The sequence below is a fragment of the Schistocerca piceifrons genome, chromosome 11, assembly GCF_021461385.2.
Source record: "Schistocerca piceifrons isolate TAMUIC-IGC-003096 chromosome 11, iqSchPice1.1, whole genome shotgun sequence".
Lineage (NCBI taxonomy): Eukaryota > Metazoa > Arthropoda > Insecta > Orthoptera > Acrididae > Schistocerca > Schistocerca piceifrons.
Genome location: NC_060148.1, coordinates 85,134,017 through 85,206,105, shown reverse-complemented (window position 1 = coordinate 85,206,105; position 72,089 = coordinate 85,134,017).

The following is a 72,089-nucleotide window of genomic DNA, read 5'->3' as shown; positions in this document are numbered from 1 at the left end:
TCGCATACGCATTGTTACTTTGTGCCAGAATGGGCTCTCAGCAAGGGAAGTGTCCAGGCGTCTTGGAGTGAACCAAAGCGATGCTGTTCGGACATGGAGGAGATACAGAGAGACAGGAATTGTCAATGACATGCCTCGCTCAGGCCGCCCGAGGGCTACTACTGCAGTGGATGACCGCTACCTACGGATTATGGCTCACAGGAACCCTGACAGAAATGCCACCCTATTGAATAATGCTTTTTGTGCAGCCACAGGACATCGTGTTATGACTCAAACTGTGCGCAATAGGCTGCAGGATGTGCAACATCACTCCTGACGTCCGTGGCGAGGTACATCTTTGCAACCACAACACCATGCAGCACGGTAGAGGTGGCCCAATTTGCATCACGTACTATTCACTGATGAGCATCGCATGTGCCTTCGACCAGATAATCGTCAGAGATGTGTTTGGTGGCAACCGAGTCAGGCTGAACCCCTTAGACACACTGCCCGGCGAGTGCAGCAAAGTGGATGTTCCCTGCTGTTTTGGGTTGGCATTATGTGGGGCCAACGTATGCTGCCGGTGGTCACAGAAGGCGCTGTAATGGGTGTACAATATGTGAATGCTATCCTCAGACTCATAGTGCAACCATGTTGGCAGCATAATGGCAAGGCATTCATCTCCATCAACAAGAATTCACACCCTAATCATGCACATCTTGTGAATGACTTCCTTCAGGAAAACGACATTGTTCGACTAGAGTGGCCAGCATGTTCTCCAGACACGAACCCTATCGAACATGCCTGGGATAGACTGAAAAGGACTGTTTACGGACGTTGTGACCCACCAACCACTATGAGGGATCTAAGCAGAATTGCCGCTGAGGAGTGGGACAATCTGGACGACAGTGCCTTGAGGAACTTGTGAATAGTATGCAACAAAGAATACAGGTATCCATTAATGCAAGAGGATGTGCTGCTGGGTGTTACAGGTACCGGTGTGTGCAGCAATCTGGGGCACCACCTCTGGAGGTCTCGCTGTATGGTGGTACAACATGCAATGTGTGGTTTTCATGAGCAATAAAAAGGGCGGAAAAGATGTATATGTTGATTTCTGTTCCAATTTTCTGTACAGGTTCCGAAATGCTCAGAACCGAGGTGATGTAAAACTTTTTTTGATGTGTGTATAATCAAAGCTAAGCGACACTTGAGTTGGTGTAATGAGTGATGCAACTTGACAGTGCATAAATGGTGAATCGTGTTATACCGTTTGGCAATCCAATGGAAGGGCTTAGATTTGGCAAATGCCTGAAGTACATCATGTTCCACCACATTTAGTGCTAACATTGCAGTATGGAGGAAGTAGTGTTATAGCACGGGGGCGATTTTCACGGTTAGTGTGTGGTGTGCATATTGCCTATTACAAAACACTAAGTGCAGAAGGTTATGAACATACGAGGTGCGACAATAAATTAATGAGACCGATTTTCTTTGGGAGATGTGGCAACCCTGCAGGCTTGCATAGGCACAATATCTTTGACCTTGGTCAATAACAGGGTGTATACAGGGACAAGGGAAAAAAAAATCCCGGATTTTTCTCGGATTTCCCAATTAAAATTACACTTTCTCCCGGTTGAAAATACACATTGTCCCCATGTAAGTGACAGTAAACTTTCCCTCGGAACTGTGAAACTTATCAGTCTTTGAATGGTTTAGGTTTTACAGACAGGCTTAGAACTTCCGGGCACTTTAGAAAACGAACACACACCGAAAAAAATAAAAACACACCCGTGCGTGTTGGGAGAGGCAGATATGTGCAGCAAAATGTACGCTGCCTACTTTCGTATTACGAAAGCATATCTTCGAGTTCCACCAATCACAGCACTTCAGTGAAATCGAGATTGCGATGCTTTTGTAAGCCAGTCATAGTTCATATCACGTGATCTCGCCAGCCGATCCAGAGGACAGGGCACGTGATGTAGTCAGCCACTAGCAACATCACTGTTATGAAGTGTTAACACACAAATAGGAAAAATCAATGTATATAGTGCAGCTAATAGAAAAGCTAAGCTTTCACGTATAGTGTTTGTCTTCTTTGCGTGTTTTACACTTTAAGATACATCACGCAAATATGACAGTAAAATTTTAAATAATGACGTAAATGTCTGGTCTTCAAAGTGTCAGGCTTTAAATGAGAGTCAAACACTCTGTGATTTAAGAAATTCAAAGGGCATTCTCGTACGTAACATAATTCACCTTACATAAAATTAAATTTACTTTGAAAGAAATGCTTTAGAATTTGTTTCACCAGTTATCAGACAACACCAGAAAACAGGTGTTACTGCCCATGCGCAACTACGATGACGTAGAAAGCCCGTAAGTATATAGCATTTATAGATCTTGCATAGCATTAAGAGATCTTATATTACATCAAAAACGAAACAAGACATCACATGATACTCTGAAAACATCGGAATTTTGTAAATAAATACATAATTCGGCTTAAAGTGTGTCCAGAATCACAGATATGTAGGTCCCAACCTGACATAACGTTTTCGGGATGCAAATTTTCTTGGAGTACCGGTACTGTATTATCTCATGTTTGGTTCTTCATCATGGCAAAATGGCCTACATGCCGGAAGATAAAAACGTGCATTTTAAATTTCGCAAATAGTTGAAACTAGCCAATGGTGTGGAATGAAACACTTCGTTTCAAATAAATTAACTGCCTCTGCAAAAAAGACTAATAAAAGGCAAATTTCTTTAGCAGTTCAACAACAATAACTTCATTGTTCTGCAAGGCGATTAATGCTCGACTGTCAAAAACGTGGAAATAAAATAAAATCAGAAAACTGAAACTAATAACATATTTCAGCCTTCCGTAATTATGTGAATTATTTTAATTCACTTGACAGCTCCCGGCCACAGAATTATATTTAGTTTTCATTTAACATGAGAGCTGTATATAAAGAGTAATTAGCAAAATCACTAAAAGTGGAGACTATTCCCCCACCCAACTACAACTCGGACTGCTCTGTGCATGTGCGAATCTAGCAGCTTGGGTTTGCCAGAAAGTTTTTTTCGGGTAGCATCTGGCTGCTTGTTGATACTGCTGATACAGCAAACACTCCTAGCAGTCACACTTCAAGTAGGCAGAAGCAGTAGAAGGTACTGCTCATACGTGACAACAGCGCACGCTCATGAGCCCGCTAGCATCTCTTCAAACGAACCTGATGTGAACAGTTGTGACGTCACGGTCATCGGAAGCAGTTTGTTGTTATGAAGAACTGCACAGTCTGCGTCCTATAGCCTGTGACACGTTTCGCTGCTGGCAGACGCTTGTGTGTGGCAGATGCTTGTGTGTGCACTGCGATTCGTTGCTGTAAATGGCGCATTTCCTTTGCAACTTAAGTTTTATTTTAAGTTTTTTGTCTCGTTTATGTTTTATGGCAGCAGTACTGTTCTGCAGTGGCGAGATACAGTAAAATTCTTTGTCAGAGTATCAGTTCTTACCAGTCAAAATTACGAATATTTAACTGAAAACTAAAAATAATGAAAAATTACCAGACTTCTAAAAAATTCCCGGGTTTTTTCCCGGATGAAAAAATTCCCGGTTGTCCCGGGGCGTATACACCCTGTATAACCTGCTTCTATTCCAAGTGGCACATCAATGCAACTGCTCAATCGTGAGTTGTGCAGTAATAAGTTAACACGTGTTTGTGTCTCTCGTAACGGAAATTGAACCACATAGTATTGCACAACAGTACGCCTTTTCTTTTTGTGTTAAATTGCGTGAAAACGTGACGACAACTTACGGTAAGCTTCAGAAGGCTTTTGGAGAAGAGACTATGTCAAGAACTCAAATTTTTTGTTGGCATAAAATGTTTACTGAAGGCAAAATGAAAGTTGAAGATGAAGACCGCAGGGCCTCTTTAACTCCAAGGGAATTGTTCATGAAGAGTGGGTGCCTTCGTAAAAGAGTTCTTCGTGTCCATGCCAACATTGCTGATAATTGGATTCTGCACCACAATAATGCGCCATCCCATACTGCTCTGTCAGTACAGCAATTTTTAACCTCAAAACAAATTTCAGTAATACCACAGCCACCTGATTCACCAGATATTGCTCTGTGCAACTTTTTTCTATTTCCAAGAGTCAAAACGGTGGTCACGGACACCATTTTTAAACAACACAGAATGTCCAAAAAGCTTTGACGAGGGTCTTGGAGGATATTACAGAAGATGAGTTCCAGAAATGTTACCATCAATGGCAGAAGCGCTGGAAAAAGTGTGACACACACACACACACACACACACACACACACACACACACACACACACACAAACACACACCAACTGTCGCACTTTGAATTTCACATCATTATATGCCGTGTATAGTGGAGTAACAGTTCAGAGATGATGACTGGTGTTCAGCATTACATTGCACTCTGTCACAAAGTAGCAAATATGTGGTAATGGTTTGTGCACAATAACATCCCGGAAATAGATTGCCTTGCCCAGAGTCATGACCTTAACCCAGTGGAACATGTACGAGTTGAGTTAAAATGTCAATTTCATTTCTACCTCCAGCACTCAACATCAGTACTGTCCCTGTTTTTGGCTCCTGAGGAAGAATGGCCTGTCATTCCTCCACAGACATTCAGACACCACACTGAACGTCATGCACACACAGTTCAAACTGCCACAGAAGTGAAAGGTGGACAGAGTCCATATTAATGCCCAGTAATAGGTGTCTGAAGGATAGAAGCCGACCTTGTGGAGGATCAGTTTGGATTCCGTAGAAATGTTGGAACACACGAGGCAATACTGACCCTAAGAATTATCTTAGAAGATAGATTAAGGAAAGGCAAACCTATGTTTCTAGCATTTGTAGACTTAGAGAAGACTTTAGACAATGTTGACTGGAATTCTCTCTCTCAAATTTTGAAGGTGGCAGCAGTCAAATACATGGAATGAAAGGCTATTTACAATTTGTACAGAAACCAGATGGCAGTTATAAACCTGTAAAGGAAACTGCGTACAGGACACTGATGGGACCCATTCTTGAATACCACTCCAGTGTTTGGAATCCATACCAGGCATGAATGAAGGAGGACACTTAAACAATTCAGAGGCAAACTGCTAGATTTGTTACAGGTAGGTTTGAACAACATGTAAATGTTAGAGAGATGCTTCAGGAACTCAAATGGGAATCTCTGGAGAGAAGGCGATCTTCTTTTCGAGAAACACTACTGAGAAAATTTATAGTACCCACATTTGAAGCTGACTGCCAAATGAGTCAACTACCACCAACATATATTGCGCCTAAGGACCACAAAGATAAGATACAAGAAATTAGGGCTCATATGTAGGCACATAGATAGTCTTCACTCTATTTGCGAGTGGAACAGGAAAGGAAAAGACTAACAATGGTACAGGGTACCCTCTGTCACACACCATAGAGCAGCTTCCAGAATATCAATGTGGATGTAGCTGTTGAAGAAATTTAAGTACGCAATCAGAACTTTTGGCAGAATTGGAAATAAGTGATACAAATAGGTTACTGCAATGACAAACGTATAGGTTGGGCTACATTATACATAAATCCATGATGGCAATTGTATTTTCATGTTGAGATTCATTGGCCTCATCAACTCACAATGGAACTGTCACATTCCAACCTAGCCTCCGGCTGCACTAGAAGTCAGTCTGTCAACAAGTCAAATTTTCTTCCCACTCGCCATATGAAAAATACATCAGTTCACAATTTATGCTGAAAAAATCATTGGCTTCAGCGATCCTGAAATGTTACTTTATACTGTCATCTCATTAGTTATGGTCAACAGACAAACTGCCAACAGCAGCATGTGGTGGAAGAGCCTGGAACACCGTAAGTGCACTTCAGCCAGGAAGTTTGTTACAATATAATATTATTCTAATACCGAAAGCTTGTATTAGAACGAAAACATGTTTTTCGCTTCACTCTCCAAATTCTTAAGGACCACAACTGTAGGTTCATTTTCACTGACACTCTTACATTTCCAATCTGTATGTGTTTCTCATAATAAATTGAGGGTGTGTGTTGTGACTGATAACTCACCAAGTGAAGCAAGTTACATGTGATTTACTCAGTAAAGTTACCTCTTCAAATCATTTTCAATGCTGCAGGTTTCAAAAAGAGAGAATATATGTACTGTTCTCAGACCGAGTGAAACATGTCGCAAGCACACTATCCGATCAAAATTATCCAGATGCGACAGTATAAAAAATCATTGAAATGAAGGATATCATGTTTGGCTTATTCAGCAACAGCGTAGTCCAGTTGTTTCTTGGCCACAGTCTGTCAGTGGCCATTCATGCAGACAGCTTGTTGGTTGTCATGCCTACATAGAATGCAGCACAGTGGTTGCTGCTTAGCTTGTAGATCACATGTCTGGTTTTACAGGTAGCCCTGCCTTTAAAGCGATAGATGATGTTTGTGACCGGACTGGAGTAGGTGGTGATGGGAGCATGTATGGGACAGCTCTTGCATCTACGTCTATTGAAGGTGTACGAGCCATGAGGTAAGGGATTGGGAGCAGGGGTCGTGTAAGGATGGCGGAATACCACTGTGGGAGGGGTGGGAAGAATAGTGGGCAGGACATTTCTCATTTCAGGGCACGATGAGAGATAATCGAAACCCTGGCAGAGAATGTAATTCAGTTGCTCCAGTCCTGAGTGGTACTGAGTTACGAGGGGAATGCTCCTCTGTGGCCAGACGGTGAGACTTTGGGAGGTGGTGGAAGACTGGAAAGACAAGGCATGGGGGATTTGTTTTTGTACAAGGTTGGGAGGATAATTACAGTCTGTGAAGACTTCAGTGAGACCCTCGGTATATTTCGAAAGGGACTGCTCATCACTGCACAGGTGACAGCCACAGGTGGCTAGGCTGTATACAAGGTATTTCTTGGTATGGAACGGGAAGCAGCTGTCAAAGTGGAGGTATTGCTGGTGGTTAGTAGGTTTGATATGGACAGAGGTACTAATGTAGCCATCTTTGAGGTAGAGGTCAACATCTAGGAAGGTGGTTTCTTGGGTTGAGTAGGACCAGGTGAAGCAAATGGGGGAGAAGTTGTTGAGGTCCTGTAGGAATGTGGATAAGATGTCCTCACCTTCGATCCACATAGCAAAGATGTCATTAATAAATCTGAGCCAGGTGAGGGGTTTAGGATTCTGGGTTTTTAGGAAGGATTTTATTATGCGCTTGTGCTGTTGCTCTTAGTGTGGTTTCAGTTGCCTGACTGCAATCGTAGGGGTGTGTGTGTGTGTGTGTGTGTGTGTGTGTGTGTGTGTGTGTGGTGAGTAGTAACTTTCATTTTCATAATATTGTTGTATTCCACCCTCAATTTTCGATTTTTTGATTTTAATAGTAGAAATGTTTGATCAGGAAAGCTCACTGGCTTCAAAAATGGACTAGTCATTGGGTGTCAACGGCATAATGAATCTATCAGGGACACCTCGACCCTTTCTAATCTGCCCAAATAGACTAGTGATGTGATTGTGAAGTGGAAAGGTGAAGTAACAACCACACTAAAGCAAGGCAAGGTAGACATTGTGTACTGATAGACAGGAACCATCGAGTACTGCAGAGGGTGGGTGTAAAAAAACAATTGTATCGGCAAAAGGAATCACTTGTGTATTCTGAAGTATTACCAGCAGTCCGACTAGCACAGTGACTGTGTGAAAGGAATCAAAAAGAATGGAGCACAATGGCCAAGTAACTCCTCATAAGACACACAGTTTTACGCACATCTAAAAAAGTTTTGCATCATCCCAGTTCCCAGAACTCATGAAGATAGACGTTGACTGTGGATATTGTATCACAGACACAGTCCCTTTGACTGTTCCGAGATGTCACTAAATGTGCCCAAAGACGTAAACAACCATGCATGAGAAGCCCCTACTAGGCGGAGAGGGTCTGACAGCCAATCAATTCATTCCACGAGGTACAGGTTCGTGTTGCTCGTAGTTCAATCATGCCTAGACGGTCAATACCATGGTTCGATCGCATACGCATTGTTACTTTGTGCCAGAATGGGCTCTCAGCAAGGGAAGTGTCCAGGCGTCTTGGACTGCACCAAAGCGATGTTGTTAGGACATGGAGGAGATACAAAGAGACAGGAACTGTCGATGCATTGCCTCGTTACGTCCGCCCAAGGGCTACTACTGCAGTGGATGACTGCTACCTACGGATTATGGCTCACAGGAACCCTGACAGAAATGCCACCCTATTAAATAATGCTTTTCGTGCAGCCACAGGACATGGTGTTATGACTCAAACTGTGCGCAATAGGCTGCAGGATGTGCAACTTCACTCCTGACGTCCGTGGCGAGGTCCATCTTTGCAACCACAACACCATGCAGCACGGTAGAGGTGGCCCAATTTGCATCACGTACTATTCACTGATGAGCATCGCATGTGCCTTCGACCAGATAATCGTCAGAGATGTGTTTGGTGGCAACCAAGTCAGGCTGAATTCCTTAGACACACTGCCCAGTGAGTGCAGCAAGGTGGAGGTTCCCTGCTGTTTGCAACCGTATCGGCAGCATATTGGCGAGGCATTCATCTCCATCAACAAGAATTTGCACCCCAATCATGCACATCTTATGAATGACTTCCTTAAGGAAAACGACATTGATCGACTAGAGTGGCCAGCATGTTCTCCAGACATGAACCCTATCGAACATGTCTGGGGTACACTGAAAAGGATTATTTATGGGCAACGTGACCCACCATCCACTATGAGGGATCTAAGCAGAATTGCCGCTGAGGAGTGGGACAATCTGGACAACAGTGCCTTGAGAAACTTGAGAATAGTATGCAACAAAGAATAAAGGTATCCATTAATGCAAGAGGATGTGCTGCTGGGTGTTACAGGTACCAGTGTGTGCAGCAATCTGGAGCACCACCTCTGAACGTCTCACTGTATGGTGGTACAACATGCAATGTGTGGGTTTCATGAGCAATAAAAAGGGCGGAAATGATGCATATGCTGATTTCTGTCCCAATTTGCTGTACAGGTTCTTGAACACTCAGAACCGAGGTGAAGTAAAACTTTTTTTGAGGTGTGTATAATCAAAGCTAAGCGACACTTGAGTTGGTGTAATGAGTGATGCAACTTGACAGTGCATAAATGGTGAATCTTGCTATACCGTTTGGCAATCCAATGGAAGGGCTTAGATTTGGCAAATGCCTGAACTACATCCTGTTCCACCACATTTAGTGCTAACATTGCAGTATGGAGGAAGTAGTCTTATAGTACGGGGGTGATTTTCACGGTTAGTGTGTGGTGTGCATATTGCCTATTACAAAACACTAAGTGCAGAAGGTTATGAACATACGAGGTGCGACAATAAATTAATGAGACCGATTTTCTTTGGGAGATGTGGCAACCCTGCAGGCTTGCATAGGCACAATATCTTTGACCTTGGTCAATAACAGGGTGTATACAGGGACAAGGAAAAAAAATCCCGGATTTTTCTCGGATTTCCCAATTAAAATTACACTTTCTCCCGGTTGAAAATACACATTGTCCCCATGTAAGTGACAGTAAACTTTCCCTCGGAACTGTGAAACTTATCAGTCTTTGAATGGTTTAGGTTTTACAGACAGGCTTAGAACTTCCGGGCGCTTTAGAAAACGAACACACACCGAAAAAAATAAAAACACACCCGTGCGTGTTGGGAGAGGCAGATATGTGCAGCAAAATGTACGCTGCCTATTTTCGTATTACGAAAGCATATCTTCGAGTTCCACCAATCACAGGACTTCAGTGAAATCAAGATTGCGATGCTTTTGTAAGCCAGTCATAGCTCATATCACGTGATCTCGCCAGCCGATCCAGAGGACAGGGCACGTGATGTAGTCAGCCACTAGCAACATCACTGTTATGAAGCGTTAACACACAAATAGGAAAAATTAATGTATATAGTGCAGCTAAAAGAAAAGCTAAGCTTTCACGTATACTATTTGTCTTCTTTGTGTGTTTTACACTTTAAGATACATCACGCAAATATGACAGTAAAATTTTAAATAATGACGTAAATGTCTGGTCTTCAAAGTGTCAGGCTTTAAATGAGAGTCAAACACTCTGTGATTTAAGAAATTCAAAGGACATTCTCGTACGTAACATAATTCACCTTACATAAAAATAAATTTACTTTGAAAGAAACGCTTTAGAATTTGTTTCACCAATTATCAGACAACACCAGAAAACAGGTGTTACTGCCCATGCGCAACTACGATGACGTAGAAAGCCCGTAAGTATATAGCATTTATAGATCTTGCATAGCATTATGAGATCTTATATTACGTCAAAAACGAAACAAGACATCACATGATACTCTGAAAACATCAGAATTTTGTAAATAAATACATAATTCGGCTTAAAGTGTGTCCAGAATCACAGATCAGTAGGTCCCAACCTGACATAACGTTTTCGGGATGAAAATTTTCTTGGAGTACCGGTACTGTATTATCTCATGTTTGGTTCTTCATCATGGCAAAATGGCCTACATGCCGGAAGATAAAAACGTGCATTTTAAATTTCGCAAATAGTTGAAACTAGCCAATGGTGTGGAATGAAACACTTCGTTTCAAATAAATTAACTGCCTCTGCAAAAAAGACTAATAAAAGGCAAATTTCTTTAGCAGTTCAACAACAATAACTTCATTGTTCTGCAAGGCGATTAATGCTCGACTGTCAAAAACGTGGAAATAAAATAAAATCAGAAAACTGAAACTAATAACATATTTCAGCCTTCTGTAATTATGTGAATTATTTTAATTCACTTGACAGCTCCCGGCCACAGAATTATATTTAGTTTTCATTTAACATGAGAGCTGTATATAAAGAGTAATTAGCAAAATCACTAAAAGTGGAGACTATTCCCCCACCCAACTACAACTCGGACTGCTCTGTGCATGTGCGAATCTAGCAGCTTGGGTTTGCCAGAAAGCTTTTTTCGGGTAGCATCTGGCTGCTTGTTGATACTGCTGATACAGCAAACACTCCTAGCAGTCACACTTCAAGTAGGCAGAAGCAGTAGAAGGTACTGCTCATACGTGACAACAGCGCACGCTCATGAGCCCGCTAGCATCTCTTCAAACGAACCTGATGTGAACAGTTGTGACGTCACGGTCATCGGAAGCAGTTTGTTGTTATGAAGAACTGCACAGTCTGCGTCCTATAGCCTGTGACACGTTTTGCTGCTGGCAGACGCTTGTGTGTGGCAGATGCTTGTGTGTGCACTGCGATTCGTTGCTGTAAATGGCGCATTTCCTTTGCAACTTAAGTTTTATTTTAAGTTTTTTGACTCGTTTATGTTTTATGGCAGCAGTACTGTTCTGCAGTGGCGAGATACAGTAAAATTCTTTGTCAGAGTATCAGTTCTTACCAGTCAAAATTACAAATATTTAACTGAAAACTAAAAATAATGAAAAATTACGAGAATTCTAAAAAATTCCCGGGTTTTTTCCCAGATGAAAAAATTCCCGGTTGTCCCGGGGCGTATACACCCTGTATAACCTGCTTCTATTCCAAGTGGCACATCAATGCAACTGCTCAGTCGTGAGTTGTGCTGTAATACGTTAATACGTGTTTGTGTCTCTCATAACGGAAATTGAACCGCATAGTATTGCGCAACGGTACGCCTTTTCTTTTTGCGTTAAATTGGGTGAAAACGTGACGACAACTTACAGTAAGCTTCAGAAGGCTTTTGGAGAAGAGGTTATGTCAAGAACTCAAATTTTTTGTTGGCATAAAATGTTTACTGAAGGCAGAATGGAAGTTGAAGATGAAGACCGCAGGGCCTCTTTGATTCCAAGGGAATTGTTCGTGAAGAATGGGTGCCTCCTGGACAAACAGTTAACCAATATTACTACAAAGAAATTTTAGAAAGACTTCGTAAAAGAGTTCTTCAGGTCCGTGTCAACATTGCTGATAATTGAATTCTGCATCACGATAATGCGCCATCCCATACTGCTCTGTCAGTACAGCAATTTTTAGCCTCAAACAAATTTCAGTAATACCACAGCCACCTTATTCACCAGATATTGCTCTGTGCAACATTTTTTCTATTTCCAAGAGTCAAAACAACGGTGGTCACGGGACACCATTTTTAAACAACACAAAATGTCCAAAAAGCTGTGACGAGGGTCTTGGAGGATATTACAGAAGATGAGTTCCAGAAATGTTACCATCAATGGCAGAAGCGCTGGAAAACGTGTGTGCAATGAGAAGGGAATTACTTTGAAGGACACAACTCTAAACTTGACTAAAATGGAAAGCAACATCCCCCCCCACAAACACACACACACACACACACACACACACACACACACACACACACACACACAACATCAACTGTCACACTTTGAATTTCACAGCATTATGTGCCGTGTACAGTGGAGTAACAGTTCAGAGATGATGGATGGTGTTCAGCATTACAGTGCACTCTGTCACAAAGTAGCAAATATGTGGTAATGGTTTGTGGACAATAACATCCCTGAAATAGATTGCCTTGCCCAGTGGAACATGTACGAGATGAGTTAAAATGTCAATTTCATTTCTAACTCCAGCACCCGACATCAGTACTGTCCCTGATTTTGGCTCCTGAGGAAGAATGGCCTGCCATTCCTCCACAGACATTCAGACACCACACTGAACGTCATGCACACACAGTTCAAACTGCCACAGAAGTGAAAGGTGGACAGAGTCCATATTAATGCCCAGTAATAGGTGTCTGAAGGATAGAAGCCGACCTTGTGGAGGATCAGTTTGGATTCCGTAGAAATGTTGGAACACACGAGGCAATACTGACCCTAAGAATTATCTTAGAAGATAGATTAAGGAAAGGCAAACCTATGTTTCTAGCATTTGTAGACTTAGAGAAGACTTTAGACAATGTTGACTGGAATTCTCTCTCTCAAATTTTGAAGGTGGCAGCAGTCAAATACATGGAATGAAAGGCTATTTACAATTTGTACAGAAACCAGATGGCAGTTATAAAAGTCAAGGGGTGTGAAAGGGAGGCAGTGATCGGGGAGGGAGTGAGACAGGGTTGTAAGCCTATCCCCGATGTCATTCAGCTTGTATATTGAGCAAGCAATAAAGGAAACAAAAGAAAAATTTGGAGTATGAATTAAAATCCATGGAGAAGAAATAAAAACTTTGCGGTTTGCCAATGATGATGTAATTCTGTCAGAGACAGGAAAGGACCTGGAAGAGCAGCTGAACGGAATGGACAGTGTCTTGAAAGGAGGATATAAGATGAACATCAACCAAAGCAAAACGAGGATAATGGAATGTCGTAGAATTAAGTCGGGTGATGCTGAGGGAATTAGATTAGGAAATGAGACACTTAAAGTAGTAAAGGAGTTTTGCTGTTTGGTGAGCAAAGTAACTGATGATGGGCGAAGTAGAGAGGATATAAAATGTAGACTGGCAGTGGCAAGGAGCATTTCTGAAGAAGAGAAATTTTTTAACATTGAGTATAGATTTAAGCATCAGAAAGTCTTTTCTGAAAGTATTTATATTGAATGTAGCCATGTATGGAAGTGAAACATGGATGATAACTAGTTTAGACAAGAAGAGAAGAGAAGCTTTTGAAATGTGGTGTTACAAAAGAATGCTGAAGATGAGATGGGTAGATCACATAACTAATGAGGAGGTACTGAACAGAATCGGGAAGAAGAGGAATTTGTGGTGCAACTTGATTAGAAGAAGAGATTGGTTGGTAGGACATGTTCTGGGGCATCAAGGGATCACCAATTTAGTATTGGAAGGCAGCGTGGAAGGCAAAAATCATAGAGGGAGACCAAGAGATGAATACACAAAGCAGATTCAGAAGGACATAGGTTGCAGTAGGTTCTGGGAGATGAAGAAGCTTGCACAGGATAGAGTAGCATGGAGGGCTGCATCAAACCGGTCTCTGGACTGAAGACCACAACAACAATAACAACAACAACAACAAACGGCGTCCAATACTTTTGATCAGATAGGATTTTATCAGATAGGATTTTATCAGATAGGATTTTATCAGATAGGATTTTATCAGATAGGATTTTATCAGATAGGATTTTATCAGACAGGAAAAATAACTTCACAATTTCTCAAGAAGAGTGTAATCTCCTGTAAGAATGTGAGAGCTTTTTTTCAACAATTTGTTTCCCATTTGTTCAGATTATCTTCGCAATTGTTGAGCTATATTCTGCACAAAATTCTATGACTCCCTGCCCTTTAATTTTTTTATGCCTAGTATATGTTCTGCTATTATCATCTCTCTTCTTTCTCCTGTTATAGAGTTACTGTACCACTAATGTAAAAAACAAAAAATTCTCTCTTATAACATTGAAAAATTCGTTTTTCACATCATACAGTTTTACAATCATTTTATCACATGTGGAGCTAGTAGGTTTCTATACTTCTGCCACGATGAATTGCAGTTTTGTATCTATCTTGTCTATAATAATGCATTCACTACACTGCTCATAATAGTTGACCAACTTTTCAATATGCTTGGTTATTATCAGACATACTCCTCCGGTACCTATATTCGATTTTGTGTTGACGACCCTGTGTTCAGCTGACCTAAAGTCCTGTTCTTTCTGCGACTGCAAAATAATCTTCATGTGGCAAATTAAAGTCCATTAAAAATCTGGTCAGCATTAGCCTACAGTTAAAGCCGTAAATTCATTGAACATTAAATTTAAACCCTGTCCACCCACCACCTGTATTCTGAACACACATCACAATTACTCATTGCTTTGAGGACTGTTATGCAATGATTAACAAAAATTGCTGAAGACACTGTTAGTATCACAACACAGATTTTTGTTACCCAGGAAAGCTTGTGCAACAGATAGTAAACAGAAAATTTGAAAGGATAAAAATCATATGAACTAATCTAGCTGAGAACAGAGGGGATATAATCTACCATATGGAAGGGTAAGAGACAAGTTTGAGTTTTACATGTGACATTTTAATTGTTGCTGCTCCATTAGAGAGATGCAGACAGGGCCAACACACTCAGAGAAGAAGAAATAAAAATTAGATTTCCAAATGAAACTTACTAAACTTCAAGGCAGAGACCTAGATGTCCTGCAAAAATGAACAAAACTGCAAACAAAAATATAACACAGTTTTTTAAAAAAAAAGGCAACTTTATGGTAGAGCTTTCAAAGCTTTGAAAACAGATCCACAGTAATGCAATATCACACTCCACTAATGTAGGCACAGCCTCCTGAAAACTAGTCAAAAAAACGCTTCCAAAACTAGAAACAGCAAACCATTATGCATTATAGAGAATAGTAATATCATAAAAGATCTAAAATCAATGTATAACCTTTTGAATAAACATTACATATCACCAACAGGAAATGCAACACATACTACAGTCACACACCATGGCCTGTTGAGTGAACGTATAGACCAATGCATCATGGCAACAGACTTTTCTTATATCTTTCCAAAGCCTCTGACTCAGTCAACCTTGGCTTGCTTGCTTAAAAGGAAATTGAAAGCATAAAACACCAAAGATTCACCCATGCTGTTACTGTGCAAACACTTAACAAATTGCAAGCAGTACACCAAACTTGCATACTAAACAGATAATAAAGTCAATAGAATTCGAGCCTCCTAGAGATTCAGGGGTGTTGCAGGGGTCAATTCTTGATCCTTTCCTATTGCTGGTTTTTGTCAATAGTGTGATAGAATCCTCCACCATCTAGTAAACTATGTGGATTATTTCTCCCTTTTATGTTATAAGAAAAAAGTTTGAGGCTTTACAGTCAGTTGCTACTAAGCACGCAATGGAAGTAACCACGTACTTTCTACACCAAGACTTAACCTCTTGACATCAATAAATCCCAGCTGCAAACATTTAAAACAACCAGCTTGAATCAGATAGAAGTAAACAATATACCTGGTATATCAGCAGCAGAGACAGATAATATTAAATTTCTTGGTGCACACCAGGACAATAATCTTCATAGGGTAAACCTCATTAATTCTGTATGAGGAAAATCAGCAGTGGCTTTTATCTGATAAGCCAGATGGCAAAAACAGTTCCATGCCAAACTTTTAAAATTATGTGCTATAAAACAATTTATCAATTTCTTAATTATTGTGTTAAAATGTGGAACTGCGTGGCAGGCCTACACCTCAACAGAATGCTGGTAGCACAGATAAGAGCAGTTCGGTTAACGCATCAATTAATGTCCAGGGAGCCTTGCTGGTGAAAGTTACATATTGGACTACCCTTGCATTTTTCAATATGGTGCAGACGTAAATATTAGGATTTGCCACAGGTCAGTTTGTTACCACAACCAGATTTTCTGCTTTCACATTCATTGGCTTCGCCAATTCACGATCTCATTGTCACCTTCCAACCTAACCTGGACCTTGGGCTGCACTACAGATCAGTCTGTCACTACAACCAAGATATCAAGGGTGGTCCAATATGTTACTTTAGCTGCCTTGCCATTAATCGGAACAAACTAAACAAGTGCAGTAATACACATAATTATGATGCCAGAGTTAAGTGCACTTATGGTGATGTGGCTCTTCCGCTCCGTGCTGCTGTTGGCAATTTGCTTCCTTTGCTTGTAACCAACTGGATGATAGTAAACAGTAGCCAATGAGAATCACTGAATCTAATGATATGTTTCAGCAGAAGATGCAAATTCATTACTTTTGTTTTCAACATGGATCGCATGTGGGATGATTATTAATCTGGCTATCATGAAGATGGTTACTGGTTTTCATATGTATTTCTTGTATTGTATGTTTCTCAGAATATGACAGCATTTCTTGGGATATTGTTTCATATTGCAACATAATAGTTTTGTTGAGAGTTGGTGAAGCCAACAAATGGGACTGGCGGTAACCTGGCTGTGATGACTGACTGAGCTGCAGCGTAACCTAATGATCATTTTAAAAACTTTGAGGGATATTTTTGAAATGCCAGATTTCCAAGGTTGTGGTATTGCAGGAACCTAAAAGCACAGTTCATATTTTATGAAATATTATGCTTGATGTGACAACATTCTGCACAATACATTATGACAACATGTAATTTGATACATCATGATGACGTTTGTCAAACACTATTTTGACACTGGTTCTGTCTTCCTGTCTAATCATCCAACTCATTATTTGGCATGTTCACTTCCCATCTTTCACCACAAATACAGTCACCAACAGCAACACAAAACAGAAAACCCATTGACACCGCACTTTTATCCGAAGCCACAAGTAAAGAGAACTACTACAGGCTGACGGCAAAATTAAAAATAGTTGACAATTGGCCTTATATTAATGGACCGTTGTGGTTCAACAAGCTACCACATGCTATTAAAACTTTTGTAGCACAGCTGTTCCAGAAATTGGAATCTTTCTAGAAATAAGTGTTTGTATTCACTCAGTGTATTCTAAGCTACAGGACTTCTGTTGTAACACGTAATATACAGTATTAAGAATATTAAGATGAATATATGTATCACTAGTTTATGTAATTGTTACTGATATTTATTTATGACTCAGTCTAAGTATGTCTGCAAAAGTCATTAGCTTGAAGTCTACATGAAAAAAATGTAAACAAATAAAGATAAAAAGCTTACTGGAATTTTTATTACTCTGCACTACTCATACTTCTAAACATGGCTAAAATCTCATTTGCTTACTGCACTTACAGATTAACAAAGTAATAGCAAGAAACACAAGACAGTTACTTACCATCGACTCTGTCACAGTAGATGTCTCACATGGCCCCTCTTTTTTGATCCAGATAGTTGGGTAGTCCATTATTGCAAATCCAAGACACTGATAAATAAGAAATCAAAAACAATCATGTCCAAATTACATTCTTGCTGTGAGGTACAGTTCATAAGCAGTACTTCCAAAAGGATATCATCAGCAAAAACTCCCATATTCTAGCTAAGTCTTGATATTTTATAGTTGAACTGTATGTGACAAGACAACGGAAGCATCCGATTCCACCCGTCTGCTTAGACCCATGAAGTAACAGTGTGGCGTGTGACGTCATTATGGTGCACAGCCTTTGAGTCGATTGTGTTTGTGGATGAAGTGTTACTGTACTTGTTGGTGCTCTCTGGAGGTGGATGTGCACGTGGTGAGTTTCAGTTTTGGTTGTCACCAAGCTAATATTGTTTTGTGTTTAGGCTGTTGGTGCGGTAATATGGACTGTGGAAGTGTTTTCAGTGAGTGATTAAGGTTCTTTTTTGTTTATGTGTGTGGGTGTTTGTTAGGTCTGATTGCTTAGGTGTTTGTAGTGCAGACATAAGTCTAATTTATTTATTTAATTTTACTGCAGTTTCGTTGTTCTTGAATATTTGGGTGTTTGGTTCCACTTTTCTGAGTTGTAAGTGTTGGTCTTTTGGTATCAGCTGCTACTGCTGAGCTATACATGTCAAGTGAAATGTCCGATTCCTGTGATTTTATTGCTGTAGTGGAATGCTATAATTTGTTTTGGGATGGCGTGGTGTTTTTTTTATTGTTGTATATTTAGCTTGCCCCTGCCCTACACCCTCAATTTTCCGCAGCTGTCCCATTAGTTTTATTTTGTTTTTGGAATGAGACGTTATTGTGTCATTTTTATTTTTGTTCGCATGTGTCTGTAGTGACATCATTGTCGTCATTCTCTACATGCTGGAAGTACCCATTTTTGCCTTATGGATGATGTCATGGGTCAAAGCAGATAGGTGGAATTGGACGCTTTTGTAATGCCCACATGACTGTATGATATAGCTGCCATACTGATTAATGTAATGACTAATCAAACATGACAGATTGTATCGTATTCTTCAATACAAGCACAGGAAAAAAGAGGGTGTGCTGGTAATGAACTGAGGGTTTCTCAATCGAGTACTAGCGGCTGATGGTCACTAAAAACTTGAAAGTGCACTTACAGTGTACCTTAGTCTGCCATTGCATGCTACACTTGATAAGTCCATACAGAACGGTTCTTAGTAGCTTGCTTGTTCATCATTTCCTATACATTGTAAACAGAGTTAACTATTATTTTATCCTATTACATTAGAATTTAACCACATCATCAGAATTTTCAACAATATCGGAAATAAGACACTCAAGTGAATGTGTATCATGGGCTATACTACATATCAATCTATTACAGCAATAGTATTTTTGTATTGCGATATGTTGGCTTTGCCAACTCTCAACAAAATTTTCACATTCTAAGCTAACCTAGGTCTCGGACGTCTTTCCATATTGAAAACTGACTCACCATTTATCGCTTACACTCCCCATCATTCATCAACCAGTAATAAACTGAAGCATCCAATGGAAGAATTGGTATCCCGTAACTGCATGTTAATCCTGATAGTGTCTGGAAGGGTGGTGTTCAGACTCCACCCCTCTATAGCGCATACAATGACACCACTAACAGTGGATGACACAGCAGTCAGTTGGTACCACTGGGCTTGCCAGAGCCTGTGGAGAGTGTTTAGGTAGCAGGGGTGTTCGCAGATACTTTTCCACGTGAGGAGGGAGACAAAGCTCTAAAATTGCCATCTTTGCTATGAGTGAGTTTATCAATTTTTAGATGTGTCTCACCCTAAGAGCTAAATTTTATAGGTGACACAGAAGGCTTATTATATTCCAGAGAATTGGTGGTTATTCACTCTATATACAAACAAAACTCTGCACTCCAGAATGCGAGGGGAGGGGAGGGTGGTTGTTAGTAGTAGTAGTAATATCACTTTTACAAGCATAGCTGGACATGGGACACATTTGTTTATTTATTCATACATTGTTTTTTTGTCAGTCCATGTGTGTGGATGTGGAAGAAAATTATACATTAACAGGCAGAAGCAACCACTATGGTATAAAGTACACTGACAGCAAATTATGTTCAGCACTAATCTACTCAAACTGAAAACTACGATAATTACTTCAAGATTGCATCAGACAGTAATATTAAACTCCATTTGAACTCTAGAGAGGGACGCCTACTCTATATGGAAATTAGCTCTACTATTTTGGTCGTGAATTGTTGAATACATCTTAAATTCACCTGGAACCTATATAGCTCTACAGCAGCTCCCGATCCCATAAATTGGGATCGAACACTTCCCTTGACCTAAACAGTTCAACAGCAGCTGCCGATCCCACCTCCCAATACAAAAATCAAAATGCACCACCAAACATTACGAACAAACACTTCCCTTGACCTACACAGATCTACAGCAGCTCCCAATCCCATGAATTGGGATCGAACACTTCCCTTGACCTATATAGCTCAACAGCAACTCCCGATCCCATCTCCCAATACAAAAATCAAAATGCACCGCCAAACATTACGAACAAACACTTCCCTTGACCTACACAGATCTACAGCAGCTCCCGATCCCATAAATTGGGATCGAACACTTCCCTTGACCTATATAGCTCAACAGCAACTCCCAATCCCATCTCCCAATACAAAAATCAAAATGCACCGCCAAACATTACGAACAAACACTTCCCTTGACCTACACAGATCTACAGCAGCTCCCGATCCCATAAATTAGGATCGACCACTACCCTTGACCTATGTAACTCAAAAACATCTCCCAATAAAAACACTTCCCTATACCCCAATACACAACACGTATGCCAAAAACAAAAAAAATGAGAACTTACCACATGAAAGTTCCAGCCCCACAAACTAGATTGGCCACCACAATCTCTCTCTCTCTCTCTCTCACACACACACACACACACACACACACACACACACACACACACACACACACACACACACACACACACCAACGAAAAAATACTAAACCAAAAGAAAAACCCAACCCACCCACACCTCAACCCCCCCAGACCCCCCCCCCCCAAAAAATAAAAAACACACAAACAAAAACCAAATGCAACATAAAAAAATCTCAATCACACACTACAACTCAACAAAAACTTCAACAAAATAGATCATCCACAACTAAAACAAACTCACTCCCCCTCTCCCCCTTAACAAATACTATACAACAAAATAAACCACCCACCCCACCCTGAGCCACAGCCATCCACCCACCTACCCAGACCACCCTAACTAACAACTTTCGGCCTATACATTTTAACCACAGCCCTTAAGAAAACCCGAAGAATACAGTAGCCCTCTGGGACACTCTTCGGTCAACAGTACTCATCTAAATGAGACTGAAGGTTGGAAGAGCGCCTCTTCCCCCTCCCAAGAACTGACTTAACCGCCCCCCACATCCCCTCTATTGTATTAGTACAAGCCCCGGTCTCATAATTCTTAAACTCTAAACTATGGTTCACTACTAAATGATTAAATCCCCTCTCTCACCCAACCCCCTATAAGAAGAAAAAGCATCAGAAACTATTGTGGACCCCGGCTCTATATATTCCTCAATTAACCACACTAATTCAGCCTTGGACCTCCCTTCCACAACCCTAAAAACACATTCCGAACCCCCCCCCCCCCACACACCCAAACACCAGCCACAGACTTCCCCCTCCCATACTTCCTTTTCCCAAACTGTGACTCGTCCACCTCCACAACAACCCCATGCTCCCCCCCCCCCCAACTTACCCCTGTACTTAATAAATTCCGAACACACTTAACGACAAAAGGAATACCAATCTAAAACGCTCCTCTCACTCACACCAGTCTCATGCGCGTAAAAACTCTGTGGGGATCGATAACAAAAATAATATGTAACAAGCAATCTCGCGCATGCCCAATCTAGACTTCTCGAACCAGGTACCGCGGCGTATGGAACGCCATATATCGTCTTTGCGGCAGCGCCACATATAACCGTCCCTGGTCCGAGAGGCCGGAACTTTAACCAATTTCATTGGTTCACGGCACACACCACACTTCACCACCTCGGCAATTAAGCCGAAAAGCTGTAGGAACTTAATCAGCTCTAAAGCTGTGTCCCTCATCATAGCCCTCAACCGAGAACTATTGATCTTGTCTTGCATATCCATTCCTGAACAAAAAACCACAACCGATTAAACTCAATAACAAAACCACCCGACGTATAGCAATCATCACTACATTAACCTTCACACAAAACCGTTAACTCACTGATACAAATTCCGCTTCAAAAAAACGCAAGCAGTGCTCGCCACAGAGCAACATCAAACTGAGCCCAATACACCAAACAAACGAAAACCCTGAACATACCACCAGAGGGCACAACAAACCACAACACGACGACATCTACAAACACGCCACACTCACAAACCAAACTCCGCGCCGTAATGACGTCACACACCACAACACCATTACGTCACGGGTCAAAGCCGACGCGTGAGATCGGACGCTTCTGTCAACCCATTCACCCTTATGATTAACCACAATTATGGATAGAGAGTATGCGTGTTGCCATATAAGGATCCATACATCCCTGAAGAGGCTTATGCAAGATTATCAAGTTTAAATAAAATTGTCATTGCACACTTCAGTAGAATATATACTTTTTTCATCTTAGCTGCAATGTCAGGAAATATTAAGCCACGGGGAAGAGCTGAAAGAAAGTGTCTCTTGCCTACACTAAACCGTGATTTGATTTCTGATTACAAAAAAGGCAGAACAGAGCGTTTCGATTAACTTATCCACACGCTAGTGCCATTTCTGCTTATCATCTACCTGGACACGTACGAACTTTACGCGTGGTGCCTTGTCCAGTTGATCTCTATTTCTGAAAGTAATTTTTGTTTGGAAGCAGATAGTTAACATTTTACCCAGCAATAAGGGAAACGCCAAGTTGAAACGTGTCACTGAAAGATAATTTAACTGCTGACTCTTTAACAGTAACAAGAAGTGACACAGAGTTGTTTACTTGCTGCTACAACTACGAGTTAAGATTTACAGTTGAGTTTTGTGACCGACTATTTAATCACTTACTTCGCTATCTCAAAAATCAACATCGTTTCGCAAATGTGCTCAAAGGGTTTCACGAAAGTCTAGTAAACATCGGGCACACTTCTCGTGAAGTTACTAAAGATATTATGTAATTCCTCGTTAACTTAAGGAATTGACAATATCCACCAAAAAATACTCTTCCATTATACACGTTCATCCTGATTTCTTTCGCGTACAAAATCTGTTGTTGCTAATTTATTACCTACAGAATCAAATCAATTATTTTGAAACAGCACAAACAGACGACACAACAAGGACAGTTGCCTAGCGCTTAAGAATCAGCCAATAACAGAAGAGCATTCTGTACTAAGATGCTATTCTACCTCCTGCCATTCTGTCCATATTTATTTGTTGATAATTATGACTTTCGGCCGGAAGACCGTATAGCCATCTGTCAGTGTTTTAGATGTTTGCATAACGATTTTGAATTTATCAAAGCATTTCATAATTAGTTTTAAAACTACAATATTATTTTGACAAGGGAGATGGTATCAAGCAGGTTAGAATAAATGTCTTTGGTTGTCATAGTAGTCGGTAATGGTTAGAGATAGGCAAACTGAAACAGCTAACGGTTTCGAAACAAATAAAACAGTACACTGTAATGTTTCGATACAATGAAACAGTTTGTGTTTTGTAGTCGTATAGGCCTATACATTATATCATCTTGAGTGTCTACTGTGTAAATATTGCCATATAAACGCAAATGAGGTGCGAGAGCGCCATTCATATCGCAGAAAGTATGAAACTTTGTCAGGTGTCTTGGTAGTTTTGTATTTCCTGTATCAAATGCGCTGCTTTCGTGTTATGTGACTTTCATACTTTCCAATCGTCTGCGGACAGATGTTTATATCTTTGACATAACAGATTTTGCCGAATTTGTTTTCCTGTATTCTAGTGCCTCATTTTGATATTTTGATAGGTTTTGTAAGTGACCATTCAATTCAATTATCATCCATTTTATCATATACATGATACAGGAATTGTCATCTTGAAGAGGCATATCATGAGATATAATTTATTGAGGTAGCATTCTGGGAATCGAGGTACTGAATTAAGAAATTATGCCCATAAGTTATACACTACTTCCTTCATCATTTATTTAGCTACTGAATCGTAACAACAATAGGGACACTTATCTGTTTGCACCATTTTGCCAGCATGAATTATAGCTAATAATTTGCTTTTAGAAATTCTGCCTATTGCCAGCAGCAAAGAATTATCAATTCTTGTAAATTTGGAATTAAGTGGCACTAAACTGAAAAAATTGTGGGTAATTTCCAAGAATGATAGCCTATCGAAGTCGCGGGTCCAAACGATACATATCGAGCGTGCGACAGTAAATCGATCACGCTACTATGATGGCGGGCGTTATGGGTGTTTACGGTGGTCACTGCAGAAAAGACAAAAGAAGACCGTTACAAAAGTACTTGTAATTACAAAGGAGATGACTTACCTTACTCGTCGGCAGTGTTGTCGTCATGTCATGTGTACGCTACGGGAACAATTCCCTTTGTGCCATTAATTAGCGGAGGTATGTAACTTAGAGCAACTAAGGGAACGACGGAAAACAGATAAAAATGACCATCGCAAATAATTAAACATAACGCCCGCCAACAGAGTCGAATAATCGATTCACAATCGCACGCTCGATATGTATCCTTTGGACCCTGCGACTTCGATAGGCAATCATTCTTGGAAATTACCAAATTTTGGTATCAGTCCAGTGGTCTTAATTCAATCACATTTATTATACTGCGTAATAATAAGGACCAGAGCAGCAAATATATAAACGGGCTATAAAAGCATAAGAAGAAATCAGTAACATATATTACCCAGACTTCTTGCAGGAATAATTTCAAATGGCTCTGAGCACTATGGGACTTAACATCTGAGGTCATCACCCCCTAGAGCTTAGAACTACTTAAACCTAACTAACCTAAGGACATTATACACATCCATGCCCCAGGCAGGATTCGAACCTGCGACTGTAGCAGTCGCGCAGTCCCAGACTGAAAAGCCTAGAACCGCTCGCTCACAAGGGCCGGCTGGAATCATTTCAACGAATTCTGAATACTAACAGTTTCCTGAGTGGACCTATATAGAAAAATCATGTTATTAAAAATAAACTGTTTTTATGTTAAACAAAGAAGGGCACAATTATCACACAAGGGGGGAAAAAAGTAACTATTAGGATCATTATTTCAAGACACGAACTTGCTGATAAAGATTTCACAAAAGTATTATGCTTATTATTAAATAGTCTAACTGAGAGTTTGAAGTATGTGGAAGCATTACCAGAAAACTTAGGGAGTACTTGAACTCAGCAGTTTTCTTCATTGTGGAGAAATTTTTGGAGGTCAGTCCAAAAGAACTAGAACAATAATTGTGGCTCTAAACCAGTTTGAGTAATATTTTATTAATTTTAAACTTACCACTGTAGAACCTTCCAAGTGATCTAATTGTGATCTACATTTTATTCACAACTATTCTGATTTATTCAATACAACTCTAGACATTGGTTAGAAGATAAACAAGTATGTTGTCTGTTGGACTATGTAGACCGAACAGTCACAGCACAATGAACATATTAAAGACATGTAATGGACCTACGGGGAAACCTTGAGTCAGCTCACAAGTCAAAAGCTGAATCACTAGCATTTAACTTTCTTCAGCTATCCGCTTGTGGTCCTTGAAGTATAGCACTCCTTGTCAATGATTCTCATTTATGAGTGTGCCACTCTCACTTTTCTTACTCTCAGTTAAATTTTCCATTTTTTCTCACACTGAGCAGGACTGCAAAGTGGCTGATCAAAAAATTACCATAACAGACTGGAGCATATAATACAATGGTCAAGTATGGCAGATTTTCATCTAACATTCACAAGTCAGCTCGATAAAGCTCATAATATGTACACTTAAAGGAACTGGAAAACATGTTAAACATTTCAAGGTAACTGAAATGCAGAGTTTGGTATGTTTCATTGAAGTATAAAATCCAGAATAAAATCTAAAACAATTCATACAGTGTAATGTCTTTGTGGTTCTTATATCATGACATATCTGGCTCTATACCACTTACTGTTCTTGCTAAAGAAGTTTGTATGAGGTACAGGTATAAGGAGTTCCCTCAAGTACTCACAGGAACCAAATATATTATCATTTTACTATAAAATTCCACTGTAAATCGCGATGAAGTTAGGTTGCTGTTGAAATGCAATTTCTATAACAGTATCTGAACACCAAAACGAAAAGTATTAAATTATATTGTTGATTTGCCTGAGAATTATTTATAATACACAAGTATCAAGATGCCTCTAGCGTAATAACCAAACATAGCACATGTACAAAATTAAACACATAAACAAATACAAATCAGATAATTATTCTCAAACACATAAATAAATAACATACTCAAAAAAATTAAACTCATGGAATGCTGAGCAAAAACGTAAGTGTCTTCTGAGACAACAAATTTGAGAAAAATGTTCTTGTAAGGTAGTTACATGTAAGATTTTGTGGAGTAAACAAGATACATTCAGATACAAATTCAGTGCACATTGTCCAGAAGAGAACAATATCAGCAGAAATTTTACTGTTTCATTTCTGAGTAGATCTACTGTATCTGTCCTGAGTTATAGTTTAGAAATATCATTTTCGATACTTTTTCACTGTCTGTCATTGTTTAACCTGCTTTGAAAATATGTGCTTACTTGGAACAGAGGTGGCCATAATACAAAGATGTCATTTCATTATTTGAAACAACATAGTAAACAACACATGATTTTCTTTCCACCATAGTAATAAATCTTGTGATCCATGTGTCAGTGGCATCTTCATATATTTATAAAGCTCGACTATACTTGCAGCACATGGATTGTCTACTCTTTGGATCAAGCCTCATACAGCTTGGTCAAAATCTTGCCATATGCTGCCACTGCTAGAACTGAATGTGCTCACCACAACTGGTTTGGCTAGTGGTGGATTGTCTGTAGAACACCGCGTGGGTTTCTATTGTATTGCACTCCACTTGTTAATTGTGGCCTCTTTTGCTTCTTTTAATCAATGCCCAGTTTTTGGACATATTTCTACCTGAAGCGAGGACCCAATAATGTTGCTTCACAACCAATTGATTCATCTGCAAACTTTTGAATGTGGCGGGTACAGATTCCATCCTCAAGTTTAGCAGTTACTGTATTAATGGCTTCATTGTAGTAATCTGAGATTTTCAGTCTCAGAAAATGACTTTGTAAACTTTTGCTTAATAAGATAAGCTTACATTTCTGTTGTCATTTACTCTAAAGGAGATTGTATTTCACAAGATTTTTCAATAACTGACCAGTCTTCATTGGACAGTTTTGTTTGTGAACCCACACTGATGATTGCAAGGAATTCCATCTCGTAGGGCAATCTTGTTTCGGTGTTAAAATATGGAAGCCCATTTACTTCTGAATATTGTGTAATTTCCCAGGTGCTTGAGGACTTCTTTTAAAAAATTCCACTATTGACTTCGCTTTTGTCCTTGTGTCAGTAATTGGTTCAAGGCTTGCTTGCACAATTAAATTTAGTGTATGTGCAAAACAAAGTACATGTACCATTTGCACATCATCACTGCCTACACCATATGAGGTGCATTATCCATAGTTTAAACTACCATTTTATTGGTAATACCTCAAGTTGAAGTCGCATTTTGTAAGTCACTGGAAATGTTGTCATGGAATTTAAAACTAGATAACAAATGTGACTTCAGATTGTAGTTTTCATCAATGAAGTTATCAGTCATAGAGATAATGCAGATGTAGGATGCAGCTTGCCCTGCAGATCTTCCTTGCACAAGTGTGTTGTCGAACACCTGAGAGTGTAAACTGTTGGAGAGTGTTTTTATGCTGGGAGGAACATAGTTTTCAGTTAATAGATGAGTCATTTTTCTAAACTCCACACTCTCAACTACATTAAATGGAAGATATTCTTTAACAACAAATCTTAAAATCTGTTCGTCTATTTTGGTTCGTTTGGATGAAGTCTTGATACAAATCCAGTAATCTTTGTTTGTCTGCCACACTTACCCAAACCTGGATCTTGCACAGATTGTTCATCTTGATGCACAAGCACTGGAATGGCAGATTCCTGAACAGTTGCTGTGGTAACTGCGCAAGATGCTACCCCATGCAGGTGTAAAATGAATGTGTAGAACAGAAAATACTGAAAGCAAAAATGAAGATTTGGCCCTGTCTGTCTACCCCCTGCAGCAGATCTTAAGATCTGCTCCTTCTTGCTCTTCAACATAAAAATTACAACACAAACATAGATGAATGATTAAGGGAATTAGTAACTACAAAATGATAAATGCTGTATTGTCTTATACATTTGTGGTAGATTAAAACCCCTTTATATATTAAAAATGTTTATTTATCAGTGTCCAATAGACATGAGAGATACAAATGAATTTCCTAACAAATTACCCAAACCTGCCCCTTTTTATGGCTACGTGATCTAATATAAATAACGCGAGATGACTGACATCATCTGTGTACCAAGACAATACTTTCAAAGATGATCTACAATGGTGTGCAACCTCAGTGGCAATAAAATTTACGTGATCACAGCTGTTTAGCTTTATAGCCCTAATATGCCGAAGCAATTAGCAAAATCACCGTATGTACTGCGTCTGGTATGTCGGAGTGATGGTTCTCGTACACGTCTGCGATGGTGGAAGAACTCCAGCTAAAAAAAAAAAAAAACTCTTTCAAACATTAGGACGGCAGAAGGCGGTCCTCTGACTAGTGTAATCTAATACTGTCTTCTCCTTTCTGTGTTCTACAGACAAGGGCGGAATTCAGATAACGTCTCTACATGAGCATAGACAGAAGATGTGCTCTCAATCACTGAACGTGTGTACTTAGCGACAACTACCTACCCGGAGGCGAAGTCCAGAATTGTATAAGTTTGCAACAGTACAGTGCCTAACCGCCTAATTATAAAGTCTCTTTAGAGCAAAGACTGCAAGTCCGTCTGTACCAATAAAGCTGATACTGAACGACCGTCAAACACGTTCGCTCAAAACGGAAGAGCCACTCTCTCCACCGCTGGCTTCCCAGCAAAGCTTGGCTCCCCTCCCTCATAACTGCAGAAAGTGAATCATATTCTCGAAACCACGGAATATTCTCTCTCTCTCTACAAATTCTTCCAAACGCCGACCAACCAATTTTAGTCTTTTGTCGTTCAGCGCGGAAAGTTTTCAAGGAAATACCTATTCCCGTTAATTAGGAATACATACAATGGTACGCTTCTCAGAGTAAAAATCCTTGGAAATAACCCAGCCTGCATGATTTCCGAGGTAACGCTTCCTCGTCCGTCTCTGCTGCGTCCAAGATTTGCAGAGTTTCCGAAGTATTACCCGGTTATCTTTCCAGCCCCTTCTGTCTCTCTGAACAGCATAAAAACAACACTTCCATATATAAATAACGGTGCGCTCTCGTGTAGCCACGTGGAGCAGGCCACCTAGTGAACTCTCGTTTCTCTGGATGGAGACAAATCATACTTGGACGACACACCTGCGTGTCTCCGCAAACCACTACTAGCAAGTCACTCATTTGTTGCCCCATTGCTAAACATGGAAAATAGACACTCATTTCATGAAGTGGTTCTAAAATCTTTTCAAAATGCAGAAATTCTCTCATAACATGTTCCTCATCAATTGGGTAATAAAGTTACCTATTCACACATCTTTAAAACTTTTTATTTTTTTATTTTTATTTTTCAGTTCCACACGTTTCTCATTTTTACTTTATTCCTTCATGGACAGATAGCACATCTTAAACGCCAGACACCATTCAAATTGTATGCTCAGCTTGCTGTGCATATAGTTTTAGCCTACACACAGAAACATACCCTAATTTTCTCACTCTCGACATCCTGCCCTTTTATGAACTATAGAAACTCTTTTAACATGATAATAACACAGAAAATATTGATAAATCTACATATCCCTTCAGTGCAATAACATAATTGCTCACTATATACACTACTGGCCATTAAAATTGCTACACCACGTAGATGACGTGCTACAGACGCGAAATTTAACCGACAGGAAGAAGATGCTGTGATATGCAAATGATTAGCTTTTCAGAGCATTCACACAAGGATGGCGCCCGTGGCGACACCTACAACATGCTGACATGAGGAAAGTTTCCAACCGATTTCTCATACACAAACAGCAGTTGACCGGCGTTGCCTGGTGAAACGTTGTTGTGATGCCTCGTGTAAGGAGGAGAAATGCTTACCATCACGTTTCCGACTTTGATAAAGGTCGGATTGTAGCCTATCGCGATTGCGGTTTATCGTATCGCGACATTGCTGCTCGCGTCGGTCGAGATCCAATGACTGTTAGCAGAATATGGAATCGGTGGGTTCAGGAGTGTAATACGGAACGCTGTGCTGGATCCCAACGGCCTAGTATCACTAGCAGTCTAGATGAGATGCATCTTATACGCACGGCTGTAACAGATCGTGCAGCCACGTCTCGATCCCTGGGTCAACAGATGGGGACGTTTGCAAGACAACAACCATCTGCACGAACAGTTCGACGACGTTTGCAGCAGCACGGACTATCAGCTCGGAGACCGTGGCTGCGGTTACCCTTGACGCTGCATCACAGACAGGAGCGCCTGCGATGGTGTACTAGACGACGAACCTGCGGGCACGAATGGCAAAACGTCATTTTTTCGGATGAATCCAGGTTCTGTTTACAGCATCACGATGGTCGCATCCGTGTTAGGCGAGATCGCGGTGAACGCGCATTGGAAGCGTGTATTCGTCATCGCCATACTGGCGTATCACCAGGCGTGATGGTATGAGGTGCCATTGGTTACACGTCTCGGTCACCTCTTGTTCACATTGACGGCATTTTGAACAGTGGACGTTACATTTCAGATGTGTTACGGCCCGTGGCTCTACCCTTCATTCGATCCCTGCGAAACCCTACATTTCAGCTGAATAATGCACGACCGCATGTTGCAGGTCCTGTACGGGCCTTTCTGGATACAGAAAATTTTCGTGTGCTGCCCTGGCTAGCACATTCTGCAGATCTCTCACCAATTGAAAACGTCTGGTCAATGGTGGCCGAGCAACTGGCTCGTCACAGTACGCCAGTCACTACTCTTGATGAACTGTGGTATCTTGTTGAAGCTGCATGGGCAGCTGTACCTGTACACACCACCCGAACTCTGTTTGACTCAATGCCCAGGCGTATCAAGGCCGTTATTACGGCCAGAGGTGGTTGTTATGGGTACTGATTTCTTAGGATCTATGCAGCCAAATTGCGTGAAAATGTAATCACATGTCAGTTCTAGTATAAAATATTAGTGCAATGAATACCCGTTTATCATCTGCATTTCTTTTTGGTGTAGCAATTTTAATGGCCAGTAGTGTAGTTTTGTTCGGAGCGTCACCACCTCATTTTTCACTTCCCTCGTTTCAAGTTTTATCGACTGAATTTCGACACTAACGTTTTGAAGTTTACATCCCATTTCAGCACTAACGTTTTGAATTTTACTTCACATTTCGGCACTAACGTTTTGAATTTTAGTACCCATTTCAGCACTAACGTTATGAATTTTATTTCCCATTTCAGAGCGTCCTTCATCATTCCCCTTTTCTATTTGACTTGAATTTTATTCCCCATTTCATTTCTCATTGCTTTCAGGTATGCAAGGATGTCCAGCACACCTGTGTTACCTAGCTCTTCTCTCCTATTGTGACTTTCTCTTCCTATACTCTTAGGCGTTCTTCTGCCTTTTTCCCTCCCATTTCTTAGTATTCAAGAAAGTCATCATCGCATGCCCCTGATATGCTGCCTCGTGTCGATGTCACTGACGGCGATCTACCACGATTGTCCCGCGTTCAGCGTTAGACGGATCGGCACTGTACTACTGCAAACTTATAGGATTCTGGACTTCGCCTCTGGGTAGTGAGTCGTCGTTGAGTAATTCCTACATTATGGACACATATCTTCACGATTGCCTCAGTGTGTCTCTGTTCCTCATCTTCGCTATCAGATTGCCTACCACGGACTTGACTGTGTCTATCATCGTCAAAAAGTTCCCTTCGACCGGTATTCTCCTCACCTTTGCATTGTGCTGCCAACAAAGCTTTCTCATCCCATTTGCTTTCTTGATTGCCTCGTGTATCTGCCATTTCTATATTGTTACAACTAGTGATCTGTTTCGCTACTAAGTGCGCTTTCGCCCTAGTTATCATGGAGTGATTCCTGATAAGGGTTCACTCTTAAAAGTACACACAATTTACTCTACCCACATTAATTATGTAATGGGCATGTAACATAAAATATCTACAACAAAGAAGCTAAACTAATGGCAACGTCGTGGACGAGCAGTGTCGTTGCAATACAAACAAAATACGATGGCAAATGCCAACAGAAACGCCGGCCGCTGTGGCCGAGCGGTTTTAGGCGCTTCAGTCCGGACCCGCGCTGCTGCTACGGTCGCAGGTTCGAATCCTGCCTCGGACATGGATGTGTGTGATGTCCTTAGGTTAGTTAGTTCTAAGTCTAGGGGACTGATGACCTCAGATGTTAAGTCCCATAGTGCTTAGAGCCATTTGAGCCATTTGACAACAGAAATATCAATATATTGCAACCAGCGGGCTGATATGCAACGCCTCTGAAAAAATACTATAAAAAACACAAATATTATTTTTAATGTTATTGCGTGACTTTACCACTGCAGACTATACACGCAGGCTGGTGATCACAATCAATAACACCTAAACATTATAAATGGGAAAAAAATTTTTCAAAATTTCCGTGGTTTCAAGCCACTTTATGACTACTATCAGAAGACTCTAAGAAGAATCCTGGTAGGGTAAGCCATATCCAAGATGCTACTCCAGGTGGGTGTAAAATGAATGTGCACAACAGAAAATACTGAATGCGAAAATGAAGATTTGGCCCTGTCTGACTACCCCCTGAAGCAGATCTGTTAATGGGGATATTATCTCCTCCTTCTTGCTCTTTAACATATAAATTAAAACATAAAAATAAATGAATAATTAGTGAAACTACACTCAAGCTCATAAATTAAGGATAACTGTACAATGTGGTGCCACAGAACGTGGCACTACACAAAACTGGCGCTAATAGCATAGGCACATAGGGAACGCACGAGACACAGATCTTTAAGTACACAGTATTGATGATAAGTTGAGAAAACCGTCCCGAAACACATGTGCTACAAAACGCCACTGTTTCCTGCGCATGTACCCCGACATCAGTATGGGATACGATCACCGTGCACAGGTACACAGGGCGCACAACAGTTGGCACACTCTGGATCAGGTGGTCGTGCAGCTGCTGAGGTATAGCCTCCCATTCTTGCACCAGTGACTGTCGGAGCTCCTGAAGTGTAGTAGGGGTTTGAAGACGTGCTGTGATACATCGACCGAGAGCATCCCAGACGTGCTTAGTGGGGTTTAGGACTGGAGAACAGGCAGGCCACTCCATTCGCCTGATATCTTCCGTTTCAAGGTACTCCTCCATGATGGCAGCTCAGTGAGGCTGTGCGTTATCATCCATCAGGAGGAAGGTGGGACCCACTGCACCCCCCCAAAAGGCGAACATACTGGTGCAAAATGACGTCCCGATACACCTCACCTGTTACAGTTCCTCTGTCAAAGACATGCAGGTGTCTGTGTGCACCAATCATAATCCTACTCCACAGCATCAAACCACAACCTCCATACAGGTCCCTTTCAAGAACATTAAGGGGTTGGTATCTGGTTCCTGGTTCTCACCAGATGAAAACCCGGCGAGAATCACTGTTCAGACTATACCTGGAGTCGTCCGTGAACATAACCTGGGACCATTGTTTCAATGACCATGCACTGTGTTGTTGACACCACTCTTTCCGGGCTCTCCTGTGACCAGGGGTCAGTGGAATGCACCTTGCAGGTCTTTGGGTGGATAAACCACGTCTGTTCAGTCGTCTGTAGACAGTGTGTCTGAAGACAACTGTTCCAGTGGCTGCAGTAAGATCCCGAGGAAAGCTATCTGCAGTACTCCGTGGCCGTCTGTGTTCACTGATGGTGAGATATCGGTCTTCTTGTGGTGTTGTACACTGTGGACGTCCCGTACTGTAGCGCCTGGACACGTTTCCTGTCTGCTGGAGTCGTTGCCATAATCTTGAGATCACACTTTGTGGCACACAGAGGGCCCGTGCTACGACCTGCTGTGTTTGCCCAGCCTCTAGTCGCCCTAGTATTGTACCCCTCGTAACGTCATCATTATGTGTTCTTTGAGCCATTTTCAACACCATTAGCACGTCGGAAAACGTCTGCACACTTACTCGCTCCATCATACTCTGACATGCACCAACACACCTCTGCATATGTGGACTGCTGCCAGCGCCACCGTGCGACGAGCGCAGGTAAAATGCACCGCATGGTCATTCCCCGAGGTGATTGAAACCCGCAAATCACCCACCAGAGCGTTGTTTCACCATGTATCAGCATTATCCTTAATTTATGAACATGAGTCTAGTAACTACAAAATGATAAATGCTGTTTCTTCTTATACATTTATTGTAGATTAAAACCCCTTTATATATTAAAAATGTTTATATATCAATGTCCAATGGACATAAGAGATACAAATGAATTTCCTAACACATTGCCCAAATCTGCCCCTTTTTATGGCTACGCGATCTAATACAAATAACGAGAGATGACTGACATCTACATACCAAGACAATACTTTAAAAGATGATCTACAGTGGTGTGCAACCTCAATGGAAATACAACTTACGTAATCACAGCTGTTTAGCTTTACAGCCATAATATGCCGAGGCAAAAAAATGTTCAAATGTGTGTGAAAGCTTATGGGATTCAACTGCTAAGGTCATCAGTCCCTAAGTTTGCACGCTACTTAACCGAAATTATCCTAAGTACAAACACACACCCATGCCTGAGGGAGGACTCAAACCTCTGCCGAGACCAGCCGCACAATCCATGACGCCGAAGCAATTAGCAATATCACCGTATGTACTGCGTCCAGTATTTTGGAGTGATGGTTCTCGTACAAGTCTGCGATGGTGCAAGAACTCCAGCCACAGAATAAAAACTCTTTCAAACACTAGGACAGCAGAAGGCGGTCCTCTGACTAGTATAATCTAATACTGCCTTCTCTTTTCTGTGTTCTACAGACAAGAAACGCGAACTCCCAGCCACAAGGGCGGAATTCAGATAACGTCTCTACATGAGCAGAAACAGAAGTGCACTCAATCACTGAACGTGTGTACTCAACGCCTACTCCCTATCCGGAGGCGAAGTCCAGAACCCTGTAAGTTAGCAATAGTACTGTGCCGAACCGTCTTAACTATAAAATCTCTTGAGAGCAAAGACTGCAAGTCCATCTGTACCAACAAAACTGATACTGAACGACCGTCAAACACGGGCGCTCAAAACGGAAGACCCACTTTGTCTCCACTGCTGGCTTCCCAGCAAAGCTCGGCTCCCCTCCCTTGTGACTGCAGAAAGCGAATCATATTCTCGAAAGAACGGAATATTCTCTCTCTCTACGGATTCTTCCAAACACCGACCAATCATGTTTTAGTCTTTCGCCGTCCAGCGCGGAAAGTTTGTGAGGAAATACTTATTCCCCTCGGAAATATCCCAGACTGTGTGATTTCCGAGGTAAGGCTTCCTCGTTCCTCTCTGCTGCGTCCCAGATTTTCAGAGATTCCGAAGTATTATTCAGTTACCTTTCCAGCCCCTCTACAACACTAACCAGCCGCCGCTGTATTGTGCTTCAGCGCTCAGCTGCTCCGTCTTGGCTACTTACTGCGTTAAGCAGGAACAACGCACCTGTGCGGGCTTTTCCACCCAGGGCTTGAGTTATGCCTGCCGTTTCATTTCCACTGGCATTCCAACCTCTACTAGTATAGGCAATCATTCATTACGCCATTTTGATAATAAAGACACTCCGTCACCTTTCATGCAATAAGAATTAACAACTATTTACAAGGTGTACGTGACAATGTCAATCTTCTTTAAATTTTCAAATATACGATGTACAACCTATCAAACGATACCTAATTCTGGTTGTATATCACGCCAAAGTGCTTGTAAGGCGCGATATTATAACTACCTTATAACTGAACTGGCTTAGTCACTGCCCAGATTCATAAAAACTGGTTTTGAACGAGTTTTACTTAAATTAATGTTGGATCCTTATGTCGCAAATGTCTGTTTAAGCAAGAAGTTGAACTACTTTTAAACGACAACATTGCCGAGTACAAGTTACACTTAATTTTTTCACGATTCATCTTCATAAAATAATCCCACACTGGGCTTCGTAATGCCATAGCCGAAGACAGAAGAACCAACACGAACGGAACTAATGGTGGGAGCAACACCTCAAATACCCATAGCATGTCCTCTTGCATTGATGCATGCCTGTATTCGTCGTGGCATACTACCCACAAATTCATCAAGGCACTGTTGGTCCAGATTGTCCCATTCCTCAGTGGCCATTCAGCATAGATCCCTCAGAGTGGCTGGTGGGTCACGTCGTCCTTATACAGCCCTTTCTAATCTATCCCAGGCATGATGGATAGGGTTCATGTCTGGAGAACATGCTGGCCACTCTAATCGAGCGATGTCATTACCATGAAGGAAGTCATTCACAAGATGTGCACTATGGGGGCGTGAATTGTCATCCATGAAGACGAATGCCTCCCCAATATACGTTCGATATCGTTGCACTATCGGTCTGAGGATGGCATTCACGTATCATACGGTCATTACGGCCCCACATGATGCTACCCCAAAACATCAGGGAAACTCTACCTTTCTGCACTCGCTGGACAGTGTGTCTAAGGCGTTCAGCCTGACCAGGTTGCCTCCAAACGCGTCTCCGACGATTGTCTGGTTGAAGACATATGCGATACCCATCGGTGAAGAGAACATGATGCCAATCCTAAGCGGTCCATCTGGCATGTTGTTGAGCACATGTGTATTGTGCTGCATTGTGTTGTGGTTGCAAAGATGGACCTCGTCATGGACGTCGGCAGTGAAGTTGTACATCATGCAGCCTATTGTGCACAGTTTGAGTCATAACACAACATCCTGTGGCTGCACAAAAACCATTACTCAACATGGTGGCGTTGCTGTCAGGGTTCCTCCGAGCCATAATCCGTAGGTAGCGGTCATCCACTGCAGTAGTAGCCCTCGGGCGGCCTGAGCGAGGCATGTCATCGACACTTCCTGTCTCTCTGTATCTCCTCCATGTCCGAACAACGTCACTTCGTTTCACTCCGAGACGCCTGGACACTTCCCTTGTTGAGAGCCCTTCCTGGCACAAAGTAACAATGCGGAGGCGATAGAACCGCGGTATTGACCATCTAGGCATGGTTGAACTACAGACAACATGAGCCGTGTACCTCCTTTCTGTTGGAATGAGTGGAACTGATTGGCTGTCGGACCCCATCTGTCTAATAGGCGCTTCTCATGCATGGTTGTTTACATCTTTGGACGTGTTTAGGCTCTGCTCGTGCATGGTTGTTTACATCTTTGGGCGTGTTTAGTGACATCTCTGAACAATCAAAGGGACTGTGTCTGTGATACAATATTCACAGTGAATGTCTATCTCCAGGAGTTCTGGCAACTGGGGTGATGCAAAACTTTTTTTGATGTGCGTATTAAATGTGTAAAAAACATTCAGTTAAATTACACGTCTCTTATAACATACGCTTGTCTGTTCATGTACAGTAATCATATTACAAGCAATCTGATTGATGAATCATTGATGGTGTAATGGTGAACAGGAAGGGCTGGGAAGCATGTTCGATTTATAGTAATGGTTCGAAATGCTTTGGGGGACAGAATTTTTTTCTTTTGTATTTTGTTATTTATTCGAATTACGTGGCGTTATTTTTGAGGCTATAGTCAATGTGCCTATTCTCCACAATGAGCCTGTTGTTTCTGCGGTTTGCTCCCGCCTCCATTTCCGTTAATGTTGACTCTTCTGTGTTCGACTATGGCATTACGAAGCCCGGTGTGGGATTATTTTATGAAGATGAATCCTGAAAAAGTTAAATGTAACTTGTGCTCGGCAGTGTTGACGTTTAAAAGCTGCTTAAACAGACATTTGCGATATAAGGACCAAACAGTTAATTTAAGTGACACTCGTTCGAAATCAGTTTTTATGAATCTGGGCAGTGACGAAGCCAGTTCAGTTATCAAAGCAACTGTTCAGGAATCTATTTCAGTGCCTGTGCGTCAAGATGAACAATCTGTGCAAGATTCAGTTCTGAGTAGGTGTGGTAGAGAAACAAAGATTAGTGATTTACACCAAGACTTCATCCAAATGAGCCAAAATAGACTAACAGATTTTAAGATTTGTTTTTAAAGAATATTTTCCATTTAATGTAGTTGAGAGTGTAGAGTTTAGAAAAATTACTTATTTATTAAACGAAAACTATGTACCTCCCAATAGAAAAACACTCTCCAACAGTTTACCCTCTCAGGTGTTCGACAACACACCAGTGCGAGTAAGATCTGCAGTGCAAGCTGCGTCCTACGTCTGCATTACCACTGTGACTGATGACTTCATAGATGAAAACTGCAATCTGAAGCCATATTTGTTATCTAGTTTTAAATTCATTGACAAGCATACAGCTGACAACATTTCCAGTGACTTACAAAATACGACTTCAACTCGGGGTATTACCAATAAAATTGCAGCTTACACTACAGAAAATGCACCTAATATGGTGTAGGCAGTGATGATGTGCAAATGGTAGTATGTATTTTGTTTTGCACATACACTAAATTTAATGGTGCAAGCAATCCTTCAACCAATTACAGACTCAAGGGCAAAAGTGAAGTCAACAGTGGAGTTTTTCAGAAGTCCTGAATTACACAATATTCAGAAGCAAATGCGCTTCCCTATTTTAACACCGAAACAAGATTGCCCTACAAGATAGAATTCCACATATGAAACGTCTGACAGGCTTTTGAAAATCAAAGAGCCTTTGCAAAGCACCCTCGCCATCCTCGGTGTGGATTCACGAACAAAACTGTCTGATGAAGACTGGCCAGTTATTGAAAAATCTTGTGAAATACTATCTCCTTTCGAGTAAGTCACAGCAGAAATTAGCAGCAAAAGAAATGTAAACTTGTCTTATTGAGCAAAAGTTTGCAAAGTCATTGTCTGGGACTGAAAAACTCAGATTACAGCAATGAAGCCCTTAATACATTAACTGCTAAACTTGAGGATGGTATCTGTGCCCGCCTCGTGCAAAAGTTTGCAGATAAAGCAATTGCTTGTGAAGCAACATTATTGGATTCTCGTTTCAGGGAGACAATATTTCCAAAAATTGAGCATCGATAAAAAAAAGAGGCTATAAATAACAAGTGCGGTGCAACACAACGGAAACCCACGCGGTGTTCTACAGACAATCCACCACCAGCCAAACCAATTGTGGTGAGCACATTCAGCTCTAGCAGTGGCAACATTTGGCAAGATTTGGACCAAGCTGTAGGAGGCTTGATCCAACTTGTGGACAACCCACTTGCTGCAAGTATGGTCGCTCTTTATAAGTATACGAAAATGCCACTGATACACAGATCAAAAGATCTATTGTTGTGGTGGAAAGAAAATCTTGTGTTGTTTCCTACATTGTTTGAAATAATGAAACAACGTCTTTGTATTATGGCCACCTCTGTTTCAAGTAAGCGCATATTTTCGAAGCAGGGGCAAACAATAACAGCCCGACGATCCCGTACCGAAAATGATATTTCTAAACTACAACTCAGAATAGATACAGTAGACCTACTCAGAAATGAAACAGTAAAATTTCAGTTGATGTTGTTCTCTTCTGGACAATGTGCACTGAATTTGTATTTGACTGTATTTTGTTTAGTCCACAAAATCTTACAAGAACATTTTTCTCAAATTTTTTGTAGACAGAAGACACTTAACGTTTTTGCTCAGCATTCAGTGAGTATAATTTTTTTGAGCATGTTATTTATTTGTGTGTTAGAGAACAATTATCCGAATTATGTATGTATATGTTTATGTGTTTAACTGTGTACAGGTGCTATGTTTGTTTATTACACTATAGGCATCTAAATACTTGTGTATCATAAACAATTCTCAGGCAAATCTACAATATAATTTGATACTTTTGGTTTTGGTGTTCATATACTGTGATAAAAATTGCATTTCTACAGCAACTTAACTTCATCTCTGATTTCCTGGGGAAGTTTATAATGAAATGATAATATTTATGCTTCCTGTGAGTGCTTGAGGGAACTCCATATGCCTGTACCTCATACAAACTTCATTGGCAAGATCGGTTAGTCGCGTAGAGCCAGATCTGCCATGATATGAGTACCACAAAGGCATTACACTGTATGAATTGTTTTACATTTCAGTATGGATTTTATACTTCAAGGAAACATACCGAACTCTGCATTTCAGTTACCTTGAAATGTTTTAACATGTTTTCCAGTTCTATCAAGTGTACATATTATGAAGTGTATGTGAATGTTAGATGAAAATCTGCCATACTTGACCATTGTGCTATATGGTCCAGTCTGTTATGGTAAATTTTTGATCAGTCACTTTGCATCCTGCTCTGTGTGACAAACAATGGAAAATTTAACTGCGAGTAAGAAAAGTGTGAGTGGCACACTCATAAATGGTAATTCAGTACCTCAGTTCCCAGAATGCACACTCATAAATGGTAATTCAGTATCTCGATTCACAGAATGCAATCTCAATAAATTATATCTGAAGATATGCTTTACTAGAGGACATACAAATTATCCCTCACAAAACCTATCAAAATTGGGCACTAGAATACAGGGAAACGAGTTTGCCAAAATCTGTTACGTCGAACATACAAAAGTGTGTCCTCAGCCAATTGGAAAGTATCTAAGTCATGACACAAAAGCAGTGCATTTGCTGCAATACGTAACTGCCAAGACGCCTAAGTGAAAGTTTCATGCTTTCTGCAATATGACCGACGCTCTCCCACCTCATTGTGTTTTTATGACCATATTTATGCAACATACACTCAAGATGATATAATGTAGTGGTGGGCAGGAAATCGCGTATCTGTTAGAAATCACAGTGACTGAGAAGTCGCAGATATCACAATAACAACTTTACAGAATCTATCTGCGATTTCAGTCACAGTTAGCAGTCGCAAGTAGTATTTCACATTCAAAGACGTGAGCCATCTATTGGCCGAATTTAGCACCGCTTTCTGCGATTTCAGTGACAAGTCGCAACTAAGAGTTGCAAGTAGCAACTAAACAGCGCGGTTAACAGTGGCATCTGTTGGCCAAAGTTTGTACTACGCTCGTCTCTGCGATTCGCAGTCGAGTCCAACTGCGATTTCCGTGACAAGTCGCGACTCGCAAGTAGCAACTAAAAAGCGCAGTTAGCGGTGCCATCTGTTGAGCAAAGCTCATACTGCGCTATTCGCTACCGAGAAACTGCGATTTCTGTGACAAATCACAACTAAGAGTCGCAAGTAGCAACTAAAGAGCGCAGTTAACATTCTTTTAATAGTGCCATCTGTTGACCGACGTACGTACTTAGTTATGAGAGCCTTGTGCCTCATGAGATCGGTGTGCGGTGTGTGCATATGAAGGACTTATATCATTAGTGGTACAAGTCCATTTTTGTTCATTTTGAGATACAGAGTCGTAAAGTTAAATGAGCGCTGAAAAATCTGCAGTTGAGATACCAGAAATACTCAAGCATATGGCTTCTTGCTAGAGATGAACCTTTATTTATGTTTGTTTGGATCATTAATTTCAGAAGCATTATAGACAGAAAAGTGGAGGTAATGGACTTGTACCACTATTGAAATAAGCCCTTCACATTATATGACGACATGCACATTCAGCATCAGTTATGGTTGGTCAAACACAGCTGTGACTCTGAAAGTATTATATTAATAAGAAGCAACATTGCCTTTTTTCTCCTGAAAATATCAAGTAACGTAACAAATGTGTTTGATTCTGCTTCCAATATGACAGTTTTGCTTAATACTCCACATACCTACAGGACTTTGCAATGTTAACACAGAGGAACTCAGACATCTGTATAAGTGTAGTGAAATGAAAACAGTATTATTGGGTAATATGAATGCCTCACTTTTGTTCCGACACAGTTCAAGACTCGGGATAAAAGTTTTACACCTGGTATTCTACATGGCAACTTCACACACAAGAACTTTTTGCCGACACTACTACCACCTACATAAGTAAGCTTTTCCTGTGTTACTTTCAAGTAATGCACTTAAGCTATTCCTGATTTAAATGTAAGATCTGTACTTCCCACTTTCATATCAACAGCCTCAAAATGCATATTGTAGGTTTTGGGATATGTTACAGGTCAGTGTCAAACCAAGATTGTGGAGACAGGGGGGGGGGGGGGGCTGCATGCCACTCTCCAACAAGTGTTTACCAATAAATAAGTGGCGGAAAATTACGGGTATAGGACGGCTTAAACATGTGGAAAATGAGATTTTTCATTATTCACTCACTGTATTTAACATTTATTATTCCTTTAAAATCGCACAACAACTTCAATAAAACACAGTTTAATCACTCATCTGCACACTTATTTCACAATTATGTCACTTTTAAACTGCAAAATCTTCTAAGAGCTGTCTTGAATCTTCACGAGTCTCTGTCAACAGCCTTGATGTGGATAGATACGTACAGCAACCAGTAATCAGTCAGAACTGTGTCTGCAAAATCACAAGGATTATTAAACAATTTTTGCTGTCACTAATTACAAGTAATACAATTGACAGAGTAGATTGCTAAAATTTGCTCTAATGAAAGCTACTCAATGGGGTATATTTCACATTTGCAAGAACGATCTCACTGAAGTAATTAAGTCCATCGAAACACTTAGAAACTAACCTCTCGTCTGACGAAAACGGTCTAAAGATGCAGTGGCAATTCGTCCAGATCTGTTGACAATGATATTTTGAGTTATCACTTTACTGAGTGACTAAAATGTAGTCCGCGTACCTGTGAACATAACAATATGTTAGAATTCATTTTATAAACACGAACTATTACGCTACTGTATGGCTACTTACATATTAATTACACTATTAATATTCTCACAGTTGTTTCTCCAATAGAAAATTAAAGCCAACGAAAGAACAAACTTAAAACATACTTACCAATGACAGGTTTGTTGAGATGCAATTTTCTGTGTGGACAGATGCAACTTTTTCATACGGTGGTAAGTCGCAGAAATCGCAGGAGTCACAGAAATCGCAGAAGTAGCAGAAGTCGCAGAAATCGCGGAAGTAGCAGAAATCGCAGAAATAGCAATGGCGGAGGGATACACGACCTAGGTTCCTTAAAATCACAGTTAAGAATAACAGTTACTGAAAAGTAGCATTCACAGTAATCACTGATATCGGAAAATCGCAGTTTAGCCCATCACTAATATAATGTGAAGGCCTATAAGGTTACAAAACTTAACTATTACGTTTCCTTAAGTACAGTTACGCGCTTCACATTGACCATTTCTACGACGCAGATCACATAGTCTGCGTCCTACAAAAATTTTTCTATGCACAATAGTTGTAACAAGATAAACTTTCTTCAATTCGTTTTCGCTATATAAGGAACACATTAGCAAGTACGTTGCTGGGTGTGAATTATTCTCTTCACAAGCTGTTAACAGATAATGGAACTTAATCCAATTATCATAAGCAACTAAAAATAATTAATTGATATCGATAAGAATATATCTCTTACTTTCGGTATTTTCCTGCTGAACTTCTTCTTGCGAGATCCACACAGCTGAAGCGTGCTGCACTGTTGCTCTGCGTCGCCGACAGATGTCAGCTCTGTACGCTGCCGGGAAAACATGGCGATCATCTTAACCCGGTCTCCTATCGCCGTCTCTAGTTCGTCACTACCCGAAATCGAGTCACATACTATTGGCAGCCACAGTGATCGTACGCAGTGTGTTAACTTTTGAGACTTCCGAATGTGATCAAGTAATTTGTCAATCTTTACTATGTATGTCAAACATTTGACAGTATACTGAGTCATTTGACGTTTTCGTCAAAGATAGCGTTTGAAGTGTTTTCCGAGAAATTTTGGTTGACGGAGAGTGTGACAGAATGGCGGACGTTGTTTGTATCGGTGTTTCGCCGCATATGTTTAGTGTAAAATAGTTTTATTTCATTTTACGTAACTGTGTCGCAGTGGCAGCCACTGGAGCATTCGATTGGTGGCGAAAAACAAAGCTTCGTTCGTTAGCACCAAAAGTATTAGGAAATTTCTGTTAATAATTCCATAATTCATAACATATTGTATCAAATGAAATGCTAGGGAAACAGAAAAAAAAACACTTATTACAGTGGCGCGCTTCTTACGCGCAGTAAGAGTTTCACATTCCTGGAGAACATGATTGGGAGCGTTTGTATTACGATTCCTAGAAGAGAGTGATGTATGGGGGTGGGGGTTGAGTTTGCTTTACTATCTTTTTCTCGCGTCTGCCTGTGAAATATAACAATTTTTTTTTTCTGTATTGAAATTTCATCCTTCTGCCCCATAGTCAGAAGAGCAGCAGCAGCACAGTCCACTGCTCTTCAGCCAAACGGTTTTACAAGAAACATGAAAGGGGAACGCTTACAAAGAAAGGGGATAAAAGGTGGCCATAAAGACACATTAGATGGACATGATGGGAGTTAAAATATACACCAATAGGGGGCAATGCACTGGGGGACAGTTAAAAAGTCGACATAAAGTTAAAAGAACACAGCTGGCAATTTGTTGTGCACTTACAATCACAGTAGTCAAACACAAGTTAAAAGTTGTCCACAGTATAAAAATCACACAGCGCGAGACACTTAAAAAAAATAAGACCACTGGAACAACAGAACACTCACCAAAAAAATGTTCAAATCTGTGTGAAATCTTATGGGACTTAACTGCTAAGGTCATCAGTCCCTAAGATTACACACTACTTAACCTAAATTATCCTAAGGACAAACACACACCCATGCCCGAGGGAGGACTCGAACCTCCGCCGGGACCAGCCGCACAGTCCATGACTGCAGTACCTTAGACTGCTCGGCTAATCCTGCTCGGCACACTCACAAAGAATAAAATCAACTGGTAGGGACCTGCCGAGGGACTGGAGGTCGGAGAGGAGGGAAAAAGAGGGGAGGTGGGGCGGGGGTGGGAGGATGAGGAAAAGGTGGTCAGGGGGCACACCAAGAGGTTGGAGACGGGCAGGGCGGGAGATGAAGAGGGAAGACAAGGCAGGATGATGTGCAAGACACAGATGGGGAGCACGGGATTGGGAGGTGCTGTTGGAGGGGGAAAACTGCTCAGAGGAAGGGTGGGGGTGTAGAGGAAGCCATGAGGAGGAGGAAGGACGAAGGTGGGATTAGAGTTGGTAGGGGGTAAATGTTAGGGTGATGCGCATCATCCGAGGGGGTTAGGTGTGGGAAGTTGCATTGGGAAAGGAGGTGGATGGAGATGGAGAGACGGTGGGACACAATGGTAAAGGTGCGGCAACAGGCTGGGGGTGGAGAGGAAGTGGGACACGAGGGGGTTTTGGGAGATCAAGTCAGCACACAATATACATGGTGCAGATGTGTTCGAGAAAAGGAGAAGGTGGGGGAAGAGGATGAGGTCATAGAGGATGCACATGAGGGACGGAAGGCGGATATGGAAGGTGGATACGGAAGGTGAGGAGGAGTGCATGGCTTTCTAGGATTTGGAGGGCTTTGTAGAAGCTGGCAGGGGCAGAAATCCAACTGACACTGGCATAACAGAGGATGGGGCAGATCAAGGATTTGTAGGTGTAAAGGACGGTGGAAGAATGCAGTCCCCATGTCCAGCTGGACAGGAGTTTTAGGAGGCAGAGTCTGTTGTGAGCTTTGTGTTGGATGGTAAGGAGATGGGGAGTCCAGATGAGGTGGTGGTCAAGGGTGAGGCTAAGGTATTTGAGGTAGGAGTGAGGTGGATAGGACGGCCATAAATGGTGAGGTAAAAATCATGGAGACAGAAGGAGCGGGTGATGCGACCTATGATGATTGCCTGGTTCTCGGAGGGGTTGATACGGAGGAATCGCTGGTTGCACCAAGTTATGAATTGGTTAAGGTGGGTTTAGAGAGTACATTGGGACCATTGAAGGGTAAGATAAAGGACCAGGAAGGAGGTGTCATCAGCAAATTGGAGGAGATGAACATGTGGGGAGGTTTGGGCATATCAGCAGTGTACAGGAGATAGAGGAGAGGGGAAAGAATGGAGCCTTGGGTTATGATAGCGGAGGGATAGAAGGTACAGAAGTTAGAATTGTGGATAGTGACATAGGAGGGACGACGGGAGAGGAAGGAAGCAACGAGATGGACGAAATTGATAGGGAGACCATAGGTCTGGAGTTGGAAGAGGAGCCCGGGATGCCAGACATGATAGTAGGCATTCTGGAGGTCAAGGGAAACAAAGACAGCAGAGCGACGGGAGTTAAGTTGCAGGGAAAGAAGATTGGTAAGTTTAAGGAGCTGGTCGTTGGCTGAGAAGGTAGACCAGAAGCCACACTGGGGAAGGGTAAGGAGGTGATGCTGTTTAACGTGGTGGTGAATATGGTGGGAGAGGATAGTTTTGAAAACCTTACTGAACATGGAGGTGAGGCAGATGCGACGATAGGAAGTGGTATCAGAGGGTATTTATTGGGCTTAGGGAACAGCAGGACATGGGATATCTTTCATAGGTTGGGGTAAAAGCCAGTGGAGAGGAGGACATTGGACAGGGTAGCAAGGACAGCCAAGAAGGATGGGAGGGGGGATTCGTTGAGGTGGTGGTAGGTGACGCCATTATGACCAGGGGTGGTGTTGCATTTGCAGCTGAGGACGAGTGTGATGTCATGTGTGGTGATGGGAGAGTTCATGTCTGAGGGGGGTAACCGATCCAAGTACTGGAAGCTAGGGGTGAGTGGGGGGACACAGGTCAGTGTGGTCAAGGACAGTGGGGATGAGGGAGTAATCAAAATGGGGATTGTCAGGAATGCAGGAATGGAGAAGACCTCAGATAGGTGGGAAGCAAAATAGTTAGCCTTACTAAGGTTGTCAGGAAAGGGTCGATCATCATGGAGGATGGGGTAATGCAGGGTGGGATGGCTACCAGTAAGGCAGTGGAAGGCTGACCAGTACTTGGGGGAATTGACAGGGAGGGTGGAGTTGAGGCATGTGCATGTCTGGCGCCAGTCGTGGCGTTTCTTTGCTGTAAGGAGGTTCCGGATGTGTTGCTGTAATTGCCAGTGGCAGGTGAGTGTATCCCAGTCACGGGTGCGGAGGAAGGAGTGGTATAGCCTGCGGGATTCACGCAGAAGAAGGACGGCCTGTGGAGGAAGCATAGGGCAGTGAGAGTGGATGAGTTTGGTAGGGCATGAGCCTCCACAGCATCAGTGATGGTCTTCTTAAGGAAGGAAGAGGCATGGGTGATGTCAGCTGCGTGGTGAAAGGTGAGGGGGTGGCTTTCGACCTGCAAGGCAATGGATTCCCGGTAGGCATCCCAATTGGCACAGCAGCAGTCATGGACAGACTTTGGGGGGGGGGGGCAGCTGGGTGGGTGGCTGCAGGGGTGGGACAGGTACAAGAGATGGTGAGAAGGAGAGGGAGATGGTCACTACCAACGGGATTGAGGACATCAATGGCAATGCGACCAAGGAGGTTGGAGGAAGCGAGGATAACATGGGGGGGTGGAGTTACTTTCAGGATGGGTGTGCTGTGGGAGAGGAACAAGGTCACCATGGAGGGTGGCAAAGAACTGATGCCACCGCCAAAGGGTGGCAGGGTCATGGCTGTGAATGTTGAGGTCAGCGGCGATCACATAGGTGGATAAGGTATGGTCAACATGGGAAATGAAGTCAAAGGGGAGAGGAGCTGCAGGGCGGATATAGATAGTGGCACAGGTGATGGCAAGGGAGGGAAAAAATAGGCTGAGGAGAAGGTGTTCGGTCAGGTCATTGAGGAGGGGTTGTGGCCGGACAGGAGATGCTTGAGGTGGCCTATAGCAACCCCACCTCCGGCTAGCGGAAGGGGATTGTCAGTATGGTGAAGGAGATAGGGGGAGGTGCGGACAACATGGTGGGATTGGAGGAAGGTTTCGTTAAGGATGAAGGAGTCAACCTGGTGCTGGGAGAGGGTATGCATGAAGAGGTATTTGTTTGCAGGGAGGGAGCGAATGTTGAGGTAGTGGGAAGGGGAGAGAGGGGCTTAAACGAGGGTGTCGAGGCAGGTGGAGGTAAAGTGGGCCTGGTTGTGGGAATAGGTGGCATAGGTGTTTAAGTGGAAAAGAGAGTGGGCAGCAAGGGAAATCTGCTGGAGTATGGGGGCACTGGAAGGGGTGGATGTTCTGCAGGACGATGGTGAGGAACCGGATGATATCTTCTACCATAGGGGGAGGGCAGAGGGAATTGTTAGGGGGGATGGATGGGTTGGTGGGGCGAACGGGGACAGTGATTTCAGGGTTGGTGGGAGGGGGTTTGGCTTTGCATTTAGAGGAATAGGTGGGGTGAGGTTTGTTGCAGGTGTTGCAGGAAGGGGGGGAGGCGAGGTTGGGACACTGTTTAAGGAAGTGAGAGGCTTTACAATCAGGGCAGGTGAAGGGGGTTCTTGCAGTTTTGGGTGAGGTGGTCGTTGTACAGGAGACAGCGCTGGCAGCAGTAGGATTGAGGAGGGGAACGGGACAGGTCAACAGGGTGGCGGCGGTTGAAAATCAGGTTGCCCTGTGTAAGGAGGTGGTCGATGGAGGAGGCAGACTCTATAAATATACGCATGAGGAAAGTAGGGCCAGAGGAGTTGTAAATACGGCGGGCCGAATGGACTTCGAGGGCGGGGTAGGCATTCAGTTCTGCCAACACCTCAGCCTTCATAACCACAGGGCCAAGTTTTGTGATGGCGGCGGTGATGGTCAGCGGACGATGAGGGGGTTGGGGCTGACGAGGAGAGGAGGATGTAAGGAATGGGGTGAGGGATGCATGGGGCCCTAAGGTGATGCAGGGAAGATGCCAGAGAAGATCAGTGTGGAAAGAGGGAGAGGGAGACTTGATGACAACAGAGTCTCTGCGAGGGATAATTTGGGTGATGGGTGCACTGGGGATGTACTTCCGGATTTCAAGGGTGAGGGCATCCAGGCATCCAGGAATTTTGGATCAGGGTTGGCTAGGACAAAGGTATACATGAAGGGGGCTAGAGAGGAGGGAGGTGGGGTGGTATCCATGGTGGGGTCAGAGGGAGGTGGGGCGGGCAGTGGATTTTTGGATAAAGGAGTAGAGGAGAGGTCACCACTGGGCAGTTTGGAAGATTTTTTGCGGGTGTTGCCTGGGAGGAGGGATGAAGTATTGGATGGATGGGGAGGTGGGTGAGGCAGGGCCCTCCTGTGAGGCAGTAGCACCGGGTGAGAGGGTAGGGTGCTCTGTGGCGGCGACTGTGGCACGGTGGGCAGTGACTCGGGCGAGGGAAGCATGCGTAGTTGTAGGGGTGTGGGTGTGCAGGGGGGATGGGGGGAAAGTCGTCTCGGCGAGCGACAGGAGCGGAAGGGGGGGTGGGAGCAGGGGCAGGGGCAGCAGCAGGTGCAGGAGCAGGGGTAGGAGCAAGAGTGACATACAGGTGGGGATACAGTGATGAGGAGGAAATAGATGGGGAGGAGACTGTGAGTAGGGGAGGTGGATGAGACGGGTGAATCCCAGAGGAAGCACTCCATGATGTTACAGTGGGGGCAGGTGAACGGGAGGTGTAGATGATGGTGGTAGTTGGGGTGTCCATGATTGCAGGCAGTGCCCAAGGGCGACACGAGTCGCCAAAGTAGGAAAGGAACTAAAACGGGGGGCGGTGACGAGCACTGGGCGGGGACTGCGGGCAGCAGTGAATGTGTGCAGACGGGTGACTACACAACAGGCATGGTTAGGGCTCTTCCACGTCGAAGATACACCCTGAGTGTAGCCCAGGCAGTTTGAGTCCTCGATCAGGAAGTGAGGGAATCCAACCCTCAAATATCGCCTTGTTGTTCCAGACCTTTACATGTTTTATTTATTAACGGGATAAAATCCCTGTCAGATTTCTGTGAAATGCTTGCAGTCGTGGAGGGAACACAACAAAGAACCATTGCGTTCATTCGTTGTCCAGTCGCTTGCTTTTCTCTCCTGGTATGTTCGGATGTTGTGCTGTGCAGTGGAGGACCAGACTAGCAGGAACTTGCAGGACTTGGAGATGAGTCTGCTCTGCACCTCGCGCTTGCCCTCTGTCAGCACCTGTCCGTACTACGTGGGGGAATGGTGCTCGCCACTGCTAGCAACTGCTGGCCTCTCGCGTCACTCCTTTTCACTACGCAGAGTGTCCCCACCATTACACCTCCTGTGCTGTTCTTTGCGTCAGGGCCTTCACTACTAAATGCAATGGACGCACTACTATGTCTGTGAATAATAACAATAATATAAAAATTACCTTCTTGTAATCGTAACTGGAGCGAGAGAAGACTGACTCCAAACCAGTTGGAGTGAAAATAGAAATTCATTTCATTTAACCACCACTTTACATCATTAGCTCATTGGCTGACAGCGAGTTTCATTCAGTGAGACGAAACGGTGAAATAATTTTATGCCAAGCACCTTCCTTTTCACTTTGTTGTTTGCAACCGAGAGCACAAAAAACATGGAAATCGAGGTATGAACCTAAGGTAGTAAGTTTGAAAGTATGCTTGAAATGTAGTTCACCAAGATTAAAAGCAACGTACAATTTGCCAAATGGGTGAAGTCATAGAGGATAAAGCTTTTTTTATTTATGGTAACTGGAGATGATGACTGGGATGCTATACTGTAAACTCATGAATGTTTTCAAAACCAAACCGCCAATCTGTGCGAACGGTATGTTTAGAAGTACAGCAATTAGCAGATTGGACTATTAGCAATGAGACAATCCCGTGAGTTTCAATGCGAGAGAACTATTCGAAGTCTGAGGGTTGGTTTGAGAGCTATGTGGACATGCGTGTTGCGAATTACTGAGGAGGACAGGACAATATACATGGGTCAGGGGGCAAACTGGAGTGGTGGGCGTAATTACAGCTTTGCGTGAAATGAATTGGATGTGGTCGTTACATGTATGTAGGAGAATGGATAGCAAGTACATTGATAAAGGAACTTCATTCTTAAGTTCGAAAACACAAGACAATAAATTCGTAACTTACAGGACCAGTATCACAAAGTATTATTATGCTACATGCGCTCACTAATATCCTGTTTACCTGAATAAATGACGTGGATCACATGATCCTCGTCCTACAAAAATTTTACAGTCTATTAAAACCCATTTAAAACAAACGTTTAATATTGGTGCTGGTGCTCAAAATAAGCAGTACATATACCACAAGAATTACTGGGTATGAAATATTCTCTTCATAAAAGATCAAGAAATATGGACACTTATAGCTATTGTATTAACGAAGTAGAATTAAGTAATTGAGGTAGTAAAGGAAATGTTGTTGTTAACAGCAATTTGCTTCTACACATCTTGTTGTGTAATAAAATCAACGATACCCACAGCACCAGTGTTGGTTGGCGCCGCCAACAGATGTCAGCTCGACTCATCGCCTGGCGATACCCTCCACTCTTGTCGCTGTGTGTTCTCTCTTTATAAAATATCAAGAAATATGGATGCTTATAGCTATTCTTTTAACAAAGTATAAATAAGTAATTGAGGTAGCGAAGGAAATGTTGTTGTTAACACCATTTTGCTTCCACACGCCTTATTCTGTAATAAAATAAATGATACACAAAGCACCAATGGTGCTTGGCGTCGCCAACAGATGTCAGCTCGACTCACCGCCTGCCGATACCCTCGACTCTTGTCGCTGTCTGAAGTTCGTAATAGGTAGGAAGCGAGTCGCATAATGTTTCCAGCTACATTGGTCGTACTGTTGCTTGTTTAAGATAGGAAGTGTTGTGTATGTTCGCAAATTTCAAGGTGGATAATGCCTAGTCCTGTGGTTTAGTCAGTACTTTTCCAGGCCAGGAAGAGCCGCAAACGTCATAGAATAGAATAATTTTACTGTCGTTAGGCCATTAAGACAACAGACAAAATCATACATATAACACAATATAACTCATGTTGCAATAGAAAAATAGGTTTGTTATTACAGCGTAATATTACAATTGATGAAATCCTACAAAGTCATACTTATACGAGGGCTATCCACAAAGTACATTACGTTTTAGAATTAAAAATTAATAAAGTATTGGAAATTTTTTTTATTATATACAGATGAAAGCCACACTTAAATACTACCTTTCAACATAGTTGCCATTTAAATTAAGGCACTTACCGTAGCGAAGGACGAGCTTGGAAATTCCTTCGTCGTAAAATTCCGCCGCCTGCGCCTTCAACCACGTGGTTACCTCTTCTTGAAGCTGTGCGTCGTCATCGAAACGCTGCATAGCCAGCCACTTCTTCATTGCTGGGAATAAGTGGAAGTCGCTCGGTGCCAGGTCGGGACTGTACAGCGGATGAGGAAACAACTCTCACTTAAAAGATTCGAGAACTTCACGAGTGGCATTTGTCGTGTGGGCCCGGGCGTTGTCGTGAATCAGCAAGATCTTTGAGCCCAACTTTCCCCTGCGCTTGTTTTGTATTGCTCTTCTGAGTTTGTGCAGAGTTTGGCAATACCTTCGAGAGTTTATTGTAGTGCCTCTTTCCAGGAAATCCACAAAAATCACACCTTTTCTGTCCCAAAAGAAGAGGTAACCACGTGGTTGAAGGCGCAGGCGGCCGAATTTTACGACGGAGGAATTTCCAAGCTGGTCCATCGCTACGACAAGTGCCTTAATTTGAATGGCAGTTATGTAGAAAAGTAGTATTTAAGTGTGGCTGTCATCTGTATATAATTAAAAAAAATTCCAATACTTTATTTATTTTTAATTCCAAAACGTAATGTACTTTGTGGATAGCCCTCGTAACACAACATAATCCCTGTTGAAAAAGAGCAATAGAAACATTCACTCTTTTCAGCGCCCCCACTCCTTCCACAAATCCCCCTTGCTACCCGCTCCGTTTTCCACCGAACACCCTTGCCACTTACCACCAAAACCAAGCCCACTCCAGGCAAATGCCAGGATGGTTCCTTTGAAGGGGCACGGCCAACTTCCTTCCCGTCCTTCTCTAATCTGATGAGACCAATGACCTCGCTGTCTGGTCTCCTCCCCCAATCAACCCAACCAACCGACCAACCCCAAGCCCACTCCACCTTCACCCACCTCAACACCCTAGTTTAAGCCTCTTCCGTTCTCTCTCCCCCCCCCTCTCTTTCCGTCATGGCGCAGCACAAGTATTGCAACCTCTTCCAGAACATTCTTTCCTTTGGTATCAACAAATACCTACTCACGTGCACCCTCTCCCACCATCAAGTCGACACCTTCTTGTTGAACGAAACCTTTCTCCACCCCCACCATTCTGTCCGCACCTCTCCCTATATCCTCCATCGCACTGATGCTCCTGGTCCTTGTGCACAGGGTGGAGTCGAAATTGGACACCTTAAGCATATTCCCGTCTGGTCACAACTTCTCCTCAATGACCCCACAGAACACCTTATCCTCAGTGTCTTCTTACCCTCCCTCACCATTACCTGTGCCACCATCTATGTCTGCTCCACTGCTCCTCTTCCTTCAACTCTCACATTGACTGCACCTTTTCCACATATGTGACTGCTGCCGACCTCAACATCCATAGCCACTCCCCTGCGGATATGCCCAAGCCACCCCCACCTGTCCACCTTCTCCAGTATGCTGATGACTCCGTCTTCCTCGCTCTCCATCCTACCCTTCAACAGTCCCAATGAACCCTCCAAACTAACCTTGAAAAGTTCACCATTTGGTGTAGCCAGTGGTTACTCCGCCTCAACCCCTCCAAAACACAGGCAATCATCGTAGGCCACACCACCTGCTCCTTCCGTCTCCATGATTTTTACCTCACCCTTTATGGTGTCCTATCCAGCTCACCCCCACCCTGGGATGCCTTGGCCTCACCTTCGACCATCACCTCACCTGGACCCCTCACCTCCTGACCATCCAACAGAAAGCTCATTCCCACCTCTGCCTCCTGAAACTCATGTTTGGCTGGACATAGGGATTGCATCCTTTCACCATTCTCCACACCTACAAATCCCTCATCCGTCCTATGCTCTGTTATGCCAGCATTGCCTGGATCTCCGCACCCATGCACTCCACCTTGCCTTCCATATCTACCTTCCTTCCCCCACACGGCTCCTGTATGAACTCATCCCCTTCCCTCACCTCTTCATTTTCCTCCAACACCTCTGCATCCTTTACACTGTCCACAGGCTTGATCCCACCCCCCATCCCCTGGTTTCCTCCTTCCTCTCCGCCCATTGCTGCACCTCTATTGCTGTATCCCTCCCTCTCTACACCTCCACACCCTCCATCTCCTTCATCAGGGCAATTTCCAGCGCCTCCCCCTCCTGGATGATGAACTATGTCATGACATATACCCTTCCTTCCAAATACAACCTGGCCTTGTTCCCCCCCTCCCCAGGGCCCCCTTTTTCCTCTCCTCTCCTTCCCCTAGAGCGGATTTTCTTCTTCCCCCCCTGAGACCCTGTACCCCATCCTCGCCTCTTTCCCTCCCACTTCCCTCCCTCCCTGGCCCTCTTCAGTGCGCCCCCCACCCATCTCCCCCTCTCTTTCCCTCCCTCCCTTCTTCCCTTCTTCCTCATCTCCTTGCACCTGGAATATCCTCCATTTTCATCATTGTCATCAATGAGCCACGTCAGTGTTGTGTTTAGTGCTGTTTCTCCTGTGCATCGAGAGGTGTGTTTTTAATTGTGTGCTGGCCTTGTACTTAGTGCTACTGTCAGTGATTGTTATTTGCTTTGCCAACCGTCGATACTTTTATGCTCCGGTCATACTTCACCTTGTGTTCTTTTAATTGTCCCAGTGTGTGGCTTTTTGTGTGCGCTACTTTTTTTACGGTTTTTATCTCCATTTTACAGTGGCCCATTTTTGTCTATTGTCTTCCATAGCGTTACCCCCATTTTTATACCTATGTACACCAAGTTTTCTCCTTTATGTTATTTTTAAATGTCCTTCTACTGTATGTTCTATGTCTTTCGGCTGAAGAGCAGCACATTTGCTGATGCCGGCCCTTCCCAATGTGGAGTTAAAATACAATAAAGAAAAAAAGAGCAATAGATTTGTTATTACTGTATACTATTACAATTGACAAAGTCATACATACAGTATAATACAATGTAATTCAGTTGCAAAAGAACAATAAGTCTGTTATTACCGTGTAATATTACTATTGGTGAAATCCAACAAAGTCATACTTATAATACTATATAATGCCTGTTGCAAAACAGTAATCGGTTTGTTGTTACAGTATAATATTACAATTGATGAAATCCTTTATGTCATAGAGTGGGTGGGTAACTAACATACAGTGCTTGTCTGAATGGTCACTCTGGTAAATCTTGCATAACGAGTGGAAGTTTATTAAATAATTTGTGCCCCATTACTTCATAACTTTTCGATGAATTTGAGAGTCTGTGGAATGCAGTATAAATACATCTATTCTTCCTAGTTTTGCAGCAATGTATATTTTCTCTATGTTTAGCTTGGAGCAGCTTCTTTTTCGTATAGATTAATACATAGTATATATATATATATATATATATATATATATATATATATATATATATATATATATATATATAGGTTTACTACTGTCATAATTTTTGCTCAGAAAACAAAGGTTTACAGTGTCCCTTATATGGTGAGCCTGTAATAACCCTAATAGCTTTCTACTGCAGTAGAAGGATGTCACGCACACAACTGGAATTTCCCCATAAAATGGTACCATAGGTTATTAAGCTTTGGAAGAATGAGAAATAGGATATTCTAACACAATTTTTAGGTCATAATCCATTAGTCGCCTTAACAGATAGACTACTCTAGACAACTTACGACTAAGATATTTGACTTGTTGATCTCAAGATAATTTGTCATCCAAATATACCCCTAGAAACTTAAAACAACTAGGAGCATCGGATGGTAGCATGTCTTTTAGACTAAAACCTATCTACCGAGTTTTATTTTCACTAAGCAGAAATCCATTTGCTTTAAACCGGTATGATACTTGAGCAATTGTCTCTGTAACACAAGTCTTAAGGCTACTGAGATCATTACCGCGGTTCAGAAAAGTTGTATCATCTGCATATAGCACAGTTTTTGGTTTAATACATGTCGGCAGGTCGTTAATCATCATTAGGAACAGGAAAGGGCCCCGTACACATCCCTGTGGGACACCTACCTTAACTTGTTCTACACCGGACAATTCTTTGCCAACACAGACAGCTTGCTTATGGTTCTGTAAAAATGATCTTAATAGTTTAAGGTTAATACCTCTAACACCGTAGAACTCCAATTTTTCAAATAGTTGTGTATGTTCTACACAGTCAAAGGCTTTGCTTAGAACACAAAAAATGACTTGAGCAAAGTCTTTATCCTCAAGTACTTGATGGATGTATTTTACAACAGCATCTATCACGTCAATTGTAGACATATTTTTCCTGAAACCATATTGAGATCCACTAATAATTCCTATATTATCAAAGTAATCAGAGAATTGTTTATAAATTGTGCATTCCAGAACCTTAGAAAAAGATGGGACTATGGAAATTGGCCAGTAACTTGAGGCAGAGCCTTTACCCCCTTTTTTATAAACTGGAACTACCCTAGACAGATAAAGCTCATCAGGAAAATATCCTTCAGCAGTTAAGGGGTACACTATACTGTCTATTTTTTGACAATAACTGTGATGAGCTGATTTTGGGTTTAGCAATACTACTTCCTACTTCTTCAACTGATTTAATAAAATAGTCATTGAATTTTTGGGGAGAGATATTAATTGTAACATTTCTTTCATCTTTAGCTACACTATTTATTAGCTTCCAAGCAGTTTTGCATTTGTTGGTGAGTTTCTCAATACTTTTGAGATTGTGTACTTTTTTGGCTTCTATGATTGCTTTTTTATATTCATTCTTACATGTAACATAGGCTAGTTTAGCTTGATTAATCTTAAATCTACAATAAACATTTTGCAACAACATAACTCGGTTTTTCAGTGCGGTCAGCTGTTCTGTGTGCCACGTATTTTGTATTTTTGGGACTTTAGTTCTCAGGACTCGACCAGTTTGGCCTACTTTGAATTTCTCTGCTGGAATGCAGTCATTAAAGTGCGCCAAATACTTTGAAAAACCTATGGAGTAGTATATTTGCTGGCAAATCGTTACTTGAAGTATAGGGTTGAAGCGGGAACGTGTGGTATCTGCGCTTACAGTCACTCACGTGCAGTGAACCGGCTTTATCGCCGCACCCACATACTATGCTCAAGGGAGAGGCTTGGTGACAAAAAACGACTAAAGCAGTTTCGGGACAGGACACATTTATTCTTCCTAGCGTTACAATACATGACAAATAACATTCGTCACTAATGTCCATCCCTACAGGTGCGATGCACTGGCGGCACAGCTCAATCACCGATCCCAGAGGGTATACACTCCAGTGATGAGCCGTGGCGCGACCGCGTGGACTGAGCGAGACAAAAGGCCGCGTCACTGAGTGTTCTGCTCCTGGCGCGACCGGTGGCGCCATAACGTCTGCGAAGGAGCGAAAGACACTTTAACAGTACGGTGCACACTGCAGAACGGCGACAGCGTTTACGACCGCGCGTACGCATTTACGGCAGAGTCACGTTGACTTGACGCACGTGGTCCGCGGCAGGAGAGCTGAGAGACGGGTGTCGCGTCGTGTCGGCTAGCTCGCACTGTCCGCCTGCTTTTGTCCCCGTGCGGTCCGGCGTGCCGCGCACTGTTGCCAAAATTCGGCGTAACGGTACAGCTGCCCCTACTTGTGTCGGCAGTGCCGTAGTTCAGCCCTTCGTGCGTTGGACGGTGCTGCCGCCACACAGATACCCCCTTGGAGAGTGGAGCTCCGTAGCTGCGAAAACGCGGCGATCGTTCGGTGGCGCGCGTGTGTTTAAAGTTGGCGCGCTGCATGATGGCAGTGTTGGTGGGTTGGAAGGGCGGCGGCCCGTGACGTCAGCGCGCCGGACCGGCGAGCGTGCGGCAGGCGTGTCCTAGCGCTGTCGGCTAGTGACAACGGCAGCAGGCACTGGCTGCAACTGTCCATAGCAATGCGCGTGAAGGCGCGCGTTGCAGGTCATTGGTGGTGACGTCTCGGAGGCACTTGCGCGAGTGCGGTACCGTCGGAACTCGAATGCGGGTCCGGGAGCTGCTACGGACAAGCCGGGCGGTGTGGAGCGCGCTGTCCGGAGCTCGACGGTGAAGCGAATGCGGTAAACTGGCGCGGATGCCGATCCGGCCTCAACGCCCGACGCGGCGGACGCAAAGCGACGCGAACGCGGGTCCACGAGCTGTGACGAACACAGGAGATGGTGTCCGGGGCTCAACTGGAGTTACCGGCCGAAGACACTTGCAGCTGGAGGCCGGGTCTCTACAGCAGACGGCGGCTCGTGGGCGCCGGATTCTGACAGCGTTCGGCGGCTCAAGCACGTGATTGCTGGTTTGGGTGTCGTGGCGCCCTAGCGACGCAGCACGGCCGTTTGAATCGGACGCAGCGGCCGGCGCGCGCGACGTAGTCTGCTGGCGGCTGCGGTGGGGGCGACCAGTGCGCCTGTGGTGGGTGTGGTCCGGGCGGCCGTGCCAGCTGCCTGGGTGTGGTGGTGGGAGGTGCACGTGGCGGCGCGATGACAGCAGGCTGCAGCTGTGCATCACCGGTGGCTCCGGGTGCGGGTTCCGTCTGACCGCTGGCAGAGGGAGTGTCGTGCGTGATCAGATCTTCTGCCGGGTCGAAGAAATGCGTGGCTGATGGAGCGGGCAAGACGTAGGCTTGTTTGACGCGGTCGACTGACACTGTCGACGGCTTTCCGTTGCACTCAATGACCAGCGTTTTGTCTCCTCGGGCGATCACGCGGTGCGGTCCACTGTAGGGCAGTCGGAGAGGTGGCCGTACTGCGTCGGTACGTAACATGACATGCGTGCAGCGCTGCAGGTCGGCGTGGATGAATATCTTCCCGGTGCCGTGCAGCGTCGGTGCGTGCGCTCGGAGGCTGGCCGTGTGAGTGTGCAGATGTTCCGCCAGAGTGGGTGCCATGGCTTTGCGTGGGAGTCTTACATCTCCGACAAAATCGCCCGGGATTGTCAGAGATTGACAGTAAATGAGGTCGGCAGGTGACGCGCCGATCTCCTCCTTCGGCGTTACTCGCAGGCCGAGCAGCACCAGTGGGAGCGCCTCTGGCCATGAGGTGTCGTGGCAGGTTAGAGCGGCTTTGAGAGTCCTGTGGAACCGTTTGACCATGTCATTCGACGACGGATAGTAGCTGGTTGTCCTGTGTAACCGGGTGCCACACAGTCTGGCGATGTGCGTAAACAGCGCGCAGTCAAACTGATGGCCACGGTCTGTTGTCATGTGACTGGGACATCCGAAGCATGCCACCCAGGTGTCGATGAATGCGGTGGCGATGGTCTCAGCTGTGATGTCCGCGATGGGCGTTGCTTCCGGCCAGCGAGTGAAGCGCTCCACCATAGTTAGGAGGTACCGCTTGCCTTGTGAGAGACGAAGCGGGCCGACGAGGTCCACGTGAACGTGCGCAAATTGGCGTGTCGCATCCGGGAAGGTGCCCACGGGTGCGTGGGTGTGCCTCCCGACTTTGTGGCGCTGACATGCGGTGCAAGTGTGCGCCCATTCGCGACAGTCCTTCCGAAGCACGGGCCAGACGAAACGTGCAGCCACGAGCGTCACAGTGGTGTTGGTGCCGAGGTGTGACAGTCTGTGGACACGGTCGAAGGCACTGCACCGGAATTTCTCCGGGAGGAACGGTCGGTGCGTGCCGGTTGAGATATCACACCAAATCTTCCGTGCGGAGCCATGGACAGGCACCAGCTCCAGTTGCAGGCCGCTGGAAGTGTCGTGACGGAAGCGGTGCAGTTCTTCGTCACTCTCCTGTATTTGGGCCACGTCCTCAAAGATCACAGGGGGTGAAATAACGGCACACGCTCGGAACAAACAATCGGCGACGATATTGTCTATCCCCGAAATGTGTCGGATGTCTGTCGTGAATTGCGACACGTACTCTAACTGCTGGAGTTGGCGCAGTGAACACTTAGTGTGGTTGTTCTCGAATGCGTGGGTAATGGGTTTGTGGTCGGTGAAAATGACGAATTGTTGGGCTTCTATGGACGGTCGGAAGTATTTCACCGCTGCGTACACCGCAAGCAACTGTCGGTCATAAGCGCTCCAAGCACGTTGCGAATCGGAAAGCTTTTTAGAGAAAAAACCGAGAGGCTGCCAACTCCCGCCGACGCGCTGTTGTAATGCTGCGCCGATGGCGGCCTGGCTGGCGTCCACGACTACAGCTAAGTTCGCGTCATGTACCGGGTGCACGAGCAGCGTCGCTTCCACGAGATTCCTCTTTGAGTTCGTGAAGCTCTGCTTCATTGCGTCTGTTCAATTCACGAGGATCTTTCCTTTTGAGGTGGGACCTTGTAACGCCTTAGTCAGCAGCTCTTGCATGGCTGCAGCATTGGGCAGGTGTCAATGATAAAAGTTCAACATGCCGAGGTAACATCGTAATTCTTTGTGCGTCTGCGGACGCGGCATGTTCAGTATTGCTTTCACTTTCTCCGGCGGCGGTGTCGATCCGGTGGGTGTAATTAAATGGCTGAGGAACTCGATTTCCGTCACACCAAACTCGCATTTAGCGGGGTTAATAACGATGTCGGCTTCACTCAGGCACTGAAAGACGGTCGTTAAGTGGCGGCGGTGGAGTTCGGGTGACTTGGAATACACCAGGATGTCGTCGAGGTACGCGAAACAAAATGGCAAGCCTCGCAAGACGCCGTCCAGGAACTGCTGCCAAGTCTGGGCAGCCTTCCAAAGATTGAAAGTCTTTCGAAAAGCCCAAAGGGCGTTACGATGGCTTTTTTTTCAATGTCTTCGGGCGCCACTGGAATCTGGGTGTACGCCTTTGCGCTGTCTATCTTGCTGAACACCCGCAGCCCACCAAGGTGTAGCTGAAGTCTTGAAGGTGTGGGACTGGGTATCGGTCCGGCACCGTTCGCGAATTAAGGGTGCGATAGTCTCCACACGGGCGCCACGAATTGTTTTTTTGGGCACTAAATGCAACGCCGATGACCATGGGGTGCTTGATGGTCGCACGATGCCTTGCCGCAGCATGGATGGCCTTGAACTCTGCCTTTGCTGCTGCAAGTCTGTCAGGCACGAGTCGACGTGGGCGACATGATGTGAGGGGTGCGGGTGTGGTTATTATGTGGTGCACCGTCGAATGTTTGATGTCTCTCGGTGCACCGGCTGGGCGGGTGAGGTCGGGAAATTATTCAAGGATGTCAGCATAAGGTCCAGGGCACTTCACGGGTTTAACACTGTAGTATGCAGCCTGCCGGTGCTGTCCCGCTATCTTTAAATTTGTTGTCACGACGATGAGCTAGCCATTTTCGATGTCAGCTAGCAGCATGTAGTGGCCGAAAAACTCTGCGCCCAGGATCAGCTCATTGACATCGGCCACAGTAAAAGCCCACGAGAACGTGCGACGTAGGCCTAGATCTATATTGCGGCTGTGTGTGCCATAAGTTTTAATAGCGGAATTGTTCGCCACTGTAAGGCAGAGTGCCTCAGCCTGCCTGTGGTCTCGTAACATAGAACGGGGAATATCGAGAGGTCCGAACACGTGTCGACGAGGTACCTCACGCCTGCCCCCATTTCCGCAATAAACAGATGCTTCAATATCACACTGCAGTTGGGGGCGCCTAGGTTCGGTCGCAGCTGGCGTTTGGGTGCAAGCAAGGAGCGCAGCACCTGGTTGCGTCGTTGCAGACGCGGGCGTGGTACCAGCAGTAGCAGCTTTGTACGCGCTCTGACGTCTGCGGGGTGACGTTGGAGCGGCTGCTGCTGCATTGCCGGCTGTGCGAGCCGCGCCGCATGTCGCCCGGTCTGCTGCCACTGCGGCGCGTGCTGCCCTCTTGCTGCGAATGCGCCAACCAGTCGACTTGCGTGGAGAGAGCTGCCACCTGTGCGGTCAAGTTTTGCACTAGCTGGTGCAGGTCGCCATCCAATGCGGGTGTGGGAGATGTGTGCCGCCACGGAGGTGGGGGGATGGAGTCGTAAGCTGCAGCAGCCGCGGTGCTAGGCGCCATTGTCAGCGCGTCGTGCACCCTGTCGGCCTAATTAGCGACGGCGTCCAGCTGCATCTCCCTCTGTGTGGCTATCACTGCCTGCACCTGAGCTGCGCACCCAGATAGTGCGTAACAGTGAAAAGGGCACCATATCGGACAGCGCGAGGCTCCGCAAGTGGCGCAGGAACTGCGAGGGCCTCCGATCGCCGCATTCCTCTTGCCACAGCAGTTGGTGCACTCGCTGTTCCTCTGACGACGAAATCCGCCGTATCAGCTCTTCGTTGAGCCGTTTGTAGCTTGACTGCGTCAGCGGGGCGGTGATTATATCCCGCACTTCAGCCTCATAGTTCTGGTCGAGCTGGCTCACTACGTGCCCAAATTTCACCAGGTCGCAGGTCACATGGTTGCTCATAAATACCACCTCAACTTGGCTGAACCACATTACGGGGTCGCGTGGCTAAAAGGGAGGCAGCCTGATCAGTGCCCGTCCAGCGCTCGTCGGCGTTCCGGCGTTTTGTAGGAGGCGTTGGTGTGGCGGGGATTTGCGCGCCAACATTGTCCTGCGCTGTCTGTGGCTGCGCGGCGTCCGCGCGTGTAGTCCGTGCTTGTAGCTCACTCTCTAGCCTCGTGTTGCGTGCGAGCAGTTCTTCAACTGTCCTTTGCAACTCGTCTAATGTCGCCATCTTAGTTCAGAGTCGACTCCTCGTACAAGAGGAAAGTACACAGTGAAAATAACACGACAAGGGAAACACTCGAAAAAAGAATAACACTAAGCAGTCCGCGATCAAAACATATGCGCACAAAGACAATACAAGAAAAAGTAACTTAAAAAAAATTTACTACGGAGCACTGTTCGGCGCGGGTGTATACGCGCAAGCCTACTCGTGGTTCCCCGTCTCTTGTACCGACGAACGTTCGTCACCACGCGTTTTTTTTTAGCCTCAGATCACGTCGGGGTCACCAGTGAAGCGGGAACGTGTGGTATCTCCGCTTACACTCACTCACGTGCAGTGAACCGGCTTTATCGCCGCGCCCACGCACTATGCTCAAGGGAGAGGCTTGGTGACAAAAAACGACTAAAGCAGTTTTGGGACAGAACACATTTATTCTTCCTAGCGTTACAATAAATGACAAATACCATTCGTCGCTAATGTCCGTCCGTACAGGTGCGTTGCACTGGCGGCACAGCTCGATCACCGATCCCGGAGGGTATACACTCCAGTGATGAGCCCCCCCCTCCCCTTCACAATATTTGTTTCCAGTTAGTGCGTACCAGCAGCCTGCATATGCTGAAACACCTCTTGTACATCAGGCATAAAATTCAGGTTTTCTTCATACATTTGCAGATCTGTGTTACTAATATGCTAGCAGTAACAGCATTCCTTGATATCACTAATGAGAGCCAGTTGCTCAACATTTCAAGAAACCACGGCGTTATACCACGGTGTTATTCACAGCTTTTGTTGTCAGAAGCTATCAACTTCAGCCCACAAGTAGTGTTACGGCTCAGAAATGTATGAGCTACTGACACATTCTTCTTACTAAATTCACATTGTCTTAATGTATATGCAGCAATCTTAGGAGCTAGCTTTAAGTCACTGTCCTTCTCAAAATTGTAAAGATAATTCATATGATGACAGTTCACAATTGCTGTGAGAAGAGACTGTTTTTGATCAATTTTTTTCTGGTGTTGCTATGGTAACATTTGACAACAGAGATGCTTTGATATCTTTAAGCAGGTGTGAAATGTCTGCAATAAAATAAGTATTGCTGGTGGCTGTTTGGGGTTAAAATATATTTCTGCATTACTGAATTTTGACTGGTCAAGACTCTAAATGATTTCCACATACGTCTGAAATAATGCAGCATATGCCTAACCCAACATTTTCAGTGCACATATTTATATTCAATATTGTATCATATTAAACTTGTCCATTGGAACCTCACCGAGTGAAATGATACACAATGGCCTGCTTCCAATGTGTAATTACAGCCCCTAGCATGAAACACAGACATATGTTGCAATGCCTGCAAGACATGGAAGTGTCACATTTCCAAAGAATTAACCTTTTGTGGCATCAAATTATTTATTTGTTATTATAGCCATCTCGTGAAACACAGAATATTTGATTTTGCTTTCGCTGTTGGTAAGAGCAAACACTTGGAGTGAAATACCAGAATAGAATTGAAATTATTTAGCTGCCTACTCAGTGTTTGTTGAGGAGTCAGTGAAAAACTGTGATTAACTAACAGTCACAGCCTTTGTAACCACATACAAATTTCAACTGTGACAGAGCTATGAGTGGTTTGCACGTTCTGTTTATGGTGTGAGTTCTGTAGTTTCAAAACAACTTACTTTCCTTCCCAAAACTGAATCATATGCAAAGAAAAATTTGCCATAGAAGCCTCTACTGGACCTTGTTGAAAAACTACAATGCTTCATTCTCTTTAACTCTATTAATTAAAATCGGTTACAAAAGTCTTGCACATACATTTCACTATTAAAAGTGTTATTAAAATTATTGGGCCCATTATTCTGTCACCTCTAACTATACACCAAACTAGTTTCTGGCCAGGAACGGGCTCCTCACGAAGTAGAATAGGTCTGCCAGTGTTCCAACATTGACATTGTTGAGAATTAACATACTCACATAAATTGAATCGTGCCTCATCTGAAAACAGAATGAGGTATCGATCCACTTCACTGTCAGGCACAAGTTTCAAAACCCACTTGCAAAAATGAACCTGCAGTCTGTGATCACCATGTGTAAATTCTTACGCTACTGTTTCTTTATATGACTTTAGCCCATGTAACTTAGTAGTCCTTTGTTCAGAGGTACATGAAATTTGTGTTCAGTGTGAAAGACATCCAAAAGACTATTTAAGGATATTGTCCAAGTGATATGCAATGCCATCACGATGAGCTTCTGCACTTGTCATGAGCACTTCCCATTTCCAAATTTTTTTCACTAACTTATGAGTTGCATCATAACTTGGAATTTAAGCGTCTACAAACTTCTGGACAATATGAGTGGGCTCTGGACGTACATACAAATTACAAATGATCACTCATTGTCCACTGGAGTAATTCGGCATAGTCATTGCTGCATTTGCAGACTTCACTGTTAGACTCATGACGTTTGTTTTACTGATCAAATGGCACTGGCTGGAAAGGCAATTACTGTGGCACTAACAGGGAGAGACAGGACGCATTCGACAGGGCTGCATGGCTCCAGTGGCCGGCAAAGTCAGCCATGTGTGTGCGGTCATTAGACAAATGGAACTGCTTGTAGTTTTAAAAATGCTTTACCTAACAGTGTATGGAGTGGTAATTTTATTATGTATTTGAACATTGAAGGTAGGTCTGAAGTAATGACTAGCAAGCTTTATGATATGCAGATTCATTTAGAAACTATGAAACTATCACTAAAGGTGATATGTCTAAATGAACAGTGGCTTAAAATTAAAAATATAAACTTCCTCAATAAAGTTACATGCTATGAACTGGCTAGTAGTTCAGTCCTCAGTAGACTATGAAATCAGAGAGAATTTTAGCCTTCTAAGTGGAGGAATTACATTTGAAAGTAGTTGCACAGAAGTGACTAACATGTTGCTGTTGTTGTGGTCTTCAGTCCTGAGACTGGCTTCATGCAGCTCTCCGTACTACTCTATACTGTGCAAGCTTCTTCATCTCCCAGTACTGCAGCCTACATCCTTCTAAATCTGCTTAGTCTATTCATTTCTTGGTCTCCCTCTACGATTTTTACCCTTCACGCTGCCCTCCAATACTAAATTGGTGATCCATTGATGCCTCAGAACATGTCCTACCAACCGATCCCTTCTTCTAGTCAAGTTGTGCCACAAACTTCTCTTTTCTCTCAGTACTTCCTCATTAGTTATGTAATCTACACATCTGATCTTCAGCATTCTTCTGTAGCACCACATTTCGAAAGCTTCTATTCTCTTCTTGTCCAAACTAGTTATCGTCCATGTTTCACTTCCATACATGGCTACACTCCATACAAATACCTCCAGAAACGACTTCCTAACACTTAAATCTATACTAGACGTTAACAAATTTCTCTTCTTCAGAAACGCTTTCCTTGCCATTGCCAGTCTACATTTTATATCTTCTCTACTTCGACCATCATCAGTTATTTTGCTCCCCAAATAGCAAAACTCATTGACTACTTTATGTGTCTCATTTCCTAATTAATTCCCGCGGCATCACTCGACTTAATTCGACTACATTCCATTATCCTCGCTTTGCTTTTGTTGACGCTCATCTTATATCCTCCTTTCAAGACACTGTCCATTCCGTTCAACTGCTCTTCCAAGTCCTTTGCTGTCTCTGACAGAATTACTATGTCATCGGTGAACCTGAATGTTTTTATTTCTTCTCCATGGATTTTAATACCTGCTCCAAATTTTTCTTTTGTTTCCTTCACTGCTTGCTCAATATACAGATTGAATAACATCGGGGAGAGACTACAACCCTGTCTCCCTCCCTTCCCAACCACTGCTTCCCTTTCATGTCCCCTGACTCTGATAACTGCCATCTGGTTTCTGTACAAATTGCAAATAGCCTTTCTCTCCCTGTATTTTACCCCTGCCCCCTTCAGAATTTGAAAGACAGTATTCCAGTCAACATTGTCAAAAGCTTTCTCTAAGTCTGCAAATGCTAGAAACGTTGGTTTGCCCTTCCTTAATCTAGCTTCTAAGATAAGTCGTAAGGTCAGTATTGCCTCACGTGTCAAAAATTTCTACAGAATCCAAACTGATCTTCCCCGAGGTCGGCTTCTACTAATTTTCCCATTCGTCTGTAAAGAATTCGAGTTAGTATATTGCAGCTGTCACTTATTAAACTGATAGTTCGGTAATTTTGACATCTGTCAACACCTGCTTTCTTTGGGATTGGAATTATTATATTCTTCTTGAAGTCTGAGGGCATTTCACCAGATGGTAGAGTTTTGTCAGGACTGGCTCTCCCAAGACAATATAGAAAAACAAACTGAGGGGAAAACTGAGACCTCAGATATCCAAATATCGGGGTCAGTACCAATGAAAGGCATTCCCATTACTGAATCACGGTCCAGAGCTGAGCCAGATATAGGAACTGTAACCGAGAAGCTAGACCAGATCAAAGGCTTGTCTGGGGCTCAGAGAAGGAAACTACTCAGGGAACAGAGGAAAAAGGAAGGGAAAGAATGGCTTCCTATAGACAAGTGAAGGGAATTAAAGGAACCTAAGACCCCCAGGAAAAAACTGTCTCAGGTTGAAGGTGATAAGAAAACCCCTACTACTTCAAAGACAGGTAGTCAGTGGATAAGGAGGAAGCAAAGACTCCCTCCTCCCTGGATAAGAGTGCCCAGAAAAAACCGAGGCAAGAAATAGGGAAACAGACCTATAGTGCTGCACTCATGCTTTTTAGGTTGGCAGTTATACAGGAAGGCTGTCCACTGGTGGCCATCACTTCACAGCAGGAGGAATTGGTACAGATGGCCCTCTTTGAAAAGATTGGGGGGGGACGCTGGCCTAGGACCCAACTTCAGGAGGGTCTGTGTAGATCGTGGAGCCCCCATTTTTGTCTGTGAGGGGATGCACACAGTCGAATGGCTTAAGGACAAAGTGCCCATGATATACCCATGGGAAGATGCGAAGCTGCTGGTTAAGATGGCAGTGGAGCTTCTTAAGACTGCAAAGATACCAATATGGGAACCAAAGATACTTAAGGAAGTCCCTCCTAAGACATAGTTTGGGAAAACAGAGACCCAGAACACAAATGTATCGACAGAAGATTGGTCAACCAGAAGGCTGCACTGGAAGGATGAACACTGGTAGAGGAGGTGATGCGTGAGCAGGACCTGAAATTGTTTTTAGGGTTCTCGCAGGTCACTGTCAGGCTTCTCAAAGACCTCAAAGATAGAAGCAAGATGGAGACTGGAGGTGCTGCAAATCAATCTGCAGCACAGTAAAAGGAACCTCTGCTGCCCTGAGTCACTGCCGGGGTGGCAGGATGTGGACGTGGCCCTGATACAAGAACCCTATTTATATAAAGGTGGTGTATCGGGCCTCAGTGGCACTGGAGGTAAGCTGGTCTATGCTAGAAATCTAAGAAACTCCAGAACAAGCATCTATGTAAGAAATGGAATTTCTTTCATGCCAATGATGGAATTTTGCTCTAGGGATTTAGTGACCATTAAAATGCTTCAGTATGAGGAAGGTATCATGAGGGAAATTGTTTTGGCCTCATCATACCTCCCTTACGAAGACAGATCTCCTCCTCTCTTGGAGGTTAGGAGACTGGTAGAGACTTGACATCAGCAAGGTGACCAACTGCTGGTGGGATGTGACACCAGTGCCCAAAACCTAGTGGAGCAACAAGGACACCAACTGTAGAGGTGAGTACCTTCTTGAACTCCTTTTAGCTAACAACTCAGAGGTCCTGAATAGGGGCAATGAACCCACATTCAGGAAACAAAACCTTTACTTCCATGATGATGGGCTGCTATGTCAAAAAATGGCATGTGTTGCTGGAGTCATCCTCACTGAACCACATAGACATTAAACTCAAGGATGAAATGGGAATCATACAGGTCATGACCTATAGGAATCCCAGGAAAACAGACTGGGATACATATAGAAGGGACCTTGATTTAGACTTTTCGGAAATTAAAACCTCAATAAGGAACCCAGTAGAACTGGAGGAAGTAGCAGATGCTGTTACCTCTGCCATAGTGACCTCATATCAGGACAACTTCACAATCACCAAGAAGTGCACAAATAGGAGTGTGCTTTAGTGGAATAACAACTTAGAAATGCAAAGAAAATGGATACTTATACTGTTTAATATTGCGAGAAGTAAAGGACAATGTGCTAAATATCATGAGGCCCTTGTCAACTACAATCTTGCTATCAGACAAGCAATGGAGGCATCCTGGAAGTGGAGAGCAAGGCTGCACAAGCCAGACTGCCCAAGAATCTCACTAGAGTACCAACCAATCCAGGAGGAACATTGAGGAAGGAGGATGGGGAATATACAAGGAACACATGAGATGCTGAAACTGCTCCTCAAAACTCACTTTCCTTAATATGCTCTGCCAGACAGCACAGTCCAGAATGTGATCCTGGAGAGACAAGGGTTCTCAGGCACTCAAAGAGAGGACTGGGAATTGGCCAAGGAGTGTGTGAACTTTAATAAAATCCAATGGGTGGTGGGAACATTCCAACCATTCAAGTCACCTGACCCAGATGGAATTTTTCCAGCTCTCCTGCGACAGGCAGGGGAGAAGCTCATATGAGTCTTATGCAGGCCATTCAGGGTTAGCCTAGAAGTAGGAATCATTCCCAGTGCTTGGAGGAGAGTGAAGGTGGTCTTCATTCCAAAGCCAGGGAGAATTGATCATACCAAGGCTAAGGATATGAGACCAATCAGTCTGTCCTCCTTCATTCTCAAAACATTGGAAAAACTGGTTAATGTATGTGTTGGGGAGAGGAGGCTAAATAGGGTCCCTCTACATTCAAACCAGGGTGCATATCAGCCAGGTAAATAATGTGAGACAGCTCTCCACCAACTCATTGGGAAGGTGGAGAAAGCACTTCAGTTCTGCATCTTCCTGGATATCGAGGGGGCCTTCAGTAACACAACCTTCATTTCCATGGTAAGGGCAGCAGAGATGCATGACCTGGCGACTACTATATGCAGGTGGACCATGGCCAAACTCAGTGGAAGGAAGGTAGAGGCTACCATGATGAACGAAAAGATGGTAATTAACACCACTAGAGGCTGCCCACGAGGAGGAGTTTTGTCCCTCTATTGTGGAATATAGTGGTGAACAAACTCATTGTGGAATTAAATTCCAGCCAATGCTTCTGCCAAGGATATGCAGATGACCTCGTCATAGTAATACTTGGCAAATTTACTGACACAGTTAGAAATATGGCACAAGAAAGTTTGGGCATTGTGAAAAATTAGTGCATTAAACAGGATCCTTAAAAGACTTTTGAGGTGACATTTATGAAGAGATATATTCAACACTCATTTGGAATCTAAAACTCTTCAGTGAAACACCACCTGTGAAGGAGATAGTGAAATATGTAGGGGTACCCTTAGATGAGAAGCTAACATAGACCCCTCACATTAACAGTAACTGCTCCAAGACAAAAAGTACTCTAGTGAGTACTAGAAGGGCTTGTGGCAAAAGCTGATGCCTAAGCCCCAGGGGTATGCACTGTGTATAAACCACAGTGGTCAGACCTAGGATTTCTTACAGGGCTGTAGCGTGGTGGAAGAAGGTACAACAGGGGGTTGCAGTTAAGGGGCTTGCTAAGGTGCAGAGATTGGCCTGCTCAGCCATAACTGGCGGAATCAGCAGCATATCAACTGCTGGAATGGAAGCCATGTTGGATATGCCTCCACTACACCTTCGGGTCATGATGGAGGTAGCAGCTGGGGCACACAGGGTTAAAATTGGCCAAAACTGGATCTCATTTGGATGTCCAGAATCACATACTAACATAGTGAGTGAGGTAAATATGGGAATGGGTGAGGAAATACCTGCCAACTGTATAATAACTCCCATCTGCTTCGACAAGCCTTACAATATAATAATTGGAAGCAGGGAGCAGTGGGAAAAACAGTTTGACACCGTACAGGGGACGCCGTTTGTTTCACTGATGGGTCGATAACAGACCAAGGCGTTGGGGCAGGTGTGTACGGTGTTCAGCCGAGGCTGGAGGGCATCATCTCTCTAGCAAAACTGGCCCCTGTATTCCAAGCTGAAATTACTGCAATCAGGGCATGTGTGGAGGAGAATAAGCGTAGGTGCTACAAGGACCGTATTCAGACGGCCAGGCAGCCCTGAACTCATTGGCAGCTCCTGCAACGAGATCTAAGATTGTTGCAGAATGCCACAGGGCTCTGGTGGAGCTAGGGGGAAGCAATAGGGTAAACTAAGTGTGGCTTGCTGACCACTGAGGGATCTGTGGCAATGAACAAGCTGACAGATTGGCTAGGATGGGGATAACAACTCCATTTATTGGACGGGAAACTATCCTGCCAATCACCAAGGCTATGATTAAATTAGAACTACGAAACTGGCTTAGGAAACATCACATAAGATATTTGACCAAGGACCATAAATAAAAACATGGTAATTTAATAATGCCCAAGCCATGTTTTAAAAGAAGCTCGGTAATCCTGGGACTCAACAGGAAAGAGATAAAACTCATGACTAAATTGATGAGGGTGAAGAATCTGTGTCACACCTGATCTTCAAATGCATGGCACTGGAGAGTAAAAGATACATAATCCTTAGGACAACTACACTGTAAGAGATTGTGTCTAACAAAAAACTGTTAGAGGGACTACTTGCACTATTTAATGACACTGGTTGGCTTTACTAGATAGACTGGGGGGAGGGGGGCAATACCGCACAATAAACTTATTTCCGGTGGGGGTAGTGGCAGGTTTGACCTAAACTGTTTTAGTTTCCCTGTTAAAATGAACACAAATCAAATCAATGTATTAGCATCAGTGGTCTTGAGAAACAGCTTAAATCATTAAAATTGAAAAAAGCTCCAAGGTTTGATGGAAACTCTGTTAGATTCAATACTAAATTTGCAGCTGACTTAGCTCCACTTCTAACTATAATCTATCATAGATCCCTCGAATAAAAGAAGTGAGTCCAGCTCTTGGAAAAAAGCACATGTCACAGCCGTCTACAACAAGGGTAGTAGAAGCGATCCACAAAACTGCCATAAAATACCCTTGACATTGACTCCAAAAATATCAATCAAGTGAAACCCAGTTCACACTTTTCTCACATGACATACAGAAAGCTTTTGATCAAATTA